The sequence below is a fragment of the Liolophura sinensis genome, chromosome 7 (assembly GCF_032854445.1).
Source record: "Liolophura sinensis isolate JHLJ2023 chromosome 7, CUHK_Ljap_v2, whole genome shotgun sequence".
NCBI lineage: Eukaryota > Metazoa > Mollusca > Polyplacophora > Chitonida > Chitonidae > Liolophura > Liolophura sinensis.
In genome coordinates this window covers 12725966-12798054 of record NC_088301.1, presented here as the reverse complement: position 1 = coordinate 12798054, position 72089 = coordinate 12725966, and the positions used below count along the sequence as shown (strand labels likewise).

Below are 72089 nucleotides of genomic sequence, written 5' to 3'. Positions count from 1 at the left end.
TACTTGTTGTAAATGATCATGTGTATGACCGATTAACCATTTTCAGAGTATCATATCAAAGAATAAGTAACATATAACGAGCCAGATATAATAATGTAGTCATAGTTTGGACCATTATTCGGGGAAGGTCTAGCAGCAGCCTGCTGATGAATTTAAATATGCTACAAAATCTACCAAATTACCAATATTGGCATAAGATCTACAAAAGGTTAAATATCATTTAATCATTTCTATTTTTCTTACAAAATAAATTCTTACAAATCCAATAAATGTCACAAGATTGCTCATGGCATTATTTGCAGCAAGGTCGCGTGAACATAAAGCACGTGGCTGGATAACCCGCCTGAGCCTCCATCTCTTATTGAGATGTTATGTGACATGGCTCTTGCGCAACCATTACTATTATCAGAAATCGATGCATACTACAACGATGCGCAGCTGGTGTGAGGTCAAAAGCCCATCCTCAGATAATTGCTCTAAATTCGTCTGGGTGTAACGACTTTCATTAGCTTGCTCCGCTTGGCAGAATAAAACAGAAAATGACTAATGTACTCTGGAAAGAGGATCAAACTAAAGTAAAATCACATCGTGTTCTGTAGTAACTGCTGATAATGTGCCATTCAGAAGAAAACAACCTATTACTGATCGCACGTGTAGCTGACTTAGGCACTGGTTATTACTTAGTTATATTATTGCATAATTTCCAGCGTTACGTAGGAAGTATGTTAGACCTATGCAATATTACGACAACTGCAAGGTCGATTAACTCGCCACGTGTTTGCTGGACATGCGACACTACAGCAGTATACGTAATGAACATTCTAAAGACGGTTTGTGGTAGCAGTGGTTGTGTAATTTATGAAAAAAAATAAGAAAAAAGACTAAGACTGGTGTCCTTTCTGTGAAATACGTTTGTAATATTGGAAGTAATAACCTGTAAAAACTATGAGTCAAAATAAACAAGAAAAAACAAAACAAAACAAAAACAACAAACAAGCATGGTTTAGCTCAGTCCTGGGGTGAGTCTGCCTTTATATGATCCTGCTATTGGTGAATAGTAGAGACCAAAAGTCACAAATGACACAAAAGTAACCGGCGCATCGACACGAACAGAATAAGAGCCTTATTAGCCGCCGACTTTATGACAAGACAAGGTTGCTTGTCACACCGACTTTATCACAAGACAGGGTTGCTTGTCACGCCGACTTTATAACAAGACAGGGTTGCTTTTCACGCTCACTTTATGACAAGACAGGGTTTTTTGTCACGCCGACTTTATCACAAGTCAGGGTTTCTTGTCACCCCGACTTTATACCAAGACAGGTCTGCTTGTCACACAGACTTTATCACAAGACAGGACTGCTTGTCACACCGACTTTATGACAAGACAGGGTTTTGGGGTCACACCGACTTTATGACAAGAGCGATAATTTAAAGGATAAGTAAGCACCTGAGTAAAGCATGTTTCCCTAATGCTCAAGATTTCTAAAAAAGGTTTATTTCAACAACAAAAAAAAACATTTTTCCGAAGTGATTTAACCTAGTAAGAGGTAAAACAAAATGACAATTCTAAGTCGCTGGTATAGCCCCAAAAGTTGACGGTGGCTTGAATCAGGAATCGCCATCGTATCTACAGGCGATTTGAAGTCGGTGGCAGCGCCTGACCGCATTGGAAATAACATTGATATCTCCGTTAATTCGCACCCGGGCAGAATGCATAGAACTTTAAATTCTGTATATTGATGAGAGTTGATGGTAAATCAACTGGCCAGGGCACAGAGACTTTCAATGTCGAGGCGTATGAATCACGCCATGTATAGACACTGGCCGTGAAACTGCGTTCTAATTAGGTGTGAAATCTGGTTATCAAGAATGTAGGTATTCTGACGCCATACGACAGGTGTCGGTTGGTTTGGGGATTCTAGCTAAAGTCGAGGGCATACACTTTATGCTTATGAAACGGTTCTCACTGCGTTCTATCTGATTCGTACTTGTCGTTTATGACTTCAGCTTTTTGCCAATTTACCCACATAGATTGCTATATTTTATCCTTCAAATGGATATTCATTGAGAGTTATAAATGCACTCAACAAGTGAACCTTGAAACGAACAATTTAAAGCCAGAAATATCACTGGCACCCTCTCAGCCCCAGTAGATCTCCATAACATCATATATTTTAAGTGCATGTTAGTTGGTTATAAAAATTCTAAGAAGTAAATCAACCTGTTTTCTTGGACAGTATTTAAAGGTCTTTCATCTGATAAATGTTTTATTTAGTGTTTTCTTTGCCCAGATAAAGAGCATTAGATCATTCTGAAAATGCAATACCTATCTTAAAGCAAACGAAGCAATCTATTCTATACACGTCTGTGACATGTACTAAAAATTATGACAATCCTTTTTACAGGCAAACGAGCGGGTAAAAAAAGTGTGATCACATGTGATCTGAGCCAGTGTTCTGTCTGTTACTTATCTTGTGTTTGTTTTAACTGATTAACGTTTTACGTTGTAATAAAAAACCTATGAATTCATGCCGTAACCGAATCATGGACAGACGGATTAGAACCAATGCCAATAGCCCAAAACACATGAAATATAGGTATAATTGCATGTCAAAAACTAGAAATAAAAATAATTTCAGCAAAAATTTGAAAATCTATAAATAGATAAATTTACATCTACATTATACATGTACCAAACGTGTATGCAATAAAGTTTCTGATGCATTTAGTTCGTTGCTACATTTAAGGGTACATCTCTTTTCAACATGAAAAAGAGATTTGTGTTGAGTAGTTTCATTTGATGTATTTACACTTTCCACGCATACATGATAAACGCCTTATGTTATTCATTTACAGTGTATTTATGGTGTTTTGTTCTCTTCTAAGAGTGAACCTTACAGGTGTTAATTACAACATGTGGTCACTGAACTTGACGCTATCCTGGATAAACTGAACAAACTGACAAATGCTTGTTATAATAAGTCCATTCCATGTTTCAACAAAGATGTCAAGATTTAAAATGAGAGAGTTTGGTCAGTCACAAGTACATCTTAATGCTTCCAAAATAATTGGGTATTATGTCAAATCAAAACATGATGGAGAATCGGCAACATACATGTTGGGCTTGGATGTTGATGTCAACCATAATGCGAGATTTTTGTCAGCCGCAAGTATATCCTAATGCTTCTATAGATAATGTGGGCATTTTTGCAATTCAAAATAAATGTAAATTCTGTAACACAAGTGATGGACTTGACTATCGAGTGTCTAAACGACATCACTCACACCAGGTTCCTGGGATACTTCCCAAATCTCTCCTAAGACTACAGATATATTGCTGTGCATAGAAATTACTTTGTAAGTGGCAAACAATTCTTGATTGTGCACAAAATGATTAAGTGTGACAAATGGATCCATAAAATAAGCATTCATCCTCGGTATTTTGCAAATACACTGAACCCCAAAATAAACTTGAGAATTACTCGTATATCAGAAAATAGTTCCGCAATTAGGCAGATGGACTGATTTGTGTATTTGTGCAGGTGTTGTTTTGTAGCCGAGCACCACTTTCCAGGAAAAAGGCGCCAGTGCTAAATAGGCCTCTTTCAGCCAGGAGTGACAGATCACTCTGAGTGTAGATGGTGACATATTTTTCCATAACACGGACAACAAACATATTTACACGGAAAAAAGATCTTTACCATTGAAATGTGTGAAAAATATCTCTTTGCAACAAATTATAAACGTGCCCAATGTTTAATTTTATCACACTTAAACTTGTTTAGCCAACAACGTGTTTAATTTGTAAACATATTAAACATAAACTCAACACACTTTGAGCAACAGTCATGTTTCTATTCTAAACACTTCAGCGTGTTTATTTTACGCAACAGATAATAAATGTTCCATACACGATGCTTACTAACTGAATATACTACTTTATAAGTTTATTTCTGAATAGTATTTGAGTATTAATAACAATATGTAAAGAATTCTGTGCAGAGTTTTCGTTAAAGTCGATTGTGAACTGGTTAACAAGTGTGCATAGCTAAAAGAACATATCTGGCAAGGTTTTGTGTCACAGTAGAGTGCTTTGTGGCCATCAGAGCTGGAAACCAGAACAATGACTTTTACCCAAGAATTTACCCTCGACATTGATCTTCACATGAGGAACACTGCATAACAACATGAAACTGAATTTCGACCACATTTGCTGAACATACTGTGCTCTCTTGGTGTGTAGGGGGGAGGGGGGGGGGGTATTCATGACTCTGTCTGTATCGATCATAAGACCTGTAGTAGTATCCACCCTCACTAGTTACCTTCTAAATGTGCAAAGGTTGAGTTCATGTACATATAGATCACAGTCCTATAGACGTCTTGTATTATCGCTATATTTCGCATCATATACTACTGTATAGTTGTTGTGACCTACGGGTCTTTATTTTAATACAGATAAAAATACGTTTATATTTCCGACACCCTGGTTTACCCAGGAATACCCATGACCAAGACAATTTAACACTTGTCGAACACTGCTCGCCCACTTTTGCTCTCCACCATGGTCAAGACGAACAAGCATCAACTAGGCTTTTTTCGGAAGCCTGGTGTCAGGCATGGAAATGTTTTCAAAACCTATATTTAGTTGATTTATCTACAGTACTGCCATAAAATTACGACCATATTCGCCACAACGATAAGAGTACTAAGACTACATTCGAACCACAGTTTGCATAGAAAGGTTTGCACTTGGTTTAGCACCATGTATATTAAGACCCCGCAATTCAGAACCTTATGTAAGTATTGGCTTAATATACCTGGATATAAACACCACGTGTTTAACATGCAAACAGGGCTTAATTAACATGTTAAACACGTAACATTTAAATACTGCAATACAGCAATAATCTCTAGTCAGGTCTCACCTAAAGGTTTAAATTTTGAAATCTGAGGGAGATTCGTCTGTGTTTCGCTCAGCTTTTCGTTATAGACCGGGCCGGCCAAATATACAGGGTAAACCGCAACTTCACCGGATCATTTTCATTCCAGTACGGGAGTTTAGAGTTTGAACTCTTTTGTCATCACAGGTAACAAAGAAGTCCTATCGGATCCTGAGACTTGTGGAGACTGTTAGGCAACATTTGTTGACTTTACCGATCACCTGCCTCACCGTGTCCCAGAGGGACAAAAGACTCTTCTTTCCTTCAACAACTACTTAAGGTTACAAATGTTCAGCTCTTCAGTTTTCCCAATCGTTTGTCTGCGCTAAAGTACTTTTTTTTGAAACTTCCATGTTGTAGCAACTGTGTTCAAAACGGTTGTCTGACATTTCTGACAGGTCACAAGATGCAGCAGAATTTTCTTGCACCCTTAGCGAAGATTTCTCAACTCAGAATTCTCCTATTGTTTAGTGTGGCGTCGATGTTTTCACATGGTACAGTCACACGGACAATTCACTTGTCAAAAGGTAAACTGAGATGAAATTCTATTACATCAAAGCCTGATCACTCACATGGAAAGCCACACCTACCGAAAACTGAAGGTGTCCATCCCGTTTGTATAAACTCGTCTAAAAACCGAACCGCCCTTTTGGACAACAGCTTTCCGAATTTCCGCATGGCAATTCTTCTCCCTGACCAGGCCATTTTGGAAAGAAGAGAGAGGTTAGTGAACATGGCCTTGAAGAAACAGTGGATATATGCACGGTAACAGTTGTCGTGGCATGAACATGATGCGATTATCTACATTTTTTTTCTCTTTTTTTTTCCTTAGCAGAATTTATGAATGTTTAACTGAAGTTGTGCTCACATGCCATGCAAATGTTTGTCCTTTCCTCGTGATACAAAAGGCTACCACACAGAATAAAACCAGAGCAGCAACAATAGCATGGCAGTACGCAAATAGTAAAACGTAACGCAGCTGAAACCCAGGATGCTGCCAATGCTAAGCCGCCCGGGTTTTATTCTAACTGTTCATGCAAATGGTTAGATACCAACAACTCAGCAATACAGTCAATAGTCAGAACTCGGAAAAAAAGCAATGATATCATTACTTTTTTATTTCACGTCACTCATCAAGAATTGACTCTACTTCATCGTGCACATAATAACCCTTGGTCTTTGGTTCAAATACATTTCTGTTCTGTCTGACGGTCTTTATTTCCACCTAGACGTGTCGATGTGGTATGTTATGTTATTAAGATTTACATGTACTTTAAGCTTACAGGCTATCAACACCTGTTAGACACACCTTGTCACCAAATCATCCAGTGATTGAGGGCCCGCCGTGTATACGTGATGTCCGTCAGTTACTAATTTGTAAACAAGGCGTGTCTCACGTTGTTGACCAAGCAACCAGCTGAGACGGAAGCGTCCTTATAAACTTCGGCCAGCATCGATCGTGTTAGTCTGTCGACAGCAGAGCAACGGTTCCACAGCGGTTTTCAAGGTCAGCAGGAGAGCGAAAATAAGGTTGGTGTCTTTTTAGTGTTGAAAGCTTATTGCAATTTCCAAAATTCTCTTGTTCTGAACGTTCTAAATCCTGCATGTTAGACCCTGTCATACTCAATAATTCTCTATTGCACTTTTCGCTTTTGTTAACCTGGAAAGGTTAATAGATTTGAACCTGAACATCAAACGTGATTAGGAATCAGTGCATTCGGTTTTGATCCTCTCCTTGGCATAGTGGATAACAAACCATTCATATCATTTCCCAGAAATTGATGTCTCGTCTGTAATAGCTCACAGGCCCCTGAACCTTCTTGTAGCAGTAACTGAGCGGAGATCTCCAGCTATGAATACTTCTTTATCCCAAGACAATGATTCCCTTCTGCAGAGATGAAGTCTGTTCCCATGAGTGATATACAGTAACTGTCTCTTTCTCTCTTTTTAAAAAGAAAATGCAGACGAAGGCAGAGATGATGGACGAAGCACTTCAAATCAACTTTAGGCAAGGTCAAAAATCGGCCAGATATCCCTCTAGTCAGAGTATGAACGCCGGGTTTGGTTTTCCATTGGATGTTAGGCGTTATGTTCAGGTCACCCAGTTCCCAGACAACACTTATAGACACCATCCAGAGCCGCTCGAACAGGAATTGAGTTGGAACGACGTCGGTACTAAGATAGTAAAGAGCATGGGGGCTGCTAGATCAAAGAAGTCTTTCGTGCCAGACGCCAAAAAGGACAATGTCTACTGGGAGAAACGGATGAAAAACAACACTGCAGCGAAACGATCTCGGGCTAAGCGTAAAATGGTGGAAATGAGCATGCAGATAAAGTTCATGAAACTACAGGAGGAGAATTTGAGTCTTAAACGTGAACTGGTCAAATTGAAATCTTGTATTCCAGATTTAAAAGGTTCACATGTGATGAAATGTATTCGTGATGAAAATCTCTCTCCGGGAAAGTTCAGGTATGGTGACGACCTATTAGCTGGCCCTGACACAAGCCAGAGCTGCACAAATAACCCTGGCAATGATCATCACTTTTCCAGTATTGGAGAGGATAGTTCTCTCAATCGAGTGTTTGACCTCTGTCAGTACTTTCCACTGAATCTTTCCCCAACCATAACCCTTATACCAGAACTATCGCACAGCCCTCCTATTCCACCCAGTGTAGACGGTTACAAGATGAAGAAGGTGCCGCACAAGTTCCGCTTAAAACTGACATCCCATTCTGCCTTTTCTCAATAAAATTTGAATCGTTTTTTTTTTTAAATCACTTTTTTAGTCAATTTTATTTAGTGTCATGTTACAGGAAGATAACCACACAGCAAGATTAAGATGCTTGTTTTTCCATAACGAGGAAACACGAAGTGTGGTTTCAATCCATGCCTTTGGACTTGGCATGCGTGCATTCACCAGCGCTCACTGTGCGCGCTACCTTGGCGACGTCCGATTATTGTCAATAAATAAAATATTACATTATAATATGTTTAAAACTAAACCGGGACTACGCCACAAAAAGGAGCAATCTCGGTACTCTCTGGTTATCAGGATGATAGTGCCAAGCATGTATATTCATATGGCGGGGCCTTCATGGCTCAGCTGGTTATCGCGCTAGCCCAGCTTAATGACCCAAGAGTCCCTCGCCAAGTTCAAGACCAACTCATGCTGGCTTCCCCTCCCGCAGTACGTGGGAAGCTCTCCAGCAACCTGCGGATGGTCGTGGGTTTTCCCCGGTCTCTGCCCGGTTTGCTCCCACCATAATGCTGACCGCCGTCATGAAATTGAAATATTCTCGAGTACCAAGGTCCGACAAGTTGCTGATGGCGAGTATATCCCGATTTAAGTCAATAAGTATAACACAGCCGATATTTATATTCCGTCACCATTAGCGGAATTAGGTTTAGAATATGCACCCCTGAAAAAAAGACAAGGTATTCTTGAGACGGAAGCGTTACAAGATGATACCACCATCAAGTCAGCTAAAGACATTAATCAAGCTTCCACTGAGCAATTTTTTCCTCACATAGCCCTTTTAATATACTAGTAAGTCGTACTGTAGTTTAATCGTCTCGACTTCTGTAATCAGCAGTTCAACTTTTGCCCGAAGCCATGTCTCGAATGAAATTGTTGTGTAGCTCTACATTGTCGATGCTGATTGGTGAGAAGTAAAAATCCGTCACGATTTTCTTTCCCGGCCGCAAAAAATGTGTCTGCGAGCCCTTTGTCCGAATTCGTTATCGGGCATGAAATCGATATCAATGTATGTGAACAACTGTAGGGCCTACGTTTTAGCACTGGGTCCAGTTCTCACGTAATTCGTACGAAATCCGGTTCGAACTCCGCACTGATTTTCGGGCATAGTGTTAACGTAGCTCAAGCGGGACTTTAACTCACAGCGACCGCACTGATGTAAGGCACCTGTGTCTGTGCGGAGGTCCCGCTGTGTTCAGTATGAAAAAAGATATCAGTAGTTGAAAACACCTTTACAGATACCTGAAACCAGAAGAGTTTTAAGCCCAGTTTTAATTAAAACTGAATAAATCGCAACTTGCATTTTACCAAGTGAAACGAACTGAAGTCAGAATACATACAAATATTCTGTCACCTTCGCCCACGGTCACGTTGAAAAACCTCATGCTCCACAAATATAGATGATAGACGTCCATTGACTGGTTACTGTACTCTTTCCCAGAGTCTAGATATTCAAAGCGTATTCTTACCATGGCATACATACACACTGATTTCTTCCATCTACAAAATCTCATTTAAAAATATGTTTCAAACATAAAAACATTTAGAGATACTAGATACATTATACACATCATATGCATTTTACAAAATAACTGAACAGAAACTACGAGTTTCCTGCAGATATTGAAAGCATTTTTATCTTTACTTAATATAGATATTTCTATGAAATGTGCATGACTTGGTTGGTTAGCGCGCTAGCGCAGCCTAATGACCCAGGAGCCTCTCACCAATACGGTCGCTGTGAGTTCAAGTCCAGCTCATACTGGATTCCTTTCCGGCCATACGTGGGAAGATCTGTCAACAACTTGCGCATGGTCGTGGGTTTCCCCCGGCTCTGCCCCGTTTCCTCTCACCATAATGCTGGCCCCCGTCGCATAGGTGAAATATTCTTGAATATGGCTTAAAACACCAATCAAATAAATAAATACTAGTAAATAAATCTATGGAATGTGCTTTCTTTAATAATTTATTATTTAGTTTTTGACCTTGCAACGTTTGGATTGCCTTAGCTCCATGCTGATTTCCTTCTCTGATGCCGCCATACTTGTTACGTATTGGCCCTCAATCACAGACGTAGGTCTCTTAATGTGCTACTAAAACTTATAAGGAAAAATCAGCCTCCAGTCACATTGTCCTCACAACGGTATACCTGTACAAGGATCACTGCCATCATTTTTGTTCACAACACGGTTTCACACCTTAGATTGATGCCTCCAGCTTCATTGCCAATTGTCACCACAGGACGTGTTGGATTTTTTAGCACCTTGCCCCGCAGGTGCTTTTGTTTGCGTTAACAAAAGAGACAAATGACAAGACTGAAGCAAATATGAGTAGAAAGATAATGTTAAATTGCGCTTGGAAATACCTTTACTTTCTTAAATGTTTTTAGTGAATGAAGAGCATACAGATATACAGATGTATGAGGTGAACATTTGTTGACCATGATGATAATATATGTCGCAACATGTATATGTTGCATATACATCTACGGGTCAAAACAGACATTTATATACACCGTCAACCAATTTGGACGTTCCAGTTCAATAATGGCAAGGCCAATTCCCAAAACGACGCTTAACACAAAGCACCAAAGAATTAATAAAGTATATAAAGCACGAAACTATGCAAAGGGAAGCAGTCAACAGTTTTCAATGATGCTGGACAGACGCAAGGTTTGTTCAAGGTGCATGAGTAAAATCGATATTCAAATCGTGCATTATGTTAGTATAAACGTTGCCAAAAGTAAAAAATATATATCTCAGTTGTACTTGTAACTGTGCAACTGTTCATACACTATGACCTTGCGTTTGACGCCGAGGTCTGCCCGATTTGATCTTACCATAATACTTACGTATAAGTGAAACATGATGTATTATTGTATATTATAACGTAAAAGACCCATTAATGTATATTTATTTATTGATGTACATGTATTTATTATTTGTGTTAAAAACAAATATAGTGCCCAGTGTGTAGAATATTCTTTCCTGTATCCACTTTGCGCCCCTGCGTGTATTGAGGTTTTTTTTTTATTTTAAACAGAAACAAGAGACAATCCCTTCCATGATTCTGGAATTGTATACATTGCTTTTTGTAATCAGTTGTCAAATCGTTCAATTCACTGTTTATTTATTCAGTCTTTTGGAGTTTGAGTTAAAGTGCGACCTGCAGAGAAAATACTTCAACATTACAGTCGAATAGATATAACCATAATGGCAGTTTTGTTAATTACGCCAAAAAGGAGTAAATGCTGCAGCAAAAATAGTCAGCAATTCGTCTGTTTTTATATAGTTACTCACCACAGCCCTCCGCAAGTTCAGCTCATGGCCGTGGGTTTCCCCGAACTCTACCCGCTTTCCTCCCACAATAATGCTGGAGACCGTCGTATAAGTGAAATACCCTGGAGTACAGCATGAAACACCAATCAAATAAACAAATATAAAAAATAAATAAATAAAATAAATATAAAATCACAACCATCCGAATCTCCCAACAAACACATGTGTTTTAAACCAGTTTCGAAACGTGTGATGTAACCATCAACATAGGCTATAAACAGAACATCTTCACCAAACAATATGCGATCATTTATCTGGCACAAAAGAGAATTTCTCCCTCACTCGGACCTCAATGTTGGTGTGGTGATAGCGGAAATGAGCGGTCGACAGGGGTGGTGGGCTCATTTGGAGCCTTACGTTTGACATCGCTTCATGTCATCGAGTCATAACTACGTCCCACAAAGCCATTAGTTGGTGCCATCAAGCCATTACTTCGTTGCCATCGTCCCATGTAAATTGTAGACAGGAGATACAGTTGCTCCCTTTAAGTGTCGGCCCGTGCGCAAACGTCTCCAGAAACCATTTCGGCTGGAGGAGTGCGCCATGGTCTCGTGATTAACATGGTAACAAATCTCCTTTTACAATATTCGACATTAAATAGTCTCGAAATAAAATGTGCGAAAGGTTGGTCTTTTTGAAACGTTCAACAAAGTAAATATCACGATCATATCCACAAGATAACCAACAATGCCTTTTTCTTTCCGCGTATGTCATTTAGAGTTATCTGCCCTTACATCACTGGAGAAAGTTGAGCGGAGACGCTCATGTGAGTATTATGTGCTACTGTTTTCGTGATTATGCTCTGTTTACAGCATGCATGTTCCACAGCCATGGTTTCATGCAAATCCTATCAGTCAGCAAAGAATGGCATACAATAGCATTTATATACAACAATTATGAAGTCGTTAACAACACCTATAAATCTTTAATCTGGAACAAAACAACACAAAAATTACAATTTTGTATTAACATATCGCGTGTTAGGTTGGCTTCATTAAGTGCTATGTTAAGTAAGCTTTTTAATACTTCCTCCAGATGTTCTAGGTATACATGTATCTAGTGGAAATCTAAGGAGACATTTATACCATATTAGTACAGATTAGCGCACCAATACACTAAATCAGTCGAAATCAGGATTTTTGACTCACTGAGTCCACATACATGTAACGAGTTTGCATACATCAAACTTGATTTAAAGAACTGACTATTTATTAAACTTTATAAAATACTGCGTTCGAACTTTCGAAGACTTGGACACTTGGAATTGCCCAAAGTGAGTTGTGCATCAGTACATCATAGTATAGCTGTAGAAGAGCCATTGATTGATTTTTCTTGATAACCACATTTTACACCTTGGAATGATGCCTCCAGTTTCACTGTCAGTGTCACAACATGACGTGTCTAAGCCTTTATCACCTTGTCAAGCAGGTGCCCTTTTTTACGTTTAGGAGATCTTATGATTTAATTCATAATTATCCATACGTGTACACCTCTAAATTAGCACCCTGAAAATTATTCCGTAAAACAGTTTTACAACAAATGTATTGAAAGATACCGGAGTTGTATCCTATGGTTGTACACCATGGCCTCTGAACGATACGATGGCCGATTTTCGCTCACATACCGCTTTAGATGACGCAAACGCTCTCCCGTTTGGTTTGTCTGACACGAATGGGACATCAGTGGATTTATGGTAGTACTCGTGCGAAATTTGGAACGTTTTCGCCGTCTGTAGATCATACATTTGTATAGTCAAGTCAAATTAGATGTAAATGTAATGCGGTTGTCTCCTGTGGTCTGTGTTGTACACACAGAGAACTCTGACATTCCTGCGCAAATGTATTGCCGTGAAGTCACAAGGTCAGTGGTGGTTCGATCGAAGTTGAACAGATTTTTGTGATGCGTGATCATTAAATTCTATTTGTTTTCTTCCGAAGTTTCAAACAAGGGGAATCGATTCAGGAGATATCAAACCATCTATTTGCAGTTTGGAACTCCCAGCGCTGAGGTTCTACTTCAAGAACAAACAAATGAGAAGCATGTTAAGATATAAGGTGGGCTTCATTAGCCATGTTCAAAATATGTTCCAAATGCATATACATTTACCACACCATGATCTTGGGTTTCCCGCCGAGATCTGGCAGGTTTTCTCTCACCGTAATGCTGGTCACTGTCATTTAAGAGAATTTTAATTAAGAATGTCATTTCTGTGACATTTTTCATTATCCAGACGTCCTAATGGACAATTTTTAAAAATACAACAACATCCTGTGCTTCATGTTAGCATTTTCACTGGCCCACTAGCATACAACACTATACCTATACTGTTGGAAATTTGGGGCGAGAATTTAAGGGGACGGACTCAGGCCAATACAAAGAACCTTCAAAAAGGACCTGGTATGGTAAAGCGGGGAAACAGTCTTAGTGTTAAAATTAACTGTGCACTTCAAAAAACGAAACTGATTGGGGTTGCTGACAAATGCCACTTCTATTGCCCCTTCTATTTTCTGTTCTGTTTGCTCCTCTTCTCCAATGATGTGGCAAGCATACCACCTGTAAAGCTCCAAACATGCACTAAAACCATGTGTAGGTCATGAAATCGATACTATGAAAAAACACTCTGAAATATCATTCTGTACTTGACATCGTAAAGAGAGTAAAATCACTTACCAGAAGCGTAAATTTGTAACAAAATTCTTCTTCCACATGAAACGCCAATAAATTAAATAAATAATATATAATAAATGCAGCCTTCAGTCTCAAGGCTTTTTTTCTTATTTGTATAATTTCTTACATACCTTTGTCTTTGGGAGTTAGTGTTAAACGTTGTTTTGGAAATAGATCTTGCGATTATAGACTTGCACCGCCTTCTATGGACTACGAATGGTATATGAATGTCGGACGCTTATATTTAGTCATACACATTTACACCTATTACTAAAAGTTAATGGGGGCCTCCGTGGCTCAGTCGGTTAGCGCGCTAGCGGCAGCGTAGTGACCCAGAAGCCTCTCACCAATGCGGTCGCTGTGAGTTCAAGACCAGCTCATGCTGGCTTCCTCTCCGGCCGTACGTGGGAAGGTCTACCAGCAACCTGCGGATGGTCGTGGGTTTCGCAGTTAATGATAGACGACCACATGTACTCTCAAGTATAATTCATGGGTAATTTCGCTGTGACTTATCGCCATACCTCAACTACTATCGATTCTAATCCATGATAACAGTTATTGAACGCAAGCTAGCCTATACCTTTACTCACACAAAAGTGCGTCTCCAAAGAAGTAACATTAAGATTCGAAATCTTTCTAAACCTGTTCTCCACAGTGACTTCGCTAGTGCACTGTACTGTACAAACTCCGCTAGAAATACGGGTTTTAAGCTTTTCAAAATATAATAAACTGTTCACATTATACAGTTTATATTTTACATATGAAGACAAACGTTAACCAAAACGAAACTTTGGCAGCACTCAAAAATGTATACATGAATGTTTCAGTAAAACATTTCTCTGGTTCACGTCGATCTTCATACAGTGTATGGAAAACACAGTGCCTCTTTTGAAACAAAAATCGGCGTTTTTGATCGAGAGTGCATTTTGGCGGGTAATCATCACGAAACCATTTCTTTTATGGCCATATAACTTTTATGATTGCTCCGACCATGTTGTACACTTCTGATTCGGAATTTAGGGAATTGTGTTGGGATTTTGAAATTTGCACTTTCCGATCGTTGCACTTTCTTACCTCTCGGGAGCCGATAACTCCGCCTTGCCGTACCACGTCCTTTGGTTGTGTCATTTCAAGCGCATTTCTTTAAGCCTTTAGAAAAGAAGCATTTTTTTGTGCAGAAACAGCGCTTGTGCATGTGCATTTGACGAAATCATTCAACAAATCTGAAAATTATTAGGTGAATATCGGCTCATCAAGCAATAAGACGAACAAAAAGACACACAGTTTGATTTCTATTGAAAATATATTTTAATATAATTATATGCCGAAGAAATGAGTAATGATTCGTATTTACAAACATTTAATTTCATAACAATAACATAAATAACTGTCTGAACTGTTAACATAAAAGATATTCAAATGTATATCACATGCTTATCATAGCCCTACAAAAACAACATGCTTCAGAATAATGAGAACGAACGCTTAACATATTGATACAGGCATTATCACATTTTCGGTGCTTATATAACAGCAAATAAAATACGTATACTATTTCTGCAACGTCTAATGTATTATGAGATGTAGAAACCTAAATCATTAAACGTTACCAAAGGCTTTGGGCTACTTCCACAGAGATGTCCATTTGTCTTCACTACGATTTTATTGTCGAACTTATGGGGCAAGATCCTACGAATGGAGTTTTGTACTGACGCAACTGAAGTGTAGCTGAATCCAAGTTATTAAGATAATTTATGTCAGTCAAATTAGAATTAAGTTCTAGTATACCTTATTAAGTTTCTAATGGCAATAATTCAGAATTCAAGATGTCTTCTGAACACACCACATGACAGTCTTACTGAGTCATACGATATTGGAATAGCTAAGCTGCTAAAGCTAGAATGTGGTATTGGTACTTTATTTTGGTAATCATGTCCTAGTCCAACTGACAAAACAAATCTTCCACAGCAAAATGCAGAGAGCCGAAAAGATATTGCGATTCTGGCGAAAAATTTCCCAGAATGCGAAATCACGCTTTTGAGCGAGACTTGTATGTGATCATATGGACTCATGTTCACCTGACAGTCCTATCATTTTTTTGAAGAAAACTCTCGTTGAGAAACGGAATTTCGCATTGCATGAACTGTATCCCGCAAGTTTCTTGTTCGTCGTTTCTCAAAGTGAAACTCGAAATGTGCGAAAGGTTAATCTTTTCGAAAGAGTGACCAAAGGAAATATCGCGACCAAATGTGCAAGATAACAGAGAAGCTAGTATATGACTGCTGAGACCAACAGTGTCTTTTTTGTATCCACGTGTGTCATTTAGTTATCTACCCTTACATCACTGGAGACAGTTGAGCATGTCTCCGATCACATTGTAATTCCATCAGTATTGTACATTGAATGCTCATATGAATATTATGTACTGCTGTTTTCATGATTATGTAATCATGATTACAGCATGCATGTTCCACAGCCATGGCTTCATACAAATCCTATCAGTCAGCAAAGAATGACATACAATAGCATTTATACACAACAATTCTGAAGTCGTTAACAACACGTATAAACCTTTAATCTGGAACAAAACAACACAAAGAGTACAGTTTTGTATTAACACGTTGTGTGTTAAACTAATACTGGTTGACTTCATTCAGGTCCTATGTTATGTAAGCTTTTTAATACTTTATCCAGATGTTCTAGACTTAACCAGTACAAACCTAACCAGACATTGACTAATACAGGTTAACGGATCAATACACTAAATCAATTCGAAATCAGAGGTTTGGATTCCCTGAGTACACATGTATGTAACAAATTTCAGACTTTATGTAGAGAGATGTTTACTTATTAAATTGTATGAAATACTACATGTAGATACGAGGGTCCGAAAATCATGAAAATAGACGGAAACTTGGAATTGCCTAAAGTGGATTGTACATTACATTAACTGCTCAAAGGCTTCAAAACTGTGAAAAATCCAACACGAAATTCTCATGAACCTGGCTAGTTTTATTTTGGTTCTTACAAGTGGGAGTCACGCATATTTTGTCACACTGTTGAAACTGCATTATGTTTTTCTGATTCATTCTGTACTGGCCATCCTCCTACAAAACGTTATTTGTTTAATTTCTACGAACGACTATGCACATCCTGTCGCAATCATGAAATGTGGCCATTATCGACTCTGTTGGGGTGATATTATCTTAATTCCGCGAAAGCAAACTACAGGAAGAGTTAGACCTACCGTTGGGTTGTCAACTTATTGCACCTAAGCCCTACATTTGAAGGAATGAAAAACTATTCATCTCTTGATACATTCGTGTCACTTTTCTCTGATCGTATTATGACGATTTGTCAAATATTAATTGTATTTAATCCAAAACAGAGTCGTAGAAAACTGGAATATGGAGATTTACTTTTTTGGTCGCCACCCATTTAAAAAGTCGACAATTTTCTTAACTTCTAACATATTCAGTTCCGGAAAGCCTTCATGGAGCAGCCTATTATCGAGAGAGCAAAGCATATTGCCGTCAATTTGTTCTTGCGCGAAGCGAATGACCACTCTATCCTTCATACCAATATAACGCAAAGACTTGGATACTTCGAGGACTGTAAGCGTATGCAGGTCGTCAGGGGGTACCCATCATCGTCACGTGGGTCATGGTACCCCGTGTAACTGTACTCACTCTCGGCAATGTAGCCCCCCGTAGTCCCCCACGTGAACATAACGAGATGGCCGAGTCGTCGCCGTTTTTAATGTACGAGTCACTGAGACCAGTCACGGAATAAGACCTTTGGTATTGTCTGTACCCTGGCTCACTTTCTGCGTAGCTGATGCCACCTATACCACTGTCTCTGCCAGTGAAATGACGCTGAGGAGCCTGTTGGGAGGCTAGGATGTCGTCCTCTTCTCTGCGTGGGCCGTATATGAATCGAGATGGCTCCCGAGCTAGCTGAACACCTTGCAGCAGACCATCTGCATGTTGGGCGGCTCTCTCGTCACGCAGGTCCATAAACGAGTCACTGAAGTTGAACAGTTCGAGCGCCGTGCGTAGTTTTTTGACGTTGTGACTCCGAATGGTCGCGTTTGGATCCATGCTAAGATTTCTCTGAGACATAGACTTGAAGCGCACACCTGTCAAACCGGGCAGCTCTCGAGAGCCTGTCCGTGTTATGTTTGGGTTCCGGGTGAGCGTACGATTGTCAGGAGTTCCAGAATACTCCCGTACATGCCTCCCCTTTCAGCTGTACTAAAATCGAACAAATCGTCAATGTCTAGAGGGCAGTCTGAGTTTAGAACGCCGTACTCACTTCGGGATCTCTGGGCTCGAAGAGCCCGTTGACCCTCTCTTGAATTCGCCCTGGGTAGTCTTCTGGGAACATAAAACTCTTCATGAGTGGAGGGGGGTCGCACGTATTGATTCTTAGCCTCTGTTGGTATAAGGTAGCCGTCTTCTTCGCGCTGTGTCCCAGCTACATGGCTCGACTGTCTGGACACCGCCGTGTGAGGCTGATTTATGGACGTGGGTGGTTTAGGAGCAGGTGGAAGTTTTTCATACAAAGTTTCTGAAGAATCGTCTAAATCACTGTTTGTTTGAGACCGGTGGGTTAAAGTGGGTCTCACTGGAGGAGCAGTTTTAGGGAGGGAAGGTTTAATCTCTACTGAAGGCTCCTCCCCCGCTTCCTCCACGGGAATTGGAGGCAGAGTTCGTTCTTGTATACTTTTGGGCCTCTCAGGCTTTTCGCCGTTTCTTTGACGCTTGCGCACCACCGCATATCCTGCTTCGGGTTCCTGATTCTTCGCGTCGGAATGCTCACTAACCGTTTGCTCTTCCATTTTTTTTATCCTCCTTTTTTTCTTCTTCCTTCTGGGTCGAGCTTTCTTCATCAGTGTCATCATCGTCTTCCGTTTTACAAAAGAAGTCATCATAGGTCATTTCCGGTTTGTTCAGCCTTGACGAAAACACGCCTTCTCTTTGCAAGGCCTTTAGACTTGCACGCTCTTTTTCGACTTTCTGGCACTTAATTTTTCCAGGATAATAGAACCCTTTAGTTTTCGGTTGTCCTTGTTTGGTACTCTGACTGGCAAAGAGATATCTTTTACTACACTTTCCTCCACTCTGCAGAACTGCCCCGCGCTTCTACCTTGTCAGATGTAGAAGCGACTTTCTTGGGCCTAGGAATGTCTTCCTTGAGAAACAATAGATCACAGTCTACCGGAAGTTCAAACAGATCTTCTGAGGCATATTTCGGATAGCCAGCCTTGACCATTGCATAGTCTTGATCGCGAGCTCCCTCTATCCGTAACACCCCATTGGGGGACAACTTGTTTTTGTTTCGGATTGCCATGCACCAGTTGAACTTTGACCGGAACGGAGAATGCGAGTAACATATCCTGTAAATCATAAACAGCGTCGTAGTTTGTTTCAGTGATATCACCAATAGGACTGAACACCCCGCTCATTATCAAGGGAATCATAATCTCTTTCCCCTCAGAATCAAAACATTGTAAATATCTCAAATCGTTATCCTTCTTTCCGAAACGTCCCTGGCGAAGGATGCGTTTAAACAAGTTTTTCATATTGGTGGAAGCCTTGTGTTTCTTCTGTACACAATGCCAGTGGTGAGGACTTCTCCCGGTCGGACCTCACATGGTGTCCAGCTACTGCCATTTTCATCCACGGTAAGCTGGTAACCCACGGTGGACGTGCGCACCAAAAACCGTCGAGGCTTCACCGATGTTATACCGTATATTGTGTCGAAATATTCCACTGGGCGCCCATCGTCTGGGAGGACCTCGAACCAGCCTAAATCAGAAAGAAAACGTTAATTTGAAGAAAAAAAGCCGTGATTTACAATAAGTGATCACATAAATATGATGACAACACAGCATTTCTAGCAATTTTAGAACAGTAACGTCTAATAAATTGCAATTAACATTGACACTAAATTTTTTGGAACTGTAAATCTGCTTAAAGCATGGTGATAGGGCGCCTGTAAGGTAACTGCCGTATTTCACCGGTTACGTGTGACCATTTGCAACTATCACATTGTCATGCTTAGTCGTTTGCATTAAACCATGTACATGTATTTCACTGTCTATTTGTTTTTTCTATTTTCATTGGTATTTTACGGCGAACTAAAAGTGAATTCAAGATCATTTGACTTGAGCAACGAATCTGTGGGAGCGTGTTGAGGGGGGGGGGGATTGGTGAGGGATAGGAAAACCACCATATTTTGATAAAATTGACAATGTATTGTACTTTACACAGCGTCACGCCTCTCCTATTTATCTCCAACTATCTATTTATCGTAGCCTCAGTATATGCTTATTTTTCCTCACTATAATCACAAGTTGTACGTTGCAAGAAAACGTTACTTACTTAATTTATAGTTTTCGAGTAGAAGTCGAACACTATACCTAAACTTACTTTCTAAGCATTTTGCATGTTTCTTTATAGGGTTGAAAACTTTTATCAAAGCCGATATCGCAAATTGCGTAATGCATTCGTGAATTACAGCGACCGTTATTTGTAATTAACGGTGACCGTTGCGTGTTTTGGCTAAAGCCGGAATAGGAATTTTGTAACGAAGGTGAAGGTTTGTACTCTTTGGGTGTTTTAGCCAGAAGTTTAATTGTTTTAGCCAGACGCTTATTGTTTATATACTTTGTTATTAAACTTGCTGCTTAGCATTTGCAATTTTATTGTCAAAATATAAGCTGTTACAAAAATACATTTTTAAATTATTTTTCAGTTAGGTGAGCTTCAGACATTTCAGTTTCATGGAATAGGGAAACTGGAGTGCCCGGGTAGTAAACCACCGACCTTTGGTTTTAAACTCTCCTACATGTGACACACAGATTTTAATCAGTAGAGTAAGCTCAGAGTGCATGTCATATAACTGGATGGCAATGATCTCCAACGAGCTAAATTCTTGTATTACGACTCCGAACATCCGAAAGTACATTCTCGGCCTCTGGGACCCCGAGAACAGCAGAGGCAAGTAATGTTTTACATGGGTTATACACATATCTGTAACATTACTAACTGCATTTTTTTTTACTCCATTTGTATTGTCTGATATATTTCTTCAAACCAAACATATTCATCCTTCCATTGACTCATCCATCCACGTATCAATATTCAATATCTGAATTTGTCTTATTTACAGTTTGTCGTATTTACTTCCGTACGAATATGTACATACAGTGCAATACCAGTACAAATTGACAAGGGTGTTTTATTGTACATTTCAGGCAGATCCAGTCAGACATCTCTGTTGTATGATGCATATTTGCACTCTGTTTAAGGTAACATTCATGACTCAGTAACTTGGGTAAACACACAAGACTGATAAGCCCCACAAAAGATCACGTCTAACAACCTTTAATTTAACACAAAATACTTCTGTCAAGTAATTCCTTTCACATAAAATGTTACATACGGGAACATCTAGCTCTAGGCACACGGCAAATACCAGGTATTTCTCATTTACTCTATCATGTTTTGCAACTGTACACAGCCTAGCTGTATTCTTTGTTAGTTTTTCCGTCAATTAATTTCGACATGTTCGTACAATTTGTCACAAATACTCCACATACGTCCTCTAACCTTGCGAAAATCAGATGGGTTTTTGCAGTGTGTTCTGTAAAGAGCAAATTCTGACCTCTGTTTAAACTGTGGAATGGCCGAAAGTTTTTTATCTTGAAAATCTTTAGCCATCGCATAACTGCAAGCTTCACATCGGCGTGTGGAACGATGTTCTAAATATCTACAGGAGGCAAACATCCCTTTCTAAATAAGTACCCTTCGCCCAATACGCAGAAGTGCACACCTGCGGATGGTTGTGGGTTGCCCCCGAGCTCTGCACGGTTTCTTTCCACTATAATGCTGGCCGCTGTCGTGTAAGTCAAATGTTCTTGAGTATGGCGTTAACCTCTAACCAAATACATAAATAAATTATCCTAGCTGAACATCCTACCCTTTACTGCATCATACGTTAAAGGGACTTTATGAAATTTATTATGATCTATAGAAAGCGAGTTTTTTTGTTGCCCTTCAACTTGACTAGGAATAATTTGATGGGACTAGGTTGTTTTGGGTATATGGGTGACGAGTGTGGGTCTTCCTGGAAAACAGTGTAATATAATAATCCTGCCTTTCCGGCTAAATTAATATAATCTAACAAATGTTACAAAAGTATGCGTGTGGCGCAGAAAGGAGTATTGGCGTAAGACATATAATCATATGTACATGTACAATGAACCTTGCTTTATTCCTAACACGTCGTGCAACACCACAGGTATATTTTGCACGCTGTGTCTATTGCATTCGTTATTATACAAGTAGACTACAGGCCCCTGTTTTCATATTTGGTCCGTTAGTATGGAATATATAATAATATCATCCAGAAACACCTGCTGAAGACACATTCTGCTCCTTGTAAATACTATAATTAAAGCTTCAAAGCACGATTACTTAACCTTCTCTGGGGGATATTACTTGTATTATATAATATGAGAAAACTTATGTAATATCAAAAGTTCATGAATGACCTGCTAGTAATAAAGGAACTAACAACCGATCGCACAACGTGACGATATGAACACCTTATATCACCACCTGTGTCTGATATTTGGAAAACAGTAAGGGGGCTTCTAGTTAGCACTCTTCTATTAATAAAGGTAAAGATATCAGACTGCACCATGTACCCTTTCAAAAATTTTAGGAATCAAATTTTGATCATATTTACGATTTAAGACGGGGGTCCGGAAAAAATCCTTACAAGTTCCTTAGAAAAGATGAAAAGATGGTGAAAATTGAGGGGTTGAATGCTTTCTTGAGAGAGAGAGAGAGAGAGAGAGAGGTGGCTGTTGCGCCTCCGAAAAACGATGAGACAGAGTGTCGATAAATTAATGTTAACGAAAAGATGCCTAACAGTTTTGATACAGTAGGATTTTTTTTTTACCTTCAGCGACAAAAGAGTTCGAACTCGAAACTCCCCTACTGTCACTTATCCAGAAGCTGTCTTCATTACACCTAGCGTCGTCAAACTGTGTAAACGTTGAAGGGTATTCAGTATTCTTGTTTTGTTAACGATAAGCTTTCGATCTGTTGATGAGTAGGCATAGATGGCAGGCATGTAACCATTTTATTGCACTTCGTATAGCCAATATTAAAGAATATTTCACAACACGATGGCAGCCAATTTGGAAGGTAATGATAGCCGGACAGCGCCCAGTGGAAACATCCAGCTATATGCATCCGAAAAACCTTGACTTCCAAAATTGACACGACTGATCAAGAATATGCCGTCTTCATAGAGAACAACCTATAAGATGACTGATCCAAATTATTTACGTTATTATTATTATTCTTATTATTATTCTTATTATACAGAAATTCCAAATTGTGGTTTTCATGATTTTCTCTTTATATGTCTCGTATAATGCAAAGTACAATGGAGTTCAGTGCAAAGCACGCTGGAGTTCAATGCAATGTACATTGGAGTTGTACGGTGGACGTTTGGACTGGCTGAAGCACAGACGTCGTTAGATCCTTTCTAGCTGATAAACATTTACTGATATATTTCCACATTAAATGGACATGTAGAAGTTGTATTATGTTCACGCTGAACATAGAAATATAGCAACCAGAGCATGTTTAGCACGTAAAAATAGATGGTGACCTGCTGCAGCTTTTTGAATACTAGTATAGTTCGAAATGTCCACCATAAAACCTCAGTCTATTTGCATTTTGTTCACTGTGAAAAAATGTAACAAAACTCATAAAAAGCATATGGCGAGTTAGCACGACTTGATGCGTACATATTGTGATGTACAGTGTTTTAATAAAAACACTTATAAATTACTGCAAAAAATAGGATGGGTCGCTCAGGTTCAAGCCAGCTTTGAATAGGAAATTTGTAGAATACCCCGCGTCACTGTTTGTGGAGACTTGGTGACAATAAGCTATCGACAACGCTCGTGTGGTCGTTTGTGTAGTCTATCGTTCGTTGCCGATAACTTATCTTCTTTCTGTTAATATGGTGTGCATATATCTGGACGCAGCAAGTCGGAAAGTTCTTCAGTATCTTGCCAAGGGACAGTGGCGAACAAAATCTTGAGTATGGCGAGTAGAAACAATCAAATAAACAGATAAATAAATATCGAGGGCAATTTAGTACGACAATACTATATGAATGCCTCCAAATATTGTCCTATTTTGGTCAAATTTGTTCATTAACACTTTACATTTACTAAAAGGGACAACTGTTTAAATGCACATCTAAAAGTACATCTATATCTATGGGTATGCCTATCATAAATAAACTATGATTGCGTGTACCACGGAACGTCGTTACAAGGCATGATGCAAATTCACGTACTGGGAGACAGACACTCGGCATTTGAATGCGACAATAATAAGTCGGACAAACTTTGCTCTTGGAACAAAGACAGTCGAGCCACGCAGCTGCAAAATCTGTGCACACAGTTATGCCAAAGACATGCAAACACAAACAAGGACGTCTGTGACAAAGTGAATTCAAATTAGTCAATCCCGGCGGCTAGAAAGTTCTTAAAATTACGTCACGCAAAAGAGATCTATAAGGGCGTCACTCGCTTGTTGACATAAGCTTTTGTCAGGGATTTGGGGGAGTTTTAGCCGGATTTCAGACTCATAGCTGTGCCAATTAACAAACAGATCCCTCTTCAAATACTCCACACATCCTGATGTTTGGCTAGCCAGCTATACCGAGCCGAAAAGAGCATTTCCGTACACAATGCGCGTAATGCGGCTGTGGAGGCTTCTGGTGCTGTTGAAGCTGAAGGCGGGAAAGAGTTGAAACTGCTCTGCATTGTTTACGATGGGGATTTCAGTATACTACAAACTGGGAAAAACAGCAGTACAGTACTTTACTGTCCGCTTTTTTTCAACATCAAATTCGAATTTCAGTTGTTTCGTGCATATAAAGAGGATTTCCTTTCCTTGGGAACTACTGTATTGACAAAAAGTTTACATTTGTGTGGTTTCATACAGGAGCTCGTGAACAAAATTTAACAGGCTGAAAATATATTAGACATGAAAGTTCTTTAAAGTGATAGTATAATAGCCTATAATTTCTGGATAATATAAACTGTATGCAGTGTAATATGACACACTTAGAAACACATTGTCAGACGGTTGCCCTATATAACATCGTATAATATAATAAGAGATATCGGATTGTTGTTAGGTGATAACAAGAGATTTATGTTTTAAATGTAGGGTACTTGTACTCTACGTCTATACAGTCTCATTATATAGACATATAATAAAAGACGTACAGAATAGAGAATAAAACCAGAGCAGCGATGACAGTACGATAGCTGGATAATGGTCGCACGTAACCGGTGAAATGAGGCCTCTTGTCAGTTCACCTCAGTCAGGGTTTTATTCTACCTGTTCATGTGAATGTTTAAATAGCAACAAATTACAGACCCTCTATGTTTAAATAGCACCAAATTACAGGCCCCTTAACATCACGGCTTAAGCAGAATTACGCAAAAAGGCAGTGCAGCAATTTTTGACGTAAGTGGTCTCGACCAAATTGGCACTTTTTCAGCTATATCGTGGCGAGAACAAGTTCAAACAGTTGAAGTATATACACGTAGATAACCCTTTGCCGTCTATGCATGCTCTACGTGTATGCATGCTCTACGTCATGCTCTACGTGTATGCATGATCTACGTGTTTCAATGTTCTACAGTCTCAGTGTATAGTGTATAGTCAATACGGTCGCTGTGAGTCCAGCTCATGCTGGCTTCCCCTCCGGCCGTATGTGGGAAGGTCCCTCAGCAACCTGCAGATGGTCGTGGGTTTCACCCCGGCTCTGCCCGGTTTCCACCCACCATAATGTTGGCCGCCGTTGTATAAGTGAAATATTCTTGAGTACGGCGTAAAAAACCAATCAAATAAATAAATAAAGATGTAGATAGCCTTTTGGAGTCTATACATGCTCTACATGTATGCATGCTCAACGTGTGTGCATCACAGACTAAGTATATAGGCAAACCTTTGTAGGTCCATTGATGCTAGCTGGATAGAATGTGATGGGTAAAACATGTGTCCTGGAATGATGTGGCTATTTCAAACGAGTACTGCGTCATAGTTATCTATGTACCCATGTGAGTAGTCTCACGGGCCGAAGATGACCTCTGCGCTACTCTGCGCACATATAGGTTTAGATGAAACAAAACCATTGTTTCAGTAAACGACGCAAATAGAAAGGAATTTAGAACAAAGCGAACAAATATATCGTAACACTTAAAAACGACGTTTTGTTTTTCGTGGTCAACAACGGTTCAGAGGCTGGCGAAACAATGGTATTCACTGAAGCTAGCACAGCACAGATGTGTTCGTCTTAGGGCAATATAACGACGTGACTCGGTGTGGGAACAATACGATGTTCGACCGAAGTCAACACATTCACACATCTCTGCCGACATACCAAACTCTTTCCACGTCTTCCTAGAACTCCGAGGAAAAACCAACAAGATTGTAACTTCAAAACACACAAGTCAGAAGCGGGGATGTTGAAACCAAGTAACCGTTGAAGGTGAAGAAAACATAAAATGATGCCAAAATCAGTTGAAAGAGAAAATTCAGTTTTTTTCTTTGAGGAGAAAAGGGCATATGTATTTGAAAATATTTTTGCACGGTGGGTATCTGGAACCACCACTTGCTATATGTCGTCTTTGCACAGTAATGTTCTCAATAAGGATGTGATGCCTGTCTAGTAAATTCATTTGCTTGTAAAGTTGTTGATTGCATCCAGCCACATGCATTTAATCTGACTTATGATAATATTTATAAATGTATTAAAAATATGAAGTTAAAATACCATAAAATTCCAGGTTGAACACGTTTGTTGCCTCAAACGATCATATTCTAGAGCAGATATATTTATTAAACATGTGTTGCATACTTATTTATAACACTATTACGCAATGATAATATATACCCACAGGTGGTTCCAAATGGCCACCATACAAAATTACTTTCAAGTAACTGACTTGTCGCACTCTTTCAGGTAAACTTTATGTAATTTTTATGTTTTCTCAACCTTTAACTAAGAAAGTTGTTTCAATCGTTGAAGCCCCACAATACTACTCGTACACAATAATAAATACTGCTCGTGGCTGTCGTTTAACGACATCCTTACAAATGTTTCACTAACATACTTGCATTCAGTTTCTGAAATGGGAGAAACAGGACTTAGTCCCAGGGGCAATACCACTGACCTTTGGTAAATTACTGACAAACATTCCACTTGTGACGTACAGATATGTACACCATATTGGTGGAAGGCAAGTGGTCTTCAAAGAACGTCACACAATAACACAAGCGTCGTCCACTACTTGCTGTCATTAAGACAAGCGTCGTCGAGTACTTGTTGTCACTAAGACAAGCGTCGTCGACCATTTGTTGCCATTAAAACAAGCGTCGTCGACTACTTGTTGTCAATAAGACAAGCGTCGTCGACTACTTGTTGTCAATAAGACAAGCGTCGTGGACCACTTGTTGTCACTAAGACAAGCGTCGTGGACCACTTGTTGCCATTAAAACAAGCGTCGTCGACTACTTGTTGTCAATAAGACAAGCGTCGTCGACTACTTGTTGTCAATAAGACAAGCGTCGTCGACCACTTGTTGTCACTAAGACAAGCGTCGTCGACCACTTGTTGCCATTAAAACAAGCGTCGTCGACCACTTGTTGTCATTTAGACTCCACAAACTCCCTGTCCAAGGTGACGATAGAACCCGCACCTCGTGTGTCATTGCCACTGACAGACAAGCGTAAATCAACTGAACACCACCCTCAACCGATGACAGATATAGGCTAATATGATGCTAATCAGACGTATTAATACACCTTCCTGTGCCTGCATGCCGTAATGCAATCTGAAGTGACCCATGTAGCATTTTGGAATGGGGCCAATGTTTCGTCAGAAACCTCACAACCTGTCAAACCACAGGCTTCACTATGACCCAGTTTTGATACCCAGTCTTATAACGACATAAACATGAATGTTTCTGACATATGCATTTTCTGTTACCGTTCTTTGTTAATTCACCCTCACCCATAACATCTATGTACGACACATACGTGTGTTGTTTGAAAAAACCGCCAAGACCCCTAACTCATACATGTTCAACAGTCCATGTCTTAGGTCAAAGATGACACTTTCATAAACTACGTCTTCGACACCTGCCAATTACTCTCCTATAGTTTTGGCATAATTGCACAAATTAAAGGGTTCAATACCTGCATAACTTGTTAAATTATTCCACAAGACTTGAGAGTAATTAGCTGAAGATTAATGAAGTTCAGACTACTGTGCTCCTATGCACCAGTCCGGATGTCTGCACTTGATGTAAACAACATGCACACATTTTTAACGTTATTTGTATAGTGGTATCATTTACCGGAACAGGATTTATTTCACTGATAATCAGATAACTCTGTGTCGTCCTGATTAGAAAAAAATTATATATCCACATTTAAAATTTTAGTTAACGATCGATTTTGTTATTTCTGTAAAAGATGGAGCATGATCGTGAGACAGATTCTATTTTTAATCAATTATACAGACATGAAAATTATTTGTTTACTTCTTGTCTAACGCCTTACTCTTTCTATAAAATTCTATCTTTACGTGAAAGCAGTCAGTTTTATGAGCCCCACAAAACGTGAGACTATTGTGACTAAATGAAGTATTTTATAAGGACAATGTTGATAAAACATTAAGTTTCAAGATTCCAGGCACATTAAAAAAGTAAACATTCTAAAGAAGGTACAAAATATAACCAGCGAAATACACAAAGCAATCCACTACAAATTAACTTTATATAGAAAACCCCGAGTTTATGATACCTATTTATAAGAGTTATATTTATCTGGGTAAAACACAGGCCTAACTAGCATTTATCATACAGAATGTTATTAGGAAACATCAAGCGCTTGTTTTCTCTGCACTTGTTTCAAAATTCACGCATAAAAACATTGCGAAATACAAACGCCAGAGGCAAACACATCCGTGAATGCTTTCTGCACATAATTTGTTTGTATACAAAGACAGTGTGGCTAAGTTTTCGAGATGAGAATTAGAAGACGTTACATACTGAACTCGTATATAAAACGGATATTTTTCGGGGGGCATTTACCTGCAAGGCAAGCCATATATTTTCTTGTTAAAGAGATCGTACAACAAAATAATATTGCATGCCACCACATACATGTTTGATGTTGAGGACGTTATACAATCGACCCTGTTTGTCCTGTAGCACGGATATGTTCCCACGATGTTTTTTGTGTGTACAGCAAGGTTACTGAGCCGATACAACAGCGCGAGATCACAGAGCATATTTTGTGAGCGAGATGTAACATATATCAAATAAACACCTTAAGACTGTACCCAATTAGAACAAGGTAGTGGAGCGATGCGCAAAGGCTATTTATTCTACCTCTTGCGTTTGGCCACTGAATCCATCTTGCCTTCTACTTGGAAAGAAGCACTGCATTCTTGCAGACACCCATTTCTGTTTCTTTCTCTGACTATAAAGTGGACCACTGTCATCTAAGTGAAAAATTCTTTACGACGGCACAAAACTCTAATCAAATAAACAGGTAATTAGAAGGACATGGTTTCTGATTGCGGTCACCTGGCCATTGCATTCAATACATCTGAGTTTCACCCTTGGAATCTCGAATTCCTGGAGTGCTTCGTTATTGTATTATCTGGGTGATACATTTAAATTGTTAAAATATGTCCACGTCTCCATATTGATTGTAAGAAAGTGAAATACTAATAATACCGACAACCCAATTGACAGTTTGACAGATTATGTGACCGACTATCACATTTGGAATAGCCGATCCCTTGCTGGAATCCATAACTGTACATAAGTTGTAAACTGCTGCTTACTTCTCCATGTACTGCAATGCAAAGTATTAGACTATAACCTTCTTTTCTGTTCAGTTAAGGCACTGAACTATTCCCTTCAGTAATTAGAACAAAACATTAATGTGAGTAGTGTATTTCTCTCTTTCATAAGCCTCCTGAACGACCTCGTGTTGAAAAAGTAAGCTGTTTTCACTCCAAAATAGAACGTATGTCAGTTAAAATAGACTCTGTGGTTATACCTCTTGGTGTTCATGCAGAAAGCCCCTTAAATGTTTAAAGTAGACTAATCATGAGTTTGCAATGTGCGCGCTTGTCTTTTTCTCGGTTTGACCTGACAAGACATTCACAGCGTAGTAGATCTAGGCTGTCTCTTTAAGTGGCCTGGCATGTAATGTTTAACTTCTGTCCTCTTTCTCGTTGATCATCAGACAAAACATACAAACAATGCACCTGTTGGCTGTATTCCCAAACCCCGTTATCTTCAGCCATCTTAAGAAATCTTTTCGTTATTTCCAAGCACGGTTAGACTGGTATAATGTTTTCTTCCCTTCACAAAAACGTGCACACAGAAAACTAAGATAAACAGTCCATACGTTTTCGCCACTAGTGAAAAACGTTTCGGCATTGATGCCTTTACATGTATTGCTATATTTTGCACGACAGACCCCCGAAATATCTCAGCCATATACAGGGACAATGGGTTAAAATACTTGGTACATGGAGTAATAAAATATCAGATCTGTGGGATTCATCAAGTTTATCAAGGTGAACTAATATAGTTCTTCCAAAATGTGTAATATTACTTTCCAAACAAACTTGAGGGGCAATAATTGGTTCAGTGGTTGAGCGAGTGTGGGTTCAGTTCCAGTCTTCGACGGAACTTTTTGAAGATTGTCCCGATCTAGCTGTTTGTGGGACCATGGTGACAATCACTGATTGACGACGCTCTTGTGACTGTTAGCGCAGTCTAACGATAGTTGAAGACGACTTTTTTTCCCATTAATATGGCCTATATGTAAGCCAGTAACTTGCCGCAGGTCAGTGGTTTATAGTGAAAACTCTTGAGCACGTGTATGTCGTTGAATAACAATCAGATACATGTTTTGAACTCCTTGGTATGCATCTGTGCAGGCCTATAAGTATAAAACACACAAACTGATGAAATCCGCACCAGGAAAAGATATTTCTCGGAATAGTCGAGGAAACTCTTACATAGTCATAAAGTATTGCCAGTCTTGGAAAGTCTGAACCTCCGCGTGGTGCTGTTAATATAAGTATTAAGACATGCATTTACCATGTGAGAAATGTTCACTATTTGTTTATATACTTATTAGCTAATGTTTAACTGTTATCCTGTCCGATAATTCACTTGAGTTTAATTTAATTAAATTCACGTCATTTCAGTGGCATGGTATGAACATAGTAATCAGTTCAATTCAAATCAAAATTAATTCAATTCGATTCGGTTCTTGCGGTTCAGTTCAATTTAATTCATTTCATTTCAATGACATTGCATGGTATATCATGGCATGGTATTGCAAAGGATGCCTCTCCTGTTACAAACCGGCGCGGTTTAGGTCTCTCCAACCATGGAGGCAGCACAGATTCTCCGTCAATGCTCCGACCTTCGTTCCTTAGTAAAAAGCCCCTGATAAAGACGCGTGCAGATAAGCTGTAATCCTGCAGAAACACGACCAGAACAGCCTCTGTCCACACAATTCTAAACAACAGCTACCTAGCTGACATTCCTCAGGGGTAACTGTCCTGTGCTAATCCCAACACAATACATGTGTCTCCTTTTGTGTTACTATACGATAGACAGGTGAAGTACGCACTCCAGGTATAGCGTAGCCTAGTCAACGGGGTTCAGTGCAAGAGAGACCCTGGGGCTATGGTAAAGCCGTTAGCATATCTCACTGAAAGGCATTAAGATATTTACAGCTGCTACGAAGCCTACATGTCCATGGAGTATAGTTTACAATGTAGATTGCCACCCGATTGCCACAAAGCTTTTAATACACAATGAAAGGACGACTCCACCGTGTGTTTTCCTCCCTCCATTTAACTATTCAGGAAATCAAGATACTAAAAAAAAAAAAAAAACAATTACACCACAAGAAGGATATCTCGCTCAGACAGAGAGTCGGTGTTATTGTGTTTGTCATGGCGGATCAGCTAACAGAATAAGCCTCGATATATGTTACACTTGAGCCTCAATCCGGATACTACATACCATGGCAGAGTCCGTGCTAGCCTCCATCTGGGCGCGTTCAGAGACATGGTACATATATTTAAGATAAACTTACTCTGTTTGCTTTAAACGACAAACCATTCACATTTTTCTGTGGAAAACCAGTCAAATCCAAGTAAGCTCCTAATTTTAAGCTTTGAAAATCCACGGTTTTTAGAAGAGCTGTGAAAATCCACGGTTTTTAGAAGAGCTGTGAAAATCCACGGTTTTTAGAAGATATCTTTTACTTCCAGGTTTAAGTATTAACCTTACACAGGACCTATGGGGGGCATTTAATCGCCAGTAACACCAGAATCTGTCCCAATCTTGGGGTTTCAATCCAACGAAAAAATGTTATTTAACCTTTCGCATTCTGATGTACATCCCGTTGGGCTGGAAGCTTTGTGCTAAAATGTTGCTTTTTATAGGGTATGGACACTTCCTTCTTTTATTGCAAATTTTTATTAATATGTACGGTTAAGGAATATTTGGATACTCGGCATTTCCAAGCACTGGGAGGGTGGGGGGTGGGGGTGGGGTGACTTCATTTCTTTTGAGCAAAAACTTATTGAAATGCCAGTAAATCAACTCTTTACGAGCTTGGTTGTTCGAAAACCACAAAAAATAGTCACAGTACTTTGTGCAACTTTCATTTGAAAATGCCGAAAACTATTCCAGTGAACCTTACGCGACACTCTGATCACATGAGCGTGAAACATGACACAAACGCTTACAAAACGAGGTAACAGAAGGTCGTGTGTTGAAAGTATCGCTTCATCCACAGGGAAAAGTTCACAACAAAGTATCGACAAAAAAGAGAGAATGTTGAAACCTTTGAGGTAAACAACGTTTATTTCACGATCACACAGCTCTAAGCAGAAAACCAGTGGTCAGTTTATTTGACAAGGGTGACCTTATTCAAACGTGTATTGTTGTCGTGTTATAGATCAATTTGAACGATTTTCAAATGTAAATAAGATCAGACCCACCCAGTGCCCCATTAAACATAAGGTGAGACCACTCAGTGCCCCGTTAAACAGCCCTCGCTAAATAACAATATATAAACTAATCTGTAACTCCAGAAGATCTGCATGCGCCACTGTAGTGTATAACAAGTAATGCCCTTTGGAAGCTTCTTGAGCTGCAATAAAGTTTCTGTTCTCTTACTAAATGCATGCGTCCCTCGTGGTCTAGAAAGACTTTTAGAACGTCACATATATTAATAATCATGTATAAACGATTAATTATGCCTGGACAACATCATGCATAAGGCAAAACATCTCAATTATCATTGAACGACTGTTTTGAGGAATCTGAAGTTACTAGTTGGCCTTCTGATTGTTTGTATATTCCTCAGGAAAATGATTTTAAAATGTGATATATAAAAATATCCCAGGGAAAAGAAATTAAACTAATATTGGACACAGTGTGTCAGACTGTCAAAACTGATGGTGGTGTTGTTATACCGACTGGGTAAGTGTCAGCCAAGAGAGCGAGTTTTTTCTATGGGATCAGGGCGTCAACTTATACCCGCCGTCAACCAAAATGGACGTTTCAGGTCAATAATCTTCGACTAGCGTTCAACACAAATCATCAAAAAGCTAAATTAGTATATAAAGTACGAAATTAGGAAGGATCAGCAGTCAGTAGTTTCAGGAAAAGGCAAGGAATGTTGTAGGAGAATGAACTAAATTACTGTCCAGATCGTGTACGATGCTAGTTTCAAACTCGAAATAAGTGTCTTATTTTGTGTTTGAATGCGTGCAATCATGTGGTGATCGTGACGAGAATTATGAAAGGGACTGTGGTGTGGATGAGTGGGGGCGCATTGGATCACTTGGAGGTCAATCGACAAATAATGAGTGAAAAAAGTCGACAAAAAATGCTTGCTATCGCGGTAATGTGTCTAAAACTGCAGGTTTTGTTTTCAAAGCACCTTCCCTGCGATGGATTTGGAAGAGTAAATCAGATTTTGGGACTGTGGAAAGAGGGAACAAAATCATTTCACACCATTCTACCAAAGCTTCATAAATGAATTCGCTTGTTCTAACGATTTCTTGGTCGGTCCAGTCCACTTAAGTTAAGAGCGATAAAGAGGTCAGTTGAATAAAATCAGCGATGTGTAAATAAATGACAGGGATAAGAAACGCACACAGCGTATCTGAGCAATGAGATTTACAGGCTTGAACGGCAAATAAACAGAAGATCTGTCCACTCTCCCATACATTCTACACCAGTGCAAGTTGGATTGTTTCTGAACAGGATGTTGCTTACAGGTAAAGATGTGCATTCACTTGAGAAGATGCGAGCTTCTAATAATTTGTCCACCGTGGGAAACCGTCACTGGCCTTTAGCGCTTTTTTTAATAATGTTGATTTAATAAACTGATGGAATGTGTCGAAGAAAAACAAAAATTAATATGTGGAATGAATATATCGTAGCAATATTGGCCACACTAGATCGATGACCATGGTCTACAATATGATAGCAATATAAATAAGGCAAATCCAAAGGTGTAGTGCACTTGCAGTTTGCCAAGCCTGTCGTGCATTTATCACATATAATGTATATGTAAAGACCTTTTCCCTATTCACTTATGCCCCAGCAAATTTGAGTTGAGTGTTGCCACAGAGCCATTAAGTTTAAAATGATATTTATGTGCATTGTAATGAATCTATTATACCTTTAGCTGAGGGGCAATATGCTCTTCATTGTAGACCTAGCTCCATCCAATCCCCTATTGGCATGTCTGTTTATTTATTTACGGTGCTATCTAATAATTTACGGGTGGTTTTCACGCTCTGCGAGTAAGTACGAATGAACGAGATAACGAGGAAATAAGAATATCTACTGTGCCTATACATGTACATCGATCTTTTATTAATTCATAATTATGTTGTTCTATTTGTGTTAGACGGCGTTCTGAATAATATTTCACTTATATGATTCCACTACCCGTTTTTTCAAAGGGCCAGTTAAGTGTTGACATGGGACAATCTATACAACACGCAACTATTTGCTAAGGTCGTGTATAACAAAGCAATAGTTGCGCGAGCAAGTGGTCAAGATTGACCAGCTGATTGGCAGGCACATCAGCTGTCGGACGATACCCATAAAGCAAATCTCTCTCTCTATTAGTTTTCAAACTCGAGAATCTGTATGCACCTGTATTTCTGCCAATCAAACCGTCGACATGAATATCGTGTGCAACAAATTAACCAAAACACATTATATAAAATATCAACTAACGAGAAATCCTGAAACTGTAACTGTGTTTAGAAAGGTTAATTATAACCTAGTCAGATGATATATAATATTAACAGTTTTTAATGTCAATTGTACCTGACGTAAAAAGAAAAGAATTCGACAAGCTCTGATTACGTTTAATCGTCTACCCAGTTCGCCTGATACTCGGCATCTCGTTGAATACCTTATCTCGAAGTCTCACTTGCAGATCGGTGTGATCAAGTCAACCAACACAAGCCGTTACGTGTTGCTATGACAACGGACAGATGCCAGTATCAACATATGATCTCGGCATTTCAATATGGAAAAGCACATCTGTGGAATTTTTCATACACTGTATGACGCAACTATCAACGCGGTATTTTGGCATGGCTTTAGCATGAAGTAATTATGACCGCGATCAAAAGGGTGTTTATTTATATAGGGTTAAATCCTCCCTAATCCGATACGTCTGTATCAGACACGAGGCTAATCAAACCTACGGATACTGTGGAATGTAAATCTATTACACGGATCAGTTGTAATGCTGGTCCACGATCTTCGATTCGCCGTGAAGTCATGCCTTGGCCTGTTAGGGTGAACTTATACACTGTAGTAATTACATGAAATGCGTCTATTGTTGCTATAACAGAGAGCAATTATTCTCGACTCTCAACTACATGCTTGACTACTTAGTTCCCTTATGCACGTCCTTCATCTAATCGATATGTAAATACAAAAAAAGTTATTCCCATTACCACATACCATTTCACACCTGATTTTGTACCTGAGCAGGTAAAAAACGACACAGCTGGCTTATATAGATCAGCGCTTTGATTAGTGGCTAGCTACTTGTCTCATGATGTTGAGACGAGGGAGAAAGTAAATCGAGAGCACAGAAGGCACAAATGGCGAATCCCCGCTCGATTCTATGGTTGAAATTCAACCTCAGCTGATTCAGCCAAGCTAAATAAAATATCGACGAGCTGTAAAACATTGCCTGGACCTCAAAATGACAGTTACAGGAATCCGTGTGCAATAAATAGGGCTAGGAATTCAGAAGAATAATTTACAACATTGTTGGATGGCCTGCCGATCAATTACTATTCAAATAAGTTAAATGTCAGATTAATGTCCGTCAAAATTATACAACCGCAACAACGCAGACATGTTTTTTTCCACCCAGCTCATTACATTTGTTAAATCTGTGACACGTTAAACAGGAGTATCAACAAACTGTAACATAACAAGTAAACGTCAACTATCGCTGTATCATGACCTCACCGTCACTTAGCCATTGGTTGAGGTGGATATGCATGGAGGCAGTGCTGTGTTACTAAATCAAATGCGCATGCCTGACTCACAGTTTTAGACAGATGAGCGGAAATGTTTAAAAATAGCTAACCATGATTGCTTGATTACATTTTGATGATAGATAATCGATAGTTAACCTCACGACATCGTGACACCTTGACTGTCACCCGGAATAAGTGATACGCGACTGAAGCACGGTTATCGGCTAAATTGTTGAAGAGAAGGTTTGGACATTGTCCAATCACCAACTATGCATAATGCCAGGCCGCAGAAAATTGCAATGATTCATCCAATCATTCATTCAAACACTAATTAATAAATATTTGCATCTGATTAAATAGTACAAACATGAACCTAAGCCATATGTAGATTTGTCAACGGCTAATGTTAGTTGTGAATATCTTAATTAACAGAGTGACTTATGGTGATCTTGTAAGAGATCTTGAATTTCCCTCCATTTTAAGTCTTGCAGAATGTTATACAGATGCTATCATTATAAAAATCATGACGACCATTTTTCAAACACAGAAAATACAGTAGGCTATTCGGTTTCATAAACAATATAGACATGTGATAAATGTGAACAATTGTCAGAAATTAGAGAATGGGGGAGTTTCGAGTTCTAGCTCGCTGAAGATAAAAATGGTCTTACCCATGTGACCTTATCAAATGTTAGGTAACTGTTATTGGTTATATTTACTGGCACGTGTGCGTCTGAAAACAAGTTCCAGCTAATGTTGTTTAGAGTAGAAGAAGGCTGTAAAGCTGAAAGTATGTGTACATAAAAAGTTCATGCAGGAAAGAGGTAAAATTAATGCCTCTATAACACAGCGAGACAGATGATCAGTAAATATATTATTATCAACCAAACTTGCCGAAGTTATGATACAAGACAACTGTTTCACCTTTGCTGACGAAAGAGTTCGTCTTCGAAAGTACTCTGTTGAGAGAAGCTTCATCGGTTAAAGAACTGCACACTGCATATCGCAGCGGGGAACTTGTAAAATTCCTTCCCACCCTTAGCAAGGCTTTACAAAGCTATGCACTCTTTCTTGTAGTACGTAGCACTTTTTGTGCTCACAAAGAACTTTGGTATTACGCAAGCACCAAAGCGTTACATTTACAGTGCGAAACGATGTGTCTTAAGTGCGCTTGAACGTCCTCTTGTAGCCTTTCAATTTTTCCTATTAAATAGTCCTGTTTCAGAGTTATAACACTGTGACTAACATGAAGTTGTGCCAGATGTCAAGCGTGCTTTTTACACTTCACTGCTCACGTTATTACCTGTATCTACCGTTTAGTTATTTTAAGACAGGCTAGCCATCTGGTACATGTATGCCGGTGTCCGATATAGCACTGCTCGTGTTTCAACCTGAATCCAGAGGTTATGGTAGGTTAAGAATTCAAGGATTGGTACAACCACAAATAGTTGCACAGTAATTGAATGAAACTTTAAGTGACCATTAGTTGATGAACGGATATGTTAACAAGCAAAACAGTATAAGACAACTTGATTAGCAACCATATCTGCTATAATATAAACCTTGACGTATTTGTCGGAAACATGGTGCCAATGAGACAATAAATGGTCAAAATGATTTTGAAAAACTACAGGCGACGATTATTTTATTCTTCAATTTCAACTCGTTGTGTTGTCCCATAGCCTTTCAGTAATCCGTATAACTCAAGTACTGGTTATGTAACTCATCAGCCACATAGCTTGTCCTCAAAGTCTCTCATGCGCGTATTTTGACATTCAGCTTGTCTTTATGTTGTGTTCAGTACTTTCCAATATTGGAGCAGCTTATTGTGGCAGCCGATAGCTGCATGCGTGCTTTCGTCCCATGTACTAACTGTATGCATGACAAACCGGAAGGCAAAAGCCTGCTCGTCATGCGCACATCGATTTAAAACCGGAAAACAAAAGTACGAAAGTGCAAAGTTTGATGGAGCCTCGTCATTTAGCTGTTTCGCGCTTTCTTTTCTTTTGCCTCCCGCTTTTAAATCGCTGAGTGGAAAGCAAAAGTACGAACGTGGAAGGTTTTATAGGGTCTGGTCCATTCGGCCTTTTGCCTTCCGAGTTGTCATGCGCACAGCGATTTAAAATCGGAAGGCAAAACTACGAAAGTGCGAGGTATGGTGGAACCTCGCCCTTTCTTTATTTCACTGTTTTTCGTTCTTTCGTATGTTTTATATGAATGAATCCTCGAAAGAACAAAAGGACGAAACAAAAACACGAAAGGGCGATGCGAAAGTACAAAAGTGCGAGGTGGCAAATATTTTTTGCTTCGCACTTTCGTACTTTTGTTTCGTCTTTTCGTACTTTTGTTTCGTCCTTTTGTACTTTTGTTTCGTCCTTTCGTACTTTTGTCTCGCAGTTTGCCTCGTACTTTCGTTGTTTCGTATTTTCTGATTAATTTCTGGCCTAAATAATCAGCAGATAGGACGAAAGCACGCATGACCGCTATTAGTTTCCATAACTTATAGCTATTATTTTACTTTCATCTAAAGGCGAGTAAGTGAAGTTACAATATAACAATATAAACGTCGTACAAAATGCCAGTGCCAGCTGAATATACTTGAAGTGTACTTCTCACAACCAGTTGTCTTTATGCACTTGCCATAGTAGAGTAGAACATAACTACATATTGTCACGAATCTAATCGAAAATAAGTGTTTCCCCGAGTAAAGTTTAGGGCTTAGGGTTATTAACCGGCCAGGATTAAGACAGGTAGAAGGGCTTTGTATAAATGCTAATACAGTACACCAAAAGTACATGGCTTTGAGGGTGTGATGTTTATCACATGCATTAGAAAGCCTTCCAAAAATGTTCCAAAATGCGAATTAACAAAAAATACATGCCTACTGGTAAATAATGACAAGTGTCAGAACAGGAAGTCGTGTGTCAAGGTCTTTGTAAAGTGACACTCAACTGTTAAAGACGTGAACGGGACGGGATAAATCTCGCTCACTGTCCAACACATGACCGGTAGAATGATGTCCTACAGCCAATCACACGTACATGTAGACGTCTTTAGATAAACTGTCAAAATTAAGCTGTGGTGACATCCGGCGATTTTCGAACAATTCCGCATAATACCGTATTAGGCTGGAAAAAACACACACTAAAGGACAGGTTATACGTTGTGAGTGAAAAAAAAAGAAATAAAAAAAAAAACACAAAAATTGCATTAACTCTGTAAATGTTGACAGAATGAAAGAGTGAAAACTATAAATAACTATTAATGCTCACTTCAGACACTTTAACCTCTCAAATGATGTGTTAAGTTATAGGGCTTTGTAAATTGCCAGTTTAGTACGAAAGCACACGTAAACCCGAGATGTGTGAATTCGTAAGGCAAGCAAGAAATAAAACATTGTTTCATAATAAAACGCATGTTGGTTAATGGACGATTGAACCTGCAGGGAAGACAGTGTTTTAATGCATAACTTTGTGTTTTTTTTATTTTAGTCTTAAACCTAACCGAACTGGTGACACAGCTATGTAAAAGAGTCATATTCATATTTACCCCTTAATATTCAATCAATTCAAACAATAATTAAGTTTGCCAAAGACCATGCACAAAAGTCTGAATATTGAACTTCCTGTCAATCCATGAAGGAATGTGTGGCCAGCTCTGTCCAGTGCTCTTTAGACTGTTTTGACAACAACAATAGTCATACTTTGTTAAAAGCCGTTATTTAACAAACATGAGCGAGTACGTTCGTTGAAGCTAATATGGAGATTCATGTGGTTTACGAAAGTGACTTTGTGCATAAAGTTTTGGTTGTGAAATGTCTTTCAGGCGACACGAGTATACCCGTCACGACGGCCTCAACTGTAACCATCACCATAACAGCACCACACCACCTTTAAAACATCACAGATAACATATACAAGTGAAACGTGAGTTTGTTTGGTAAAATAGACGCTAAGGGCAGTCTTAGGCGAACTGCTAAGACTTGCATGTTCCAAGCCATGAAGGGAATGAATATATAGTCACTAGAAAACAACGCAGCGACCTTTCTTGGTGTTTTCTTAAACAACCCAGTCGTTAGGCTATACAGAGCACCAATACATGTATTTATTGAACTTTCTTAATTATCTGGTTGCGCGATTGCGATCTTTTTTTTTTCTTTCTATATGTGTAGTCATATTTGGAACACCTGCCTTGGCCATAATGAACCGTTGTTGATATGCATATTTGAAATAGCAAATGTATGAAGAAATGTATACCTGCTTTACCTTCTTAAGCAATTACGCAGTGTTTAATTACAAAAGGAAAATTACTTTTATCATTTGCATTCTTTCGGTATGTTCATCATAAGACTACTACACAAGCCTTGTGATTAAAGAGCCCGTATAAGCGACAGTGGGCTATTACATAGAACTCTTGGCATGCCTTATTATGTTTGAGGTCAAGGTAAGGGAATGTTCAAGCCATGCCAAAACATACTTTGTATAGCAAACGTGTCAGAAAAACTTGATCCCGCACCCTGTGGTTTGCTAATCCTGTTATAACTATATTTTCAATCAGCTGTAAATCGCCTTGGGGGTCCCCTGTTAACGTTTCAGAGTGTTAAAACATTGTGGACAGCCTGAAAACAATCACCAGATAGCAGGGAACGACTCCTTCTCTCTCTCGCGGCCTGTGGTGAAGCAAATAGCTGAATAACTGAACATAACTTCAAGGTGGGTTAAAAAACGTGGCACACAGGACGATAAAAGAACGTCCCATTTTAGCTCACAGGGGTCTAAAAGAAATAAAACCGTGGTAAAAAGAGGCCACAGCTGTGACATGATCCAAACATATAATAATACCGACTTATCCAGTGTAATCGCTAGATGTCAGCACCAAGCAAACGTTTAGGACACAGGGCACTGGGCCACTCTTAAATAGCCACGCTTGATATTCTCAGAACTCATTTTAATTGTTACCCCCAACATCTCACCGGTCGCAAAGTTTGTGTTGAATACTTGCAGAAATATTCGTGACTTTGACATGCTTTACGAAATTCAAATATTAGAAACGGGCAGCAACATTCAACCATAAACTGTGATACCGTCCACAATATATCCCGTCCTGGACAGCATTCAACCAAAAACATCCATAATATCCATCTAAACAGATGATAAGGTCCTATTCTAATGCAAGCATAGACCTAAAAATGGACATGCTCTGAAAAGCCCAATGTTATTATGCTGTACGGTGCCACTATTATGTTGCATGGTGCTACAATTAAAAACACGGTGCCACTATGTTATAGATTTTATTGCACGGGTAACGTGTAAAGCTGCAATACCGTTACTTCTTCCCATTTATAAATCCGGTCATTACTTACTTTTAACATGCATCCGCCAGAGTGTATGATATTTAGGCTGTTTGGTATGTATTTCTTAATTAATGCATTTCTTAATTAATGCGCGATGATAAGTATGTGTACAGATGAACATACCAACCTTTATACGTGGATGGGATCTCCAGCTGGGACCCCGTAGGTACGTAATCCTCCGATTGCCTGTCCCATTGCATCTTGCGGGCCAACACATTTTTCTTTCGACGAATCTCCGTAACTTTGAATCGGACAGCCTTGCTATCGGACTGGCGAAGGGGTAGATATTTATCCAAATCTCCACGGCACAGTTTGATCGTGAATGGTGGCTTGGTACCGTGTAGGATATGTCGAAGAGTCTGTGGTTTGTGCGGCTGCTGCTTGTCTCTGTACTTAGGCTGCGTGCCCGTTATCTTCCCTGGTGTTGCCACTCTATCAACCACGTCAGCCATGGTTTGATTCTATCTTCACGTTGTTGTTGTAGCGTTAAGTTGCCAAGTAAAAGAGGCCTGGACGTGGCGTGCGCAAACATCCACCTTAATGCCAGGCTGTCAAGAATAATATGGTAGTGGCGATCCCTCCGCGTACGCTTCGATCCGTGGGTCAATCAAGAGGCCGTTAACTGCTGTCCATGCTTCGATCTGCAATGCAGACAAACCGACAGGTAGAACAACCCTAACTGGGTTACAGCCACTTTCATTCTCACATGTGTCTAGGGCCTGGGTAAGAACAGTCCCACCTGGGGTAACGTTTCACGTCTAAGCGAGTCAGGTATAACAAGGAATGATATAACGTGGCGCCCAACATTTACCTGTGTTTAGAGCTGTGATACAAATAATGCAAACCACCTCTGTCATTTTTGGCTCTCGTCATTTTTTTTCATCAGCGATCGTTGCACCATGGTCTAGATTAGCAACTCAATCATCCCCACACCATGTTTTTTTTCTTCGACTTTCCGTACTAAGCCTCACCTCTGAAGTGACGGTTACCTGTAGGCCTTCCCTCTCACTACGACCACTAGGGCCTTCGTGTGACGACGAACTACAAACAGTCCTCGCTTTAAGCTCATGCAGGCGTAACCGACACACAGTTCTGTCCGTCCATGTGCAGCCAGCGTACTGTCGTCTAACAAACGCACTGGGAATAACAATCCTGTAGAAAGTCTGAGCACATTTACGGGAGCTTAACCGGGGTCCCTGCGGTGTTCAACGAATGACTGATGTTCTTTCATTGATACCATACCGTGTTGACTACTATCACGATTGGCAAAAAGCCATGTTTCTTCACATTAAACACTTGGTGTTTGTATTTAAAAGACTTCATATCCAGAACGCATTCTACATATACCGTTGTGTGTAACGGAAAAGTATGTATTGGAGTCTCAAGTTCACCGACATTGCGGTCTTCAAGGGGACTGTACACCAAAGCATGAAGTCAGCACGCTGGCGTACTAAGTTGGATTTTGTCGTATTTCTATTTCCAGCTAACATGAAAGTTTAATTTACAGATGTATAAATACACCACCGCTTACTAAATAATGTATGACGTTTGCTACATACGAAAAACGGCCTGAGGGAAATTATTAAGCATGGAGCAGTTTAAAATGTTAGAACCCCACATTCTGGAGCCCCACCATACAACAGTATGTAAACCGGTTTCTGTAATTAGACTTTACTTACCTCTGTGGGTCTGCCTACAGGTGTATACAAACAGACCCACGTACATTTGCTGGTATGCCCAATCCCCCCTGGATTATCTCAGCGGCACATGTGTGCAGTTGACATATTTATTACACCTTCTGTGCCAAATGCCCACGTAGTACCTATGGAATATCTGTTCCCCTTTCGCATTACTTCTACAATACACATTACATTAATCAAACAAGCAAAATTTTATGTCAAAAGCCTATCTGGTACCTATTGAATAGCGGTGTCCGCTTTCCATCACTCCTGAAATACAAATTACATTACTCTAAACAATAATATCAGTCAACCAGTCAATCAAACAAACAAGCAAACTAGTCTAGTACCTATAGAATATGGATGTCCGTTTTCCATTACTTCTGCAATAGGTGTTACATTATTATACATGTGTCATAAGGCAGTACTATGAGTATACATCGAGCGTAAATTATTCTAAACTAGCAGTTAAACAATCAATCAACCAATAAATCAATCAAACGATCGAGCAAATAAATAAATATTTATTTATTTATTTATTTGTGTATCCATCTGTATTCACTGAGATCAAGGTCTTAATTTTCATCAACAATTTAATATATCTGATGAAGCTATAACTAGCTTGCTATATCGCCAGAATAATTGCCTGGTTATTGAGTTGTATACAATGTAATACGCATAAATGCCATAGGCTTCTTTTGAAGCAAATTGACGCTTTCGGAAAAGTAAGCTAAAAAAGTGAAGTCAAACTTATCAAACGGACAACTAAAACTACTTATATGTGTATATTTTCTTTGCTGGTGTCTTTTTAGATTATTTTAAGAGACCTCTGAATGCTTTCAAATGTTTGAATTCTGTGGAGGGCTTTATGGACCCTGTACCTTATAACACAACTTGAAATTGTAGAATAGCTCTTATTACACATGACTTAAAGATGACTTAAATAATGTTCACAAAAGAATATAAAGAATAATCAAGTGTTGTGAGGACCCTGTCATTGGAAGTATATAGTTGATAAAGCCTACCTTAGAAATCAACTGTTAGCATGCATCTATAATTCCATTTCCAAAGTCTGTTAGTAAGAGCATAATCAAGTCTAGTTTTAAACAATATATCTGAGAATAAATACTTCAATTCTGAACTGTTCCTTAGTGGTTGTATTGATGGTATGGATGTTTCAGGTTTTCATGCATAGTAGCGCCTACGTAATAGCACATCCTTGAGCATGTTCCAGAAACTTTGGTAAATAAACCAGCGCTAATGTCATATACTCGTAGACATATATAAATGTAGCACACTAACGTGATCGTGTCACGCAAAGAGATTTATACCCTCTTCGTTCTTTAATTTATCAATGACTGCATTAGCCGAAAACATGTTTAACGTGTTATTTTATTGGAGTTCTACGCCGTGCCCAACATTATTTCCCATGTATGTCACTTGGGTTAGGTTTATGGCTTTAGAAACTGATCATAGCCCTGGGGTAGCCACTCCACCTCAACGGGAGCCCGACAAAGCTCATGCACAATCGGAGATTTGTGAGAGCCGCGAGTCTTACAGGACACACGACACATTTTATTTGTTACTATGACATATATGATGTGGCGTAACATATAATGTACAAAAACGCTTATAAGCTTTCTTCTTGGGGTGTAAAAATGTCTTTAAACTACAGTCCTCATAAGGTCCCATGCAGCAGCCGATCCATAAAATCTAAACCAAAGGGTTGATGGACCAGGTGTAGTGCCTTGTGCTAGGCTGTGTATGTAATATTCTGAGATTGTTTTCATTTTGGCGATAAACTATTCTGACTGAGATGTCAAATGTAATGTCAACTTTGCTTTACATGTAGCTGCATAAAATAATATGATTTATTTATTTATTTGATTAGTGTTTTACGCAGTGCTCAAGAATATTTGTCTTATACGACAGCGACTAACATTACACTGGAAGGATATCGGACAGAGCCCGGGGAAAGTCCAGGATCATCAACAGGTTGCTGCAAGACCTCCTCACGTACCACAGGAGAGGAATGAGCTGGACTTCAACTCATAGCAACCGCAATGGTGAGAGGCTCCTGGACCAGCTTGAGGTCATATGCTAAATGACAACGTGTTGTACCTTTGCAATAGATAAAGTTGTGCATGTGGAGTTAACGCTTTTCCTGTCATCCAAACCAAGAGCGAACTGGTGCTTAAAGATAAAGAAAACCTAATGATTTCGTCATGCATTATTAAAAAAGAATATATTTTGTGTCGTTTGTCATGTGAACAGTAATGGAGTGGAAATCAATTTTTAAATGAAATAATTAGCTTCTGTTTACTAAAACATCTGTACGTCAAAAACCTCAATGTTTTAGCATGTCTAATTTTTAGCCAGTCACATTTCTTCAATTTTCGGTTTGGACCCATCCCGTTTGATTAAGCAGGAGCATTAGAGACTTCAGGCCCATGGGCGGCAACTCCCCCACACAATGGCTAAACTTATTTGGCTGACAAAATTGGGATGATTTGAGGACTGGAATTAAGGTATATAGAGTCTGTCAATAAGGCAAATATAGTGAGTGCAAATTGGACACCTTAGTGAAACACCGGACAAGTGATAATGGTTTAATATCTGACTGATGAAGCAGTCGTTGTGTGTCCCAAATCAAAACTGTATTATTACGCTAAGATAACTCAGTTCAGGAGAGTATAGTAAACACAGGTCCCGCGTTCCCAGTATATTCATCGATTACGTCATTTCCAAATACTTACGTCCAATGAGAGAAAATGCCATTGAGCTTGTATTGATCACGCCTTCACATGCCGCGGCTTTCCCTCTGGCCGAGGTGTTATCACTTCGTCCATGTCAGTACTCTCAAATATGATAAAAAAATTTTAAAATAACCGTCAAAGTAATTCGTCCGCTAGAGTTATGCCCCCTGATAATCTTTATTGATGCTAAGGTCCTTGGTCAGGAAAGTCACATGTCCGAAGGCTCTTCGCTGATGAAGTGCATGTAAGCTTTCTCCTAGCCTCTGAATATGTGGATGGTCGTGGGTTTTCCCCGGGCTGTTTGGTTTCCTCCGACCATAATCGTATAAGAGAAATATTCTTGAGTACGGCGTAAAGTACCAATGAACTAAACTCAGTCAAGCATAGCATATCTGGCCAATGGCACCAACGGCTTCTCTTCTAGATCTGCCAGAAACACCTTATCGTTGACTGCGTATATAACAGCCTCAATGAAGGCAGTTTCTGGCTGTACTTCACTAGGCACCTCTGTTCTGAGCTCCTAAATATTTTTTAAATTTCCTTAAATGTCATGATAAGCAAATTGATCGAATTATTTATCCCTCCAAATAGGAAAATACTCACATAGTGACCCCAAGCTCATCGAATACGATCAAGGTGGAGTTAATATAACGTCTAGGAAAAGAAAAGTATCCGAGGACTCAATAAAACATCCAGGAAAAGATAAGTATCACAGGAGTCAGTATAAAATCCAGGAAAAGTTAAGTATCAGACGAGTCAAAGTAACGTCAAGGAAAAGGTACGTATCACAGAAGTCAGTCAAGTTTCAGAAAGGTCAAAAACGTCTAGGAAAAATTAGGTGTCAGAGGAGTCAATATAGCGTCCAGGAAAAACTAAGTATCAGAGGAGTCAGCGTAACGAACAGGAAGGAAGGGGTCAAGAAAACGTTCAGGAAATGCTAAACATCAGAGGAGTCAATATAACACCCAGGAAAAGCCAAGTATCAGAAAGGCAAATATAACGTACAGTAAAAGTTAGGTTTCAAGAAAGCGTAATTATTAAGCAGAACGAATTTGCTACGTGTCATCATCTATAGAATATAATGAATTCATTTTCTTCTGACATTGTAACGAATTTTGCCCAGACTTTTCGATGAAAGCTATTTGATGACAAACCAGAGAGGTTCTTAAAGATATGAAAGACATTAAGTAAGTACTTAAATGTTAAATGTTATGTTAAATGTGTATATTTCTGCGTCAAAACATACATGGATATTTCTCATTCCCTGAACGGTATATTGATTCTAGCTTTAAAAAATCCGTATATTGCAAAGCCTGTGAAAGATATTTACCCACTTTCGCTGGCATAGATTTAAAGCAAACCACAGACTCTCCAGATGGTACACCTTATTTAGACCTATATTTGTACAACAACTAAAATAGTTTCTTCTCTCGCAGACTTTACAAGAGGGATGGTTTCAATTTTGATAATGTAAATTATCCTTACTTGGACAGCAAGATACCGAAGGGCCCTGCATATGGCGTGTGCATATCTCTCCTGTAGCATTTGTCAGATCCTGTGTGTTATGTGACGATTGCAATCAACGTCACAAGTTATTACCGCAAAAACTAGTGTGTCAAGGTTATTCCATCAAACGCCTTCACTCCAAGTTTCTTAAATTTTACAATGAATACAATTCTCTTGTAAGTAAATATGGACAGAACGTCCAGAATTTCAGTCGTTCTGCTTAATGATTGTGTCTTATTTCCGCTTATTCCGGGACTAGGGGCGTATATTCATCGTGTTGAATTAGATCGCCACGTTGGATATATGAACAGTTGCAATAAAAGCGCAACTGAGATACATATTTTATATTCGGCAACTGCTATTCTAGTATGGTATACAATTTGAATATTAATTTCACTCAGTAGCCTAGAACATACCTTGGGTCTTTCCAGCATCATTGAACGCTGTTTACTACTTTACTACTACTGTTTGCACTTCTTGTGAAGTTTGTGTTATACGTCGTTTTGGGAATTGGCCTTCCGATTGTTGACAAGGAACGTCCTGATTAGTTGAGGACAGGCATACGAATGTCTGTTTCGACGCCCTTATTTGTATACCAGCCGTCGACGAAAATGGACGTTCTGGGTCAATAGTCGCAAGGTCCGATATAATGTTTCTGTAGATGGCAGCCTGGCATCGAAACAGAGCGCAGATTTGAGCATCGGAATATGCAGACGTACTCAGATATGGATTAGCGATCAGTGCCTTCATGGTAATATCTTGAGAGGATGGTGCCGCCATCTTATGTCTACTTCATGTGAATTACGGCCTTAGCTTACATATTGCTCACTTTTGTTCCACTTGCAATTCTAAGGGTACTTCGAAGCTCGAATTATGAAACTTTTATCGGCGACTTGCACAAATTCCAATGGAGGATATTCCAGCGCCAATGGCTAGTAGCTACAAACCAGAGTTACATGTATGTTAGTCTCGTCTGCAGGAGTTCTTGCGAGATTGTCACTGAAAGAATATTAATCACCCATTTTGAAGTAGGTCTAATTTTATAAATGACCAGACTTTGGTTTGAACCGCTGAGGATTTATTTATTTATTTAAATGGTGTTTTACGCTGTATTCAAAAATACTTAATTTATACAACGGCGGCTAGCAATATGGTGAGAGGAAAATCCAACTATTTGTAGATATTATTACAGCTTCGCCATGAAATGTACATCAGTGGGATCAAAATAAAATCAAACAAAAAACAACAACACTGACATGATTGTCCAGAGTTCGGTAGAGCATGAGTTTAATAATAATACATTTCTTGGTATATACAACAATTTCACATCTGAGTGCACCACAATTAAGTCATTGAGCATGCGTTTTAAATACTATACACAACTGTCGGACGCAAAACACGCGCATCTGCTTTTGAACGGAATGTTCTACATTATAGCATTTGCAGATCATCAATATCCAACAAAATGTGCGCCATGTGATGTGCATGACCGTAAGGACATATGTGATTAATGTGCGAAGTGTCTAGCGTTTATGTGCCAACTAAAAGCGCATCCACTATAATAACGGACCACAAAGACAACATGCACAACTGAATGTAATTGGAATATCATTGCCTCAAAGCATACTTAATGGAGTGATCCAACACATCCAATGTCCCCTTCTCGTGACAACGTTAGTTTTTATTCCATTCACGAGGAAAGCAATTGTTACGTCATGACGTCACAGAAAGATTGAACATTTGCAACCAAAGTGTGGGACATCCGGTTGATATATTTGCAAACAACATGATTTTTGAGCTGCAACAAAGCGAGTTCTGACATAAGACTAAAGCAAAAAAAAAAAAAAAAACCTTTATGTTGTAGAAAGCTTATGGTGCATGGAATTCAAATTTTCGTTAATTTGCCAACATAACATTTGTGAGGAATTTCTAATTTTAACAGCTGGTGTCCGAAATATACAGTCAGAAAAATTAAAAATTCTTTAAGTCAAAATTCGCTAAGTGGATTAGGCATTGTTAAAATTACGCACTTACATGTAGATTGTGCTGTACCACAGGAGGAAGTCAGTACACAACTTCGAAAGGCCCTGTACACAAAACCACATTCAGGCAGAGTTGTCTCCCCTGTTTCACGCCTGCAGCACATCTTTGTTTACACCAGACTGGTTATACTCTGATCGTTAGTTATAATACTTTGAAGCACCATATGAGCCACATCACCACTTAGGCGGCTTCAGAATGGACGGTAAAACTTGAATAATAAGACTTATTGAAACCTCGGGAGGGCTTTAAAAAATTTCAAAATTTAAATGAAATACCAATATACATCCGCAAATAGTATTTCCATTGCAAACACTTCTTACATTTGTACTTTACAAATGGGTTTCCATATAATTGTAAAAAATACATGGCGATGTTAAACAATTGAGAAAGTGATTAAAAGAGAACATTACTCCCAAATCAGTTATACTGGAAAGTAATGAATGGCTATTGTTTGTAGTATTGCTTACAAGAAGTTTTAATATTTTGTAACTAAGACTCTCAATCTTCGATTTCCATCACTGACACATCTAGAAAAACTTGACCTTTGAATCCTGTGCGAGGCATGTGGACTTAGCCTCACAACTTTGTTTCATCGCGCGGATCTATATCCGTCATTCATCAAAAAAATTGTTTCTTAAGTGTTACTTAAGAATCATGAGGTACACACTTTAGGTAGAGAATGTAAGGTAGCGAAAGTAAAAAACAATAAAAGCATTTTTTCTGCCATCACTTCCTGCCTCGGCGTTGTTCAAGATTTACGTACGAAATTTACCAGTGATGGCAGTGAAGCGACTGTAAAAACGAACGCATGTGCTGAAAAGAGCATGGCTACAAGGCCCCAAGCTAAAAAAGAAATGGTAAAACTGTTTATTGTTGCTTGCTTAAAAACGGTCTTGAAAATCTTGAAAATGGTCAACCGAAACCTTAAGAAAAACGAACTCAACATCTTTCAGCAGTTATATTTTCTTTTAAGTTTTGTAAGAGAAAGTAATTCGACCTAGGTGTGCATGAATTTTAATTAAAAACCGTTAAAGAGGATGACTTAAAGCTTATTATCTTACCAATTATTTATATTAAAATATGTCAAATATTTGGTTGCCAGCCTGATTGGATAAACAAACAGATCTTGCGAAGCTCAATTGACCTCAAGCTGGGAAACGTATCCTGAAGAGACGCTTCATCAAATTTACTCAACAAGTCCCCGTCAATGTTTTCACTGACGAAAGAATCAATGACGGCGTCTTTCAGTCCAAGTCGCCGCAGAGAGTCCGCTACATCTGACACTGTAAGCACCGTAAGACCGGAGGCCGCTTTCAGGCCGGACTCATCACCGGCTGCGTCAGCAAGACACGAGCCAACAGAATAAGACTTGTCTTTACCTGAAGACGTATTGCAAGCAGTGTGACCCGAAGTGCCGCTCTGTGGGCAAAACCCACCAATCTGTGAACTTGACGCACCCAAGGGGAGGTCATCTAGGTAGTCCCCTGGGGACACGGGTCTGTAGGACCCACTGTCATAATATGACACGACATCCGCTGGGGGCAGGGAGCCCTGTGGACAACTGGGTGGCTCATCCACAGGACTGTAATCGGAGTCACTCGGTTTTCGGAGAAGATATGGTTCGGGAAAGTCGTAATCCCGAAGATCTTCGTCCAGATCACTGATATCCACCGTACTGTCACCAAAAGACACATTGGATGAGCTATTCTCGTAGTTAGTACTGGTGTCAGGATTTGTTCTATCACGCGAACTAAGATCACTGCCCGTGCTACTGACGCTGGCCACGCTTCCGATGTGGCTTCCAGCTGGTTCCTGAAACTGTAGAGCCTTTTCTACAGGCTGCGTTCTGTGCAACACTTCATAGATATTCTGCGTTTCTGTCTGTACCATCCCGTTCACACTACTTTTAGGACGTGGAACCCGCGGTGGCAGAGGCGGAGGCTCGGTCTCTAGCGGTTCCACTTTGCACACAGGGGGTCCTGAAGATGACGTAACCGTATCCGGCTGACCGCATTGACTCTCTCCAGTTGTGGCCTTCATCCGGTCATCCGTTGAAAATATTGGACAAGACAGATAGGTACCTTCAAGAGATAAGCGGAAAATGGAGCGACGCTCCGCTGAGCCTGCCCGTTGCTCTCTGCAACTGCGTTTCTTGACCTGCTGTCCCGTTGACAGCCAAATCATCTCGTAGTCAGAGCTGTTGTCGGCGGGCTGTGATGCTGGCGGTAAAATAGTTGATCCAGAAGTATCAATGTACTGATCCTGGTCGCTAGTGTCTGTGCCGTAGCTTGTCTTTGAGAGCCTTGAAAGATCGCGAGGAACAGTCAACGTAGGTTCACCGAACGTGTGTTCTCCTAGCTGCGCATTACCACTTGTATTAAAGGCGTCGGGTTCAGATAATGTAAGGTTTGGTGCGGTGTCGGTCACGAAGTCAAAGGACACTTTCATGTCGCGTACGTACACTTCAGCTCTCTCTTGGCACATTTCTAAAGCCTGTTGATAAGCTTTACTCTCCAGAAGTTGACGCGTAGCGTAAGCCACCTTAAAAGACAACAAGGACTGGGTGGATAGTTCTAGAAGTATGTTTTTATAATTCATAATTGTCGCGGCAACGACTGTGTCTTCTTCGAATGAGGCGTTCAACCGAAGCATGCCTGAAAATGAGCAAGGGGCATTTGGAATTCGTCCATAAACTAGCTTGACATCCAGTGGAAAGTGAAGTTTTTGCAGAATGTCAGTTAACTGCATCACACAACCCGCAACGGAGCCGTTTGTGTAGGAGATAGGATAAAATGTCCCAGACTGGTTTAAGTTGATGAGTATTTCTCTATCAGTGTCATCAGTACATTTCAGGAATTTAACTTCCGTTTCCTTTTTCTTCTTTTTCTTGAAAAGAGCGAAGTCTTTGCTTGTTTTCGACGATCCCACATACACTTTGCCAGCCCTCAGCACATCACCAGGCAGGAGTTCGCGCCTGGCATATGTCATCGAGCCATTTTTGTCCGACAGAATGTAAAATCCCACCAACTTTGTAGTGACGATGAAACGGCACACGCGAGAAGAAGCTATTGCAGAAATAGATCCGAAGTGCGGAACTTTTCGACCGTCCTTCAGCACTGCAAACCATCCTGAAATAAAATACAGAAATAAAGTATGAATACCAAAGTTTATTAATGCATAGTATTTCGTTGTTCAAAACCAAACCAGTTATAAAATATATATTTTCTTACAAATATTCTGAGAATGGTAATATGGTTTAATGTTGCCATAAAAGCCAAAATGATTATTAAGGATAAAATATTTTGATTAACCTAACGGAAAGCAATATGTGAATTTGTAATATTTCTCAGTTATTAAACAATGTCATATTCTATCATATTTTATAACGATGTAGCAGGACACACAAATGGCGTTCCACCACATGCATACGAGTCCAATACTTGGTCTCACGACCATTTTAATCAACAAAACACGGTAATTGTTCGAAATACTCCATTCGAGTGATGAATTTGCCCTTGTTAAAACTTTCGCAACTATTTCTGACTAATGGCACTTAATTCCATAAGATATGGAGTTATGCGAAAGGCTAAAGACATCCATTCTGAACGCCTCCTGGAACAGACAGCTGTAAACCTTTGCTTAACCACAACCTCGCTCACATTTATCTACTCTTGAGTATGTGAAGAAAAATGACAAAACCAACACCAATTTTCGCATGGCTCGTTTCATGTGCGACGACAGCTATCGCTGAAAATAGCTGGCGCTATTTTTTATACGACTTCTACGACTTGTTTCCCCAAGAACGCAAACCGTTCTGCGCCCAAGTCACGTACCAGAGTATATACTCGATTCAGTATTTTATGTACTGTACTGAGACTGGACTAAAACTCCTCCCACCCCACACAATATATTTGCCCTGAGCCTGCTTGTCTAACTTAATTCGTGTTTAACACTATACTCAATAACTACAGGTACGAAGGCGGTAGGGAAAACCACAGAGCATGTCATCAGGTACCGGACAAACGTCTTGACAAAACCAGAAGGTAAAAAGTTGGACTTGAACCGGTGATCTCAATGGTCAGGGCCGAGCGTCTGCAACGTGAACAAGTCTTAAGGGGAGAACTCTTATCGTCATATGAGAAAAGATCCATACATTTATTTGTGAAAAAATTTGTACTATATCAGAAAAATAGAGAATCAAACCTATTAATGAATTTGGGTGGGATGTCTTTTCGAATGCAAAATAATCTCGCATACTGTTAAAGACGCATATTCTCATATTCTTACCACATGTAGTTAATTAGAAGCCAAAAAATAAATCGCAACTTAACAAACATACTTATACAAATCCAAGATTGTATATCATATAAGGGGACATAACTGTGGTAAACATGTACATACATCCGCTGTTTTATCTGTACAGAAAAGGCCGTGAATTTAAGCAAACAGGAGAAGACGTTTTCCGGAGAAAAGCGAAATTAGAAGATTCTTTTTGCAGCTTTAGGAATGTGCAGATACAAAACTGGACAGCTCCATAACAATTATTTTATCGTGGACCTAAATTCTCAAAATGTGAACAAGCATTCTCCGAAACTCTATCCGAGATTTTCCATAAAAAATGGATCAGCGCAAATCCAGTCGAATTTTTAGTATGTTATTTTAGATAAGCCAAAATAATTATATTTCACAAAGTATTAGTCTCGTCTGTGCACGTTTTAGCGTGCAGTCAATAATAAAGTTTCTAACAGTTATGAAGCGGGTCGCATTATAACATTTTCAACTTTAAAAACATTTTTAACACTATCAGTAGTGCAGGTAAAAGTCTGACATTTTCTAAAAGAAAATAACTTGAATGAATGTTTGTAAAAAGAGAAATTTTCATTTAATTGCCAAATATGGATCCCTCCCCCCCACCCCAGTTTGTTCTGAAACGATAATAGCAAATCATTCTGTCAAAATTATTATTGCCTGCCCTTATTATTAAACAATTTACTTTCACAGCTTAGTTTCCAAAGTAAACATATTAAGAATTTCCTCGGAGAAACGATATACGTAAATATTTATTTCACATCCACGGTTCAGGCCCATGTTGTTAATAAAGCTAACAAGAAACAATAACGGGAATAAGTAGAGAACCTCGAGGACCATCTTCATACAATATCTCTAATTTGAATCTTCCAGTCATGTGATATTTATAAAAAAAGAAATCACTTGTAATTCACACAAAACCTATTAAACAAATGTAGTAAACGATACAATTTTTCTCGCCTGCATGTTGTTTGTGACCAAACGTACTTCATGTGTCACTAACCATTAACTGATTATTAATACTATCCCGAACAATTTGAGGTTTTCAGTGGTCAATCTCACTCCCTGTATATCACCTAAATACAACAAAATGTATCTGGCGTTATTATGTATAGTTTTCACGATGTTTATTGTCGAGGGTAATATAAACAACTACATCATGGACAGTAAGACAAGAGCAGTGACAACAGTGTATCAGTAAGCAAATGCATGGTCACACGTAACCTCTGAAATACGGCCTCTTGTCAGTTCATTTCAGTAAGGGTTTATCCTAACTGTTTATGTAAATGTTTAAATCGTAGCGACTTACCTGTAAAGACCATCTTAATAATGGTGTTATCATTTCTTCATTCTTATAGGTCCCATAGTGAATTAATTAATTTATTCATTGGATTGGTGTTTTACGCCGCAGCACTCAATAATATTCAATAGTGAATAATTAGAGCCTTACATACCATACATGAAACACGCATACCCTATTGTCATGTTATATATATCGGGAGGGCATAAAAAATGGGCCGTACATTGACAGTCAATATCTCTGAAACCCTCTTACGCCAGCTTCTAAAAATTTACACACTCAAGAGCCATTATGTCCTAAGTATACAGAGCTAACTTCAATTTTCATCCTATAAGATTTCTGCTCATGGGACCAAAATCAAGATAGTCAAAAACGCGTGTTCCGGACATTTCACAATGATGTTCTACCTTGTTTTACTTGAAAAGGTGATCAATTCCTTGTCCGCCGCAAAGAAAAACATCTTGATTCAGCAAAACTTGTGCCTATCTGGCAGAAGGGTTTCTCCGAAACTAGAGTCAGACAATTTTTCCAGACGACACTTAACTGACGCGTGTCACACAGGTGAAGCGCGCGCTCTACTCATGACACCTGATGTAATTGGTGATGCAATGTGGGTCACCGGCACATGCGTTTTTGAGGCTATGTTTTCATTTTAACCCTGTGTACAGACTACTCAAGCTATGACCTTGAAAATTGGTCAGTATATTACCAAAATCATGCCATTTGAATATTTGAAAGACTTGGATAATTGGATAAACATAAACAATGGATAATTCAGCAATGCAGCATCAAAGTACCGCCCATTTTTATATGCCCATCCGATTTACAGGGTATCCCAGAAGTCGTGCACCGTCCTGATTTTCCTTTTTTCTGTATTTCAGATTTGATACTGATTTTAATTTTTTTCTCTCTTTCAGAGTTAATTATGGCTAATAAACTAACAGTACAAGAAAGAGCCGAATTGCTTTTTATGTTTGGAAGAGGTGGGGCAACACACCGCTCTGTAGCTCAAGGATTCAGCCTCAGCCTGGATGGTGTGCGACTTCTGGGACATCCTGTACAGTCACGCCAATTCCTCTGTTTTAAAGACATTGACATCTGGTCATTGGTTCCCGCAAAAACTAAGAATAGATAACTCATGACATCTAACAACATGAGAATATGAAACTAGAGACTCGGTGACCTATCATGAGTTAACACTGACAATGAAGTCGTGCACCATCCAGGCTGAGGTTGAATGCCTGAGCTAAAGAGCGATGTGTTGCCCCATCCCTTCCAAACATAAAAACCAATTCAACTCTTTCATGTACTGGTAGTTCTATTACAAAATTAGAAAGCACTGACAAAGGCAACTGGCAACTTGATAGTGAGAAGAACTGCGTGACTCAATTTACAAGAAAAAACAACTTGTAATATAACTTAAGTTATTTAGGTAGATGGGTGAGAAACAGACCTCAACGGTCACAGGCATTTCTTTAATGTTCTTGGTAACTCTACAAATCGATCTGTAATAAGGAATTCTTACTAGGCCATGGGATGCCATATCTCGGTTGTGCAACTTGTTTTTCAAACTTCCTGTAAGATGCAACTATACCTTTAGTCTAGTGTTGTCTTTTCTTTTAAAACATGGCAAAACACAGAGAAACAATGCATACAGGCAGGTTATCAAGGGTTTTAAAAATCAACCAACAGTCTAATATTCTTTTCACATTGGCACACATATTTCTACATCTTTTACTAACACCTTTTACAGTTCCTGGACAAGGTATAATGTAACAGTAGAATATTTTAAGACAGGCCTTAGACGAAATTTTTGGGGGTATAGGATATCTTAAATACAAAGAACGAATGCTACTTGACCTTTGAGAGCATCCTATATCGTGCTGAGAGTGTAATTCAGCAGATGCACGTGTAAATAATACATCCGATTACGAATGGATAAACCCTGATATCCGAAGCCGACCTGGAATTAGTGCGAGGCGGTTCAACTGAGGTTAAAACGCAACAACCAGGAAGTAACAACTATAGAATGTTCACTGGATATGACACGAAGCAGACGTTTAGCATGCTTAAGATAACCCCCAGGACATCGGGTAGACTGGTTTACATAAAACCACACAGTTAAAGGAAGGGAAATGCGTCATAGTCAGAGTGAGATAGCATTGTTGTTCAGCGGTGATTTTTATTCGTTATTCTTAGTCTGGACGTTATTTATCACTCACGTTGTTCTTTGAAAAGCACCTGTATCTTTATGTACTGGTCGTTTAAGCGTACAGCGTATGACAGTGGTATAAACTTTGTTCATTTGTGACACATACAAAGGGCAGGTATTTTATACTATTGAAAGGTACATATGTTGTTCGGTAGTTTTTCTAGAGTACCTACTAACTGTTGCATTTAGTTGGAAAGGTAAATTTGGTACATCATACGTTGGAGACATAATTCTATATAACGAAAATGCACAATGGCTGTTACATGATTTGCTTGATGCATTTCAATCATACAACTGTAGTCAAACCCATGGCCGGAAGACACATGTAACAAACTTCATGCTAGTGAACCGTTATGTGAGCACCGTTAACAGATTATTCTACAGTCTTCTGACAAACAGGGGCAAGGGACAAATGGGGTAAAAATAGTATAACTGCCTTTCTGTACTTCTAATAAAATGATTTATGTGTTTGCACAACGATGTGGTGATTACAGCTTTATTTTCGCTGTATACAGTTGGTTGCAGATACAGTTTCTATTTTAACAAAAGCAGTTTTATTAGTTTCCTTTGATAGAAAACGGCAGTATTGTCAGAAATGCCCTATGAGAAATGCAGGCAAGGGAATCTGCATGTGGCCAAGAAGGGAGTATTATGTGATACACAACGGCACTGTGGTACGTAATCCTTATAGTGAACTGTCCTGGTTGAAAGTTTACCTTGACTAACTGTTAGCCATATAGAAGATTGTAAAAAGCTCCTCTGGTAGTTCAGGATTTAATTTTAAAATATCATAGAGAATATGAAATAACTCAAATCTTGAGCTTGTTCTCAGCTAATGAGCCCCATCAACCGTAGTTCACTTTTCATAGGATGATACATATGAAATGAAAGCAACACCAAAAAAAAAAATGAAATGCCACGGACTAAAGTAATATCACCGACTTATTACAAGTGGAATGCCTTATGAGATGGGCGGTCTGATCTAGGTGTATATGGCTTTGTTAATGATGGCTGGATATATCATCCATGTACTCCTGGCATGTGCCCACATCACACAAAACCCTACCATGCCCATGAACTCCTGTAACCCACCCGTGCAGGAAATGGCAAAGTTGGTTGGGAACCCGACACCTCAAAGACGTGTCTCCTCTGGGTCGGAGTTGGGACACTTTACATATTTTGACAGTCAAGAAGTGACAAGTGTTGGCAGAGCTGTGCATGTACTTCGGAGTAAAAGGCACATTCTGGGTGACCTCACGGTGTGGGGTCGGCAAATCACGAGAGCACTGATTGCTGCACCCATGCAATACAACGGAAACATTGAAATCTATTTGTGTATAAGACCTGGCTCGATTCCACAAATAAGTTACACCGAGTCGTGGCTAACTCAGACAACATTGTGACCAAACAGCACCATAACTATAAGTTATGCAATGTTAGTAAATCCACAATTAAATCGAATCGTGGTTAACTTGGACAAACATTTTGTTCAGACAGCGCCATGACTATAAGCTATGCAATGTTAATACTAAATCATCAGAAAAAACTTTCATGCGTATTACGTTATACATAAGCGGATGATATTACCTTCTTTGTTACAGTGTTAAAACTGAGGGTTATTTGACTACATGTATGAATATACGAAAGATACGAAAATTCATACACGAAAGACAGTACATCAAAGCAGAAGCGCTACCCGTTGGGTTGACAGCTGCATTCAATATTACACAGTATCATGCGGAGGCAGACTATTGAATAGCAGGACTTCTTGTAATAGGTTGATATTGAATGCATGCATATAAGTAAACATACATCTTAGCTTTATGTTCTGGGTATGTTCTGTTCACCAGGTCGGTTAGTTAACCTTTGGGTTATACTTAGACCTATGTTAGCTCAATGAATGCCACATGACCTTATCAGACGTTATGAAATGTATGGGAAGGCAGGTTTAGTCAATACCGCTGATAAACAATGTAAACAGACCCTCCCTGAATAGAGCCCATGCACTGAAGAGGATAACACTGAGGGAAGCGTTAAACGCAAAGAGCTATGAGTAGATCATTTAAAGTTTCATGTCAATGAATCGGCCTTTTTGCCAACTTAGTTCAAGCGTCCCTGCCACTGGTGCATACGGTTTACAAGACGGACTGTCTGACAGTCTGTGCACAAACAGGAACATACTCAGCTCTTTACTATAGATAACACGCGGCATAACTGTTTAGCAAATGCTATACATTCATCATATCGAACACAATCATGATCATGGTAGAGTTCATAGTTTGTGATGAATTCATCAAAACATTGTCCTACCAGCAGCCTAGAAAAACACAGCCGGAATGTCGCTTGTCAACGTCATGGAAAGAAGTTAAAGAGCTACGGCTGTAAAAAGCGCTTATTTACATTACGATACTTTTTCACATTAGTAGAGAGCTATACTCGTAAAAAATACTAGACAGGCTTCCCAACGTACTCAAATGAACAAAGAGGAACTTGCATACTCTTAGGACAGTAGATTTCTTCTAAGCAAAACTTGACTGACAAACGTATTTCTTTGCTAGTGCCTTTGCTATCATACTAACATCAAAGATAAGCCCCGAAATGTGAACGTGCAATACGTCTGTAGTCAATAGTTCCGGAATTGTGCACGTATTGCTTTTTGCAATACATTCCCTTTTCAGGAGCCGTTTGAGCCGTCAGAATAATAGCTTCGTTCATGTCAAAGTCCACAGGAGAAGAACGCCCGCAACAGAATAAAAATGACCACGATCTTGTTGCAAATGGACGAAACAGCCAGGAACTAGAACGCGGTCTATCCACTACGGGCAGCCGTTTTGAAAAACAAGTTCAGAAACTGTATGAGCTCATAACAGGTTCAAACGGCCACAATTTTGTTCAAAATGAACAGAACAGCACAAAACTAAAACGAATTTTTATAAGTCGTCGTGTCGAAGCCGTCACAAATTTCAGTTCCGTTCGATGAGCACTTTAGGAAAGCAAAAGCCGGAAAACAGACGATGTGTAAATCTTTAGTCCCCTCCGGTGGCAGGTATGGTACTGATAAGTAAGCTTACCACTGACAAAGACAGTCAAGGCAGATTTCTTCTGAGAATTGTTTTGACATTAATTAGTCATGTAATAATTATGTTTAACTGGAAATTTGTCGTGCAAGTTAAGCTCTCTTCTTATAGACAAAATATGTCTAGGTCTATACAAATAAGATCATCAGTACCAGCTTTAAGTACACTCTAATTAGTGCCTGCTGATAAAATGTTCACATACCACAGCAGACAAAATTCGGAAAATCTGTTTCCAATCCGTAGCAGATATGGAGGTTTACTCTTCAGATCTGCGTTGTGCGAAGGCACTGCTATATTCGCCCAGTGGCTGGTCCAACCAGATGAAGTTGTAAAACCGTAATGATGCGATTTACCTACATTTCCTATATTATTAACAGCTGTCCACATGTACTTCAAGTGTCAACTTCTGTATACCATCAAGATGTCTTCGCGTATATGTACGGGCAAAGCTCAACATCAAGGCGTTCTTAAGACATAAAGATCATTGTTCGGTGCCGAGCGCGATGTCAACCATGCAAGTTTCTGAGGAAAACCTTGAACTTATCTCCCAGTGTTTACACATGCTTTGTACAAGCACGGCGCGTTGCTTTACTATAAAAAATAATGTTACGGATGACGGAAACTTGAGCATCAATGCCATTAATATTAAAGGACGTTTTACCGTCAAGACTGATAAAAAGCCTGACAACTGTGACAGCTGCATGTTAATACCACAGAGCTTTATAGACTTCAACAGTATGTAACATCTGGATTCTCGTAGCAACAGATGATTACGTGATGCTACTCTGCACAGAGATGCCCCGCCGTTAAAACGAGCATGCCCGTGTGTTGTTTTCATAAATCCAAATCCAACAGTAACTGTTTTCTCTTCTGCCAACCTGACGTACTTCATCTTCCGAGAAAAAAGACATTGAGTAAATAAGAAATAATTGCAGGCTTTAAATATAACAGTTGGTCATTATTTATGATATTATGGGCCTTAAAATACATGCAACCACTTTATTGTTTCTTTGTTTCTTTCGTTAACAATGTTAAAACTGAGCAAAACAGCGGGAAAAACAGCATCTTTTTTTTACTCTATCCTTGACCATTTTCTTTGATAGTTTTGTGCGTCATATTTAGCCATACGCTTACCTTGGCCAAATATCTATTGTTTATTGTGTTTCATTTCTGTGTTCTGATTAACGCGAATTCATTTGGAAGAGAAATCTTGCTCTGTATCTTAATGGCCCTTGTGGAATCAACAGGAGTGTTGTAGTTGTTGTCGAAATACGGACGTGGGTCTAACGGATAAACCCTTCCACCAATAATACCGCCAACACTGGCGACCTTCCAACGGAGCACAGTCATGTTGGATGCTCTCTCCGCTTATACACATCTGTACGCCAGTAGTATATTAGAGATAAATGCAGTCACAAGAGAATTTGATGAGACATTCGTTCAATGATAAAGCCAGCTGAAATGCGTCTTATACTGCATCAGTTTTTACACAGATGACATTGTATTTGCTTCAGCACTTGAAAGCTTTTACGAGGGCAACTAGCTCAGTATAGTGTAGCTCATATATTAATATTTGATTGCTTACAAGCATGCTTCGTGAGGTGTATATATATATATATATATATATATATATATATATATATATATATATATATATATATATATATATACATATATATACCATTACATTGATTATAACATGTCTTTATAAAAATAGACACTGTATGTACAAATTATGAGAAAACTGAATCGTAATTTACAGTTATACCCATTATACCCAGTTAAAGGAGAATTGTTACATATAAGCAATAGCGTGACACCAGGCAAAATCTGAATTATTGATGATACCGTTAATGACGCGAATTTATGTATACCATTAAAATTGATCCTATTAAGCAGCTAGGTGTAGAATAACTCATTCAGATGTATGTGATTTGATCAAAATCAGTGGCAGATGGACAGACAAAATGATAATATAGGACACATTTCCAATGGTGAGCGTAATATGACTCGAAAGTGCAACGTATACGTGTATCTAGGTACACATATTATTTGGCCTTTGTAAATATAGGCCATAGCAAACAGCGGCGACAAACATGCATGTTAGATCGCGGTTTTACTGATGAGCAAAGAAAACATCTGGTCGATAACAAAACACACGTTATGCTTTACAAATCCATTAATCTGATATCAGCACAGCCAGATAGGCTTTATACCTAACACAATATATCCAAGCGTGATTGTGACAAAGGTCGTGCCTCACTGGGTCCACCTATACATACCTTTGTAGTCTTTTGGAATGAGCACGGGTTCGCCGATTTCTCGTGAAGCCTTTTCTCTCTTGTCAAAGGTAAGGTTGCGGGCGCAAATCTTACGTATTGTCCTGTTAAGGCAAAGCAACAAAGGCTGGGTGAGGTCAAAGTTGACGTTGTTGATGGACACTGGGCAGTCTGTGACATCACACTGTACAACCTGGGGCAGATCAAACTTCTGGACAACTTCACCGAGGCTGTGGGTCTGCGGCTTCCAGGATATTGGGGGTCGGGGAATAGTATACCTTTCATCTAATTCCACTTCTAATGTCATCCGCAAATCCATGATTGACTTACTACATGTGTATATGACGACCAACACAACCACGCGCCTTTGTGGTTAGGATTCCAGGGTTGTGGTTGGGATTCGCGGCGAATATCGTTCACACGTTCTGTCCGTCATTCAGTCCTATATGCACATGTGGGGAGTCCAACTTTGGTGAAATTTCGCAATTCTGTGCCGGTTATATTAGAAGTACTTAGTCAGGGGTGGTGAGTAGCCGGGCCTAGCCCTTCCCATAGCCCCGTTGGTGAGGCCAGTTTACTAATATACGGCGTCAATCTTCCGCTGTCTTAACTGACGGAGAACAGCTGGCGTAATGTAGAGACCGCCAGCCGGCTTGCCAGTCACATTCTCCACTCATTCGGCAACTTCCACAGCAGCCAGCTAAGCTTACAACTGTAGTAGTGGTCTACGACCTCGCGCTACCATCAATGAGGGCACCAACAGCCGTCCTGATTTGTTGTGTGTTTTGACCTGGTTTCTCTTCACTGGGTCTTAAGTATCCACTTACCAGCTGCTGTGTGCGACTGGAAATGTTTCATAGCCTACACGCTGGCCGGACTTCTCGCTACCAATTCCTGCTGAAGATTCATTAGTAGGATTTCGACATACATTCTGTAAGTCCAGGGCCTTTGATGAAGTTTCCAGAGAGAGCCTTAGCCCCGTATGTAAATCGGTGCTTGAGCTATTGGTTACCGTTGAATACCACTCCTTGCTGGTAGTTCCAGCCTTATATAAGCGAAGCCATTACTCACGTACGATAAGCCTGCATGAGCACGTTGTATAACGTACTGCCAGATTTGTTAGTCAGTGCACTACCAGCATCACGCTTAGGCTACTGGGTATAAGATCGGGATATTCCCATCGTATGAGTCATCCTGGTTAGCAATCGTTTGTGGATGGGTGGGTGTGATTAGTGGTCATGACGATCGATGCCAGAGAGACAGACAGTTTGGTACACGAGGAGTGACTCCCCCAGCTGATTGCCCTACAGTATCGGACAGCACTATATAGCTCACCTCGTCGGTAAAAGGAATCTGCGTTAATAGTGGTCATGCCCGCTACATCAGATATGCAAGTTTTGTATTGTAAACCGTTTCATTTACTGCTTAGTCAGTCTGCGCACAGTTAGGAATCACTGGCAACTTATTACTGCGAATTACTCACTGGAAAGAAGAGTTGAAGTGGATATACTACCCTCATTGCCAATAACACGTAATAAACATTGGTATAGCTCGACCATCGTAAACACCATCGATTTCACGATTTTGTCATTGATGACGGCTACATGATGTTATTTGTTGGAATTAATAGACAATACAAGCCCTGTCAAGATGATGGAATGTGTTTAACGTAGTTGATGTAATAGAAATTTATTACAACCAGCCGATGGCATATCTGGGTAATTTTTATGCTGATTTCCCGGTATTATCAGCACTACAAATGGCAAGACATACATACGAAAATGTATAGTTCTCTAAACCAGTTAGTTGCTAATTTGTTTTACTCTTTTTTATACTTAACAGAGTATATATAATCGAGGAAGCAGTTATATAATGAGAATACCTAGCGTATAAAGTGAGAATGTCATACTTTATGTGTCTCATTATTCATTTTTATAGCGGGCCAATCGAATATAGTGCCATATTAGAATTTGCATATGGCATATGCATTTTTCCCCGTTGTAGCATTTGTTAAATCATGTGTGTTATATACGTGACGATATTAACCAACATCATATACCAGTTATTACTTCAAGAAAGGTGCGTCAAGGCTATTCCATTAAATGACTTCACTCCAAATTTTTAAAGTTTTATGTGACTATTTCAACAGCTACAGCTAGGAATCTGAAATTTTAGTTTATGTTACGTATGTATAATAATTATGCGGGGAGAAGAAGAAAAAAATAATAATAATACAGGTCATGTAAACTGACAAGTGGCCGTATTTCATCGGCTACTTGTAACCATTTCCCAGACATAACACGGTCGTCGCTGTTCTGGTATTCCTACATAAACCAGGATTCTGCTGGTGGACTAATCATCCCTGATGCCTGGTCCTTTTGCAATGTTTTAATGTTCCTGTTCATTAATTTTGATGATATCAGATAATTTTGAGTAATTCCAGACCAGTGACTTCTAAAATATTGCAGTTAACATCAGTCCATTTTGGTTGACCTAATCTTGCTTAAGCATTTGTGCAAAATTGAGTGTAATTTGCCACTATATAAGCATGTACATGAACACGGAGAATAAAATCCTATGATCCAGGTAAATTGACAAAAGACCAGATTTCACATGATATTGATCACTATTTAGCAACTATCACAGACGTCTCTGCTTTGGTTTTACTCTCTGCGCTAAAAGTCGTTTATATCATATTTCAGTCCTAGCCCATTGATTACTGAGCGTTTAACGGTTCCAAGAATATTATTTTAAATGCACGGTTAACTTTTCCTCAATATTTCCGTTTAATATTCTAAACATGGCGTACAGCGTTTTGAAAGCATTGTATCTATGCATAACCCGGTCATTTGAACTACTGAATGGTTATCTGTTTCCTTTACAGTGTTTCTACCAGTGTGAACCGCGTTAAGATCTTCCTCCTGTTTCTATAATCCGTTCCACTCATCACAGCATGATATATCCATTGCATGCGCTATTTTGTATCTTAAGATCTATTTTGGGAAACTCGTTTACTGATAAGTTGAATCATATCGTCTTTATGTGTATCAAGTCCCAATAGATTATTATGTTTCAGAACATGACACATGTAAACACACAGTTTATTGCTATTGACTTTAGTGCGGGAATTTCTCCCATGAGATCAGAAAAGGTAAACAACTCGTCAGTCAGATCCGGGTCCGCTAACAATTAGGCCTACTGTTGGTATCGTGTTGTTAAATAATAATACACAATAATACATTGTGACAAAAACTTATGGATAATCTCTGATTCATATCAGACTGACTGGTGTTACTTGAAATTAGTCTGGTTGCTTGATGTTACATTGGAAGTGTAACTGTGATTACTTGACTGTACTGAGTAATTCTCATGAAATACATGATCTGTATAAGAATAGGTCATTGCAACAACGACAACACGAACGTGGTGCAAATGATTAATATTAACCTCTGCTGTTAAGTTCTAAAGCAATGACACATTACTGCGTGAATATTCAGAGGAACTCTCGTATCGGCTGATTGAGTCTGAGACAAACAATCACTACTGTTTAACATTACACCGAGAGAGTTGTTTTGGACATTGAACTGTGAGTCTTCTTACATGTCTTATGCATGTCTAACATTTTATTGTTAACGATAATGAAATATAGGAAGAGTTTCATGGGGTATTTTTGATAAAGATCTGTGTCGTTGACGATTGATTACAAGAACAGTCAAATTCCTGTGACCGATTGTCATATAGACACGCGGACAATTTCACTAAAAAAAAAAAAAACGACTCGAGCCTTATTTTTGCTATCCACCGATTCCCTATAACGCCCGAAGTGTAATATGTCAAACCCAGCATTGGTAAACCACCTTTCAACTGTAATCCAGCCGTTTTGAACCGGACAAGTGAAATCAACATCTGCCATGTTTGGAATTTTTTTCAACTTCGGGCAACCCAATGGGACGAGAAATTTTTATCACACCCCAATTTTTCTTTGAGAGACGCATGCCCTAGCAAACAGAAAGTTATATGGGATAAAATTTCTGTGGGAGCAAACGAATCTCCGGCGGGAAATTTACTCGGGGGAGATCCGCAATTTTCAGTATACTACGCAGGAAGGATTTAATGTTATACTGAAGGGACTGTGACTATATGAGTTAAAGAGTTAATTCTCCTGTGTTAAACTGTACACAAAGATTACGGTTAGGTAGAAATTCCAGCACTTATACCAGTCGTAATATTTTTAAATTGCTAAAGACTGTTCACCGTCTACAGCTTTGTCAACAAGCCGCCCAGAGCTATTCCCCCTGAAACTCTCTCTCCCTCACAAATGGTATTGCGGATTCTAATCGAATGTTTGATGATTTGACTGTATATATGTGAATAAATGGATTTCGCTGTTTAGTGTTCGAACTGGAAAACAAATTTTCTGATATTCTATTCTGCTGTTCTTGCTGATTCACTGAAATAAGTCGTTAGACTGAGTTTTCCTCTTAGAGTTATACTGGAACAATACAGTCTGGGAGTATATTTGATGTTATAAATAGAATAACAGCATTGAATTGATGATTGGAGTACGGAGAGTTAATCCATATTTCTGTAGTGGTGTCTCCAAATACCCGAGGTAAATATCGGTTCATAAGCTACCAATATATAAAACTTTTTACCTCGGAGTCGATAGATATTACATCGATAAAGTATCGCACATAAACAGTGTAAACAGCTGAACATTTTCTGTGATATAACACAACCGAGATATAGCAGTTCAAAGGAGACAAAACTGCAGACGCTGAGACAAGCGAAAGTGCAGTTTTAGTTAATCATGCGCGAATTATTTCTGTAATTTGGGGACGTACCTGTTTTATCCGAACCCTGTTTCGCCTGATAACCGGGTGATGCATGTCACGCGGCTTTGCTCTGACAGAGCATCCCGTGATGTCGTAAGAATCACTGATTAAAAGTGAATTGATGGAGTTACCAAGAACGTCAAAAAAAAAAAAAATTCCCTGTGGCCATTTAGGTCTTTTCCATCCATCTTCTCTTATAACTCAAGTTACATTATTTGCTGACTTTTACGTCAGGGGATTTGTCGACTACCTGGAGGTATACGTTGCACAGTTTCCGTTCGGACTATGCACGCAGTTTCCCATATCGATAGATCTCCACGAATTATCCGAGACATCTGACTGAAAAAAGAAAAGCTGAAGTGATATCCAGAAATTACTCCATTTGGTTTTGCATTTGTTTTGTTTGAGAGGTTACATTGAGTCTGGTATTAGAAATTAGGGATCTGACGCACACACGGTGTATACAAAATGTTTTAAAATTTTCACTCGAGAAGTTTAAACTAAGCTGCAGATGTTCGAGGGTTTTCCTGGGTTCTGCCCGGTTTCGCCCTACTGTTTCATAATGCTGGCTACCGACATATAAGCTAAATGTCCTTGAGTACGGTGAAAAACACCAAGCAAATAAATATATCAATAAATCTAAAGTAGGAAAGTAACTCCCCTATTGCACAGATTGTGATTCCCGGTAATTATTGAAGAGATGGTTTAAGGATTGAAACAGTGGGTGTATGTAGTGTGAGGTGATTTTACATCTGTATGATATGTACTATCGGAGAGTAAAGATGAGAAACAACTGGCCTGTTCAACTCTCAGATACGCGATAGGCCTGACACATCAAACAAACACGAAGACGTTTGAATAAGTTCAATACATATATTCGAAAAAAAATATACAAATAATACAACTCACAATAATGTACAAAAAATACACATAATTACAAAAATATATAGTCTCATACTGATGACAGCGTCCAATTCCTGATGGAATATTCCGGTTTCCACGGGCGAGCCAGTCCACGTAAATACAGAATCCACATTTAAGAGGAATTCCTCAATCGAAGAATGACAGTCGGATAAGTGACAAGCTGTAGTGGGCACGGCACGCTGACGACAGTTGATTCCCAACGGCCTGTGAAGGTGTAACTTCTCAGGACGGACGGGTTGACAGTAGCGTCCGTGATGCCGAGTTGGCGATGTATGTTTCACTTCTCGGAAATATACACAAAGTCCCTTTCAGGTTAAGCTTGGATGAAATGTACGTAATCGATCATGGAGACAATGAGCGATACAAGCTCCAAAATAATGTCTCAAAAATTAGCAAACTGTCAAAGGCAAGCTCACAAAGTTCTACCTACAGAATGTGTACGATATGTACAAGGACACTAAATACCAAAGCCTCGAGAACGATCGACTGGATCACAGTGCAGGCTATAACGTATGCATAGAGAGGAAAATGTAGGTCAGACACTTACCAGGTAAGATCAAGACCAAATAAAAAACATAATACAATATTTAAAGACGGGGTTCGTAACATATATACGTGTGTAATTACATTCCGTTGATATTGTTTCACACCGAAAATATTTATGTGATGTTTATATTGAACATGAGGTAGTATGTAAATGTGAACTGGTTCATTCACTTCCCTGTTTCGGACGCCTTTCAAAGTTAGGGTGTTGGAAAATTCGTCGACTGTATTATATGGCCTTAATAAGTGTTTGCTTAAACCCCGTTACATGATTACAACGTCAAAAGAATTTTCAAACTACTTGTTGTTGATCTTTGCGCCACTGGAGGTGAGCAGTTACTTTGTAAGACGATGTACGAAGTTTCTTAGTAACAGGTCTGTATATTTATTTATGTTTGTGTGTTCTGAGTTTTTACATCCTACTTAACAATGTGTCTGTCATATGGTGTTGAGGAGTTATTCGGTGCGTGTATATATACTTTGTGGCATTCCACACACGACACCAAAGTCCTTCCGCCACTGAGGTACATGTATCATGCAAGCTTCTTGCAAGACACGGTGGTAACAACACAGAATCATCTGCTAAAATTTATGTCAAAACCCCAAGAAGACACACTGTATCAAGATAGCCATTACCGGATGTATACCAGGTGCCATAATTGTAGGGTATGGTGTGGCAATAACTTGTTGTGGCCCAATAAGCCTGAAACATATAGATATAAGCGTCATGTAGGCCTAATCGTAATGTCGCACATAAGTTATCCTACGGCCATAAAAAGTGACGATAGCAAGTTGTAGCGGTCAAATGTCAATTTCTGTTACGCTGTATTATATTAACGGTAGGCCTTCGTAATGGGTAAAGGGAGATAAATCATTCTGGTTTGTTATTCCCTCAATGCACACTGAACATGGCGTCCCAATTTGTACATAAGAAAATTTGACCAGGACCCTGAAGTCTATGAAAAGGTAATAAGTTCGTTTAATATCCATAACATGTTTGCACCTGTATCATAAAGTCCCATTTCGGCAGTTGTAAAGATCTGGTTTGTTTTCTCTTTAGTCCATGAGCCTTTTCTTAGCAGCGCATTGTGAAAAGCTGGTTTTTCAATGAACTCCCCCAGTCGGTCTCTGTCTCTGAATGAACAACTGAACTGTAAGGATCAAAACGATTGAGCTGAAGAAGTTTCGGTACTTTACACAAGCCTTCATGGGAAATAACTCCATTAACCAATAGCCTTGCTGTTGATAACGCTGATGAACGCTGTGGTCGTGTTTATTTTTAAACATTAGCTAACATGCTTTGATTATAATGTCCTTGTTATACATAAAACTCCATTACTGTTGCCCTCTGAATCCGTCAACGATGACTCGTGTCACAATATACCCTGTTTTTTTAGAGAGAATGATTGTCCATGTTATGAAAGGCAATTTTTCTCTGTGTATACTGTTATGTATTTATTTATTTATTTGATTGGTGTTTTACCGCGTACTCAAGAATAGTTCACTTATACGACGGCGGTCAGCATTATGGTGGGTGGAAACCGGGCACAGCCCAGGGGAAACCCACGACGATCCGCAGGCTGCTGGCAGACCTTCCCACGTATGGCCGCAGAGGAAGCCTGCATGAGCTGGATTTGAACTCACAGCGACCCCATTGGTGAGAGGCTCCTGGGTCAATACGCGGCGCTAACCTACTAAGCCACGGAGGCCCCTACTGTTATGTAAATGAAGTCCAGAAGCGAAAAGTTTAGAAAAATAAAACCAATAGTATAAAGATAATTTCAGGTCTCATCACTGACTTAATCATTCACTTATTGGTCAAAAACTGCCAGAATGTATGGCTGATCACCTATAATATAACCTTTACAGCAGTACTTCCACTTTATGGTTTTTACGTGTTAAGTATATGCGGGTGTACTACCTCAGTCACATATCTGGTGTGCATGGCTAGCTTTATAGCATTTGACAGCCGTTCAAGGAATAACAATTAAATATTGTTATTACAGTATGTCTAATATCGATGGTTTGTGCACGGTGACAGGTATGGACTAACTTTGTTGATTTCTGTCTGTTGATTGGTGCTTCACAGAATGGAGGGAAGCGATTCTTATTTAATGTCTGGGGTGTTTGGGGAGAAATTAGTCTTTTTAAATTCGCTTCTGTAATCTCGTATAAGTATTTAATTTGAACTCGTGGCTTAATTTATTTGTTTATTTGATTGGTGTTTTACGGCGGCCGTCATTATGCTGGGAGAAAACCGGGCAGAGCCAGGCGGAAACCCACGACCATCCTCAGGTTGCTGACAGATCTTCCCACGTAAGGGCGGAGAGGAAAACTAGTGGCTTAACATACTATGACACTTGCCTATCCGGCACTTTAAAGGATTAGTGCTCAGATATATCATTTACCTATAATTAGCTACCCCCATATATATTATTAAATTGACTTTAAAATTACTTTCGGAGTTATATGGCACTTAAAATTAGTAGATAATGAAGTTATGCATTGTTTTCGCCAACACTCGGTAGTCTTCTTTGAACTACGTCATACAAGTCCAGGCGTTACGAACTGTCAAAGTTTCGCATTTTATTACCGCATACGGTTGTAAAAATAGGTCGTCAAGGAAGCCTAGTGTTATTTTGTTCAAGTTTCAAGAAGTTTTCAGACAATTTGATCCTCTGGAAGAGGGTCACGAGTCACAAGAAAGCCACGAGAGGAATACAGCTAGTTGGACTTTAAATATTAGGCTACTATGGGGGCCGCAGTCGACTGAAACCTCAACTTAAGTGAACTTAAAACTGAGAGAAAACAAATCTCTGTACACTAATGCCGACGTCCACATTTATATTGTACACCACTGTGTAGTGAT

General features: G+C 39.3%; 2 protein-coding genes across 4 annotated transcripts; both read right to left on the bottom strand.

Annotated features, from left to right (window-relative positions):
* Positions 1–15058: 15058 nt before the first annotated feature.
* On the bottom strand, positions 15059–42757 carry LOC135470444 (uncharacterized). Its single transcript, XM_064749398.1, is given in 10 exon segments — positions 15059–17346; positions 17349–17418; positions 17421–17885; positions 17888–18567; positions 18569–18727; positions 18730–18814; positions 18817–19038; positions 19040–19314; positions 19317–19514; positions 41886–42757. Coding segments are annotated over 10 exon segments (2706 nt in total). The 5' UTR covers positions 42211–42757; the 3' UTR covers positions 15059–17119.
* A 6199-nt stretch (positions 42758–48956) lies between these two features.
* Positions 48957–66565, bottom strand: LOC135471177 (uncharacterized). 3 transcript variants are annotated; one of them, XM_064750275.1, is made up of 2 exons: positions 62922–66565; positions 48957–52870 (listed from the first exon to the last, which is right to left on the bottom strand). In XM_064750275.1, exons 1-2 carry the CDS (start codon positions 63235–63237, stop codon positions 50826–50828), a joined length of 2361 nt encoding a protein of 786 aa, XP_064606345.1. In that variant the 5' UTR covers positions 63238–66565; the 3' UTR covers positions 48957–50825. The 3 variants fall into 3 exon arrangements, with proteins under 3 accessions (XP_064606345.1, XP_064606347.1, XP_064606346.1); XM_064750277.1 differs by lacking the exon at positions 62922–66565 and adding an exon at positions 60997–61049; XM_064750276.1 differs by lacking the exon at positions 62922–66565 and adding an exon at positions 60842–60968.
* Positions 66566–72089: the final 5524 nt, after the last annotated feature.

Coding starts and splice junctions, on each gene's coding strand:
- LOC135471177 (XM_064750275.1), bottom strand. CDS start 63,237: ATGGATTTGCGGATGACATTAGAAGTGGAATTAGATGAAAGGTATACT. Junction 52,871..62,921: donor CATTCCAAAAGACTACAAAG/GTATGTATAGGT, acceptor ATTTTATTTCAG/GATGGTTTGCAGTGCTGAAG.